Source organism: Lissotriton helveticus, chromosome 8, assembly GCF_964261635.1.
Source record: "Lissotriton helveticus chromosome 8, aLisHel1.1, whole genome shotgun sequence".
NCBI classification, from domain to species: Eukaryota; Metazoa; Chordata; class Amphibia; order Caudata; family Salamandridae; genus Lissotriton; species Lissotriton helveticus.
This window is the reverse complement of record NC_136069.1, coordinates 1104585687-1104657775: the sequence shown is the minus strand read 5'-3', so window position 1 is coordinate 1104657775 and position 72089 is coordinate 1104585687.

Sequence of the window (72089 nt, the reverse complement as noted above, 5' to 3'; positions counted from 1 at the left end):
TTTGAATTTCCTTTTTGTTTCCCCTCTTCCTTCATGAGCACCAGTCCCTTGTAAGGCAACCTTGTATAGGGTTAGTCAGATTTGTCTGCCACCCTTACAATAGTTTTTCATTTCTCTTTGTTGTCTTCAGAAAGGAGGAATCACTTGTTTACATAGGATTTCTCACTGAAGAAGGTGCTCGGGGCCTCTAGGTGGGGATAATGATATCTTCAGAAAAATATGCAAAAAGACTGGATCTTCTTGCAATATGGAAACCTTCAAAGCAATTCCTCTATTTCTATCTGTTAAATGGAGAACTGGAAAAGGATTTAAGCAACCACTCAGGTCCAGACCTGGTGACATTCTAATGCTATTTCTCTGCAGAACAATTTATTTTATATTCAGTTACCTTAAATTACATGTCTTTTGTGGATGTCTTCATCATGACCTAAAATTATTGAATCTGCACCTCTTTGTAAATGGTGCTATCAGCTGCTAGCCCTTTGGGGTGTTGATTGGTGTGAAACTGGGCCCTCAAAGTGCCTCCTTTAATCACTGATGTGAGACTGTGCTTCCAGTGGACATGTGTTCAAAGGAGAATGTTCTGTTATTTTCTTGGGGGCATGGCTCTACGCTAATGTGGGACACCCATTATGGAGCCCATGCTCAATATAACCAAAGTATATACAAAGACAAAGAGGAGCTTGGAAGACACATAGGGGCATATTCACAAGGACCGGCGATACCTATCGCAAACGCAGTGTTTTTATAGCCGCCTAACCCTGAAAACTATCGCCATGTTAGCGGCGTATTAACAAGCTGTTGCAACAAGGTGATACTATTAAGAAATGGCCGTGAAAACTGCTGCTAACATCAGCACGAAGGCGATAGGAAATCTGGCGTTAGTGGGCGAAAACTACTGATAGGCCCAATAGCGGCAAAAAAAACACGTTAGTCAGTCCTGCATGAGTTTGTTTTGCCTCTAATGCAAAAAATAGCCTATCAGTCAACATCCAAAAGAAAATAGGCATAAAAACAAAAAATATGGAATGGAGCAGCCGGGGCAAGTGCAGCACACCTCAACAACCCCTGCAAGCTACCCAACATCCAGGATGACCTGGATGAGAGCCAAGAGGCCTCCTTGGGCCTGCATCTGGAGCCTGGATGCCTCGCTGGACCTACGTCTGGAGCCTGGATACCTCGCTGGACCTGCATCTGGAGCCTAGAGTGGGATGCGGAGGAGCTGTCGAATCGATGAGCCATGGTGGTAGACATTGAGGCACGATGATCGCCCGTACCTGGTGGTGAAGTCTGGCAGGCCGCACGGAGACATGTTGCTGACCTGTGTGAGAAGACCATCTTGCGCACCTTGGAGCTGTTAATAGTAGAGGCGCTTCTGCATCCCAACATAGGGAGGTCTGCATCGCATACTATGATCCACCACTACACCGGGGTGCACGGAGGGGATTACCAACGGTGGGTGCTGCCTCTCTGCATCACAGGCCAGATGATGTTGGGCTGGCCGGACGCTGTGGAGGGTGAGGCCCCTGAGCTCCGCCGAACATGTGTGATGGGATCGCTGCAACTTCACGCCTAAGGGAGCCCTGCTGCATTAACTGCACAGAAGGTTCACCAGCGGACTTGGCGGCGACTGCTGTACCCAGGCTTGTGAAATCCCACCGGGCTGAGGCTCCTGCTGGCTGAGTCACAGATTTGGAGAGAGTGCAGAGGATTGCACCACGGTGTTAATGTTCAGGTAAGTAGAAGGTGGGACGCGTAGCTCAGGACGCCTGGGGATCTAGTTGCCCAGGCCTAGCACACGTAGCTGATGTACCCCGATTAGCAGCTCATCTGCTATGGTAGAAGAGCGTCGCCCCACTGCTTTCAAGCAGTGCAGAAGAGGAACAATCATCACATGTTGATAACTTACTGCTGTAACCGTGCTATGTTTCCTTTGCAGGTGGGAGAGTGGGTAGGACTCCTCCAAGCACTGGGCAAGGCATGGGCAGATTGGCTTGCCCACTCCAGTGCGCAATGACTGTTTGGTCGGCCCACTCAGGCTGCCCAAAGCAGTCATGCGCACTTCCCTGTTTATAATGCAGGCTGCATTACAGCCTCCAAGGAGAACATGCCCACCCCTCCAGCCCCTGGCTGCATGCCTTGTACCGTTGCCAATTACCAATTCCACCGCTGCATCGCAGTGTTGTGATTGGCTCAGGGGAGGGAGCCTGGCTACCTACTTCCTGTTCCTGGAAGCAGACACAGGGGAGCAGGAGCAACGAAGACACTGGTCCTGGCTTTGAGGTAAGACTTCCCTTATTAAAATATTTACACCACCTGCTCACACACTCATCCCCGCATCCACGCCCCATCCAGTGTTCTCCCCAGCGTTTACCACCTCAAGCTGTCCAGCCCCTCCAGCACTTCTCTATGGCGGCCGCTGTGTGCCATACACAGCAGCTGTACCACTTGTGTGCCAAAGGCACATACGTGGTTTTCGACATATGCCAGAATATCGCATTCCATTGCAATGGTAAACAACATTTACGACGATTCTTTTTCTCCACGGGGAATCACAACGCGGTCGTTATCACAACCGCGTTGTGATTCCGCATACCATTACTCCGCAAGTCGTAACAACGACTTGCGGAGGGGGGGGGGGGTGTTGGATTTAGAATCCAACACCTTCCCTAGTGTCCGCACAGACTGGAGTTGGAATAGTAAATTATACTATTCCAACTTTCAGCGCCCCCCCTCCGCAAGTCGTTGTTACGACTTGCGGAGTAATGGTATTCGGAATCACAACACGGTCGTGATTTCCCGCGGAGGAAAATAATGCGGGAATTCATCATATATTCCATTGCAATACATACTAATACTAGGCACATTGCAACAGTAGAGTAGGTGTTGCATAGCGGAGACAATAATATCACTAATCCCACTTCAATGAGTGCAACCCAACACTAACCTTTGCACACCAAACCCAACCGTGAGCCCTGGAATTCCTTTTTGAGCCCCCATAACTCAACCAAAAATCTAATTTGACCCAAATGCACACCCCAATTTCCATATTGTACTCCAAAACACACCTCAATGTTCATATTTTACAACCGAAACCCATACCCACCCGAAAAAATGTAAATGACCCCATTACTGACCACACAATGCGTTGTAATCAAATGCGATGTGAAGGCACCTGTGTTGTCGGTGTTGCGTTGTTAACGATGTACTGCCTGCGTTTTAATGGTTGTCTCCCGTGCCAAAGGCAAACCATAGGCTACGCCATTTGCATCCGTCAGCCCCTGGACCACGCTCAGCACCAAGGAGCCTTTCCTCTTGGACACTCCAGCGCTACGAAGACAGCACCCTCCTCGCCACCAACACTGGACGCCACCTCGCCTGCCAGGACCAAACTCTGCTCCGGACCAGACATCGCCATCACCATTACTGACGGATGCAGTATCACCCGCAAGAGCAACCCGACCATCAAGGAGGAGGCATTGCCATCACCTACAGAAACACACTCTGACTGACCATGCACTCTAATGACCCAAGGATGACCATGGGCCACTTCAACTCCCAGATCCGGACCAAGCCCGAGCACATCCTCTGCTGCAACCTCGTGTGCCTGCACCCCATTCTCCAATACCATTGTAGACCTCATTGCACCCCAGGTTCTCCCATCCACCGACGACATCCTACTCAGTGAACTTAAGTTCCACCTGGACAACCCCAGTAACCAGCACACCACCCCCTCCTGGGCAAGGTCCCCTACATCAGATGCAAGAAGTAAGTCACCTCATCAAGCCACATAGCAGGACACACGGTGAAGCATGGCACCTCCGCCAGCGAGAACTTCAACTACAGCCACAACACCGGACTCTCCTGGAACGCCCATCATTAGTAACATCACGTCTTCACGGTGCCCACCAGGCGCCACCGCCATCATCGCACCCCCTCACAGCTGGATCAAGGCCACCAAAGAACGTCTCATCAACTCCCTTCGCACCAACACTCCACAAATGCTTCCAAACAATGACACCGCATCGTGCAACCACCACTGATGGATCTCCACCAGTGCCAACATTCGGGCACCCCTTATGTACCTTCCGCCTGCCTGATGGCAGGTGTGAGGGTGAAGCAGTGCCACAGGGATAGGCAGGCCCCATGCATTGATGGAGTTGCGTCATGGTTGTGACACGACTACAGCAATGCAAGACTTTGGCACAGGCAGATTCGTCATTCCTGACATATCTGTCATAACTTGTGTCATGGAGCGCTGTCCAGTGTATGAAGCGCATCCATGCTTTCACAAGAAGGGCGTAGTGAATAGGGTTGCAACGCTGTCTTATCGCAGCGCGGCAACACTTTTCATGACTGTGGCCCAGGAATGCACACTTCAACTTATTGATGGTGCGCATTCCTGCCCTGTAGTCTTGTCGCAGGAAAGCGCTGCAAAATTGGTATCAGTGTTGTCCAGCACCAAAACGTTCTGAGATAAGGCCCCAAGTGTAATCCCCATTTTTAAGACCAGCAATTTTCTGGTCTTAAGTAAATGGCTCTATCTAACTGCAGTTAGAGACAGTTTTTGTTGGTCTTCAGAACTTCAAGGATCCTCTTGTGAATATGGAGTAGTGGGGTTTGCAGCCGGTTTTGCACGGGAACGCCTCTCCTGCATATAATTATCGCTAACAGAAGTAGCAATATTTACAACGGACATTTTCACCTTAAAACTGTTGCTAACAGCTGTTAGCGACAGCTTGGTAACAGGGCGATAAAATTATTGCCGCAGAAAAGTGCCGCTAGCACGGCGATAAGTTCTTGTGAATATGCCCCATTGAGTGTGTGCTACAAAGGAGGTGACATACTTAGCACAGACTCACAGGGAATAGCTTTTGATGGAGCACAGTAAGTCTCCTGGAGGTAGAGTCAAAGACTTCATCAGAAAGAGGTGTAATGGCCCTTTCTTAGTGCTGTGTCAGTGTGCTTTCATTTCAAACACTGACAGTAAACCTAAAAAGCTTGAAGAAAGTAGGCGCGGTCTGAGACTGTAAACTTTTTATGGGGCTTCCTTGGGATTCTGTAGCATTACAGCTGCACTCAAATATAGGGGCTAATTACGATGGCGGGCGGACATCAGTCAGCCCTCCATTGTTGTGGTGCCGTGAATGTCCGCTGGTAAGTTGACGGTCCCGCTGGGTGAATTAGGATGTGCCTGCCACTATGCCGAGCGCATCCAAGGCCCTGATCATTGCAGGCACTGCTGCTGGCTGCAGCACCGTTCGTAATGCCAAAAAGCCAGGTAGTGCATTTCCATGCACAATGTGGCAAGCACCAGTTGGTGCCTGCCACCTTTTTCATGGAAATGTAGGGGGTACCCATTGCACATACACCCTTCCCACACACAGAGGGGGCCTGCAATGGGCCCCAGAACCCAGCCTCCGCCTGCCTTTCCATGGTGGTTCCACCACCATGGAAAGGCGGGCTGACGCCAGCATTTTAATCTGGCGGACGCTGCCAATTTCACCCATGCTAACCGCTCTGTCAGGCAAGCGTGACGATTGCCTTGTCGGAAGCGTAGAAGACGATCTTTGTGACTGCCGCGGTCACAAAGTGATTCCCCCCGCCATAAGATTGCGCCAGGGGGAAATGGGAGTCAGATGGTGGAGGGACCGCCACCACCGACACGGCGGTGGTGATCCGTCCGCCATTGTAATGAGCCCCATTAAGCAATAAGTGACCCAACACTGCTTGTCTGTGTGCTGCAGACTTTCAGCAGATGTGCTTTGAGTTAGACTTTCAGCGAGGTACTTGAGCCTGGATTATGCATTGAACAACTAGTTCAAGTGCACCAAAACTGGGGTGGTGCATTGCTTTCATAATTAAGCCACAGGTGTCAAGTGACATATCCAAACGTGCTTAATTTGCCTTTGGAACGATTCCTAAGTTCAAACGACCACTCAACTCTTTCATTCGGTACAGCTGACAAGTAGTCAGCTGTACCGACTGTCCAATTGCAATACAATCACTTTGCACACCTTCGTAAACATGTCTTTTCCTATTGTGGCTTGTGCTGAAGCCCAGAAAACGGCTGCAGCACAAGCTGCAATAGATAAAGGGATGTTTTCAAACATCCATGAACCGTGTGCCAGGTACCATGTTGTGTCTGGCACCCGGTGCATAGATGTTTGGGGGGCACCACATGTGCACCCTGCCCTCATAGAGGAGGCTCGCAGGAGATGGGGGTCCTGCTAGGGGTCCCCAAAGGTCTTTGCTGTTTGCCATTATATGGCAGTGGGACTGCCATGTAAAGGCAGAGGGAAAGAGACACCCTAATTCCTAGGCAATGCCACCGTAGGCACTGCCTCCATTGTAGGAATTACTGTCCTACCACAGCCCAACTGGCTCCTTGAGCCTCTCTGAGGCAGCGGTCATTCCCCCAGCCTAAATCACTATTTGCAAAAGCAAGATACCATTACAATCACTAGACCTGGTGGGGAGCATATATATGGTTTATCAGCTGACCAAGAAACCAAGTTACACAGAGCCAATAATTGAGCTGCATCTTACAATGGTTTTTTCAATGGGTACCAAGTATAGAGCAATTCATATGGTAAAATTTAAAGAGTGCAAAATGAGTATAAAAGAAACATATGTGTTTTTGAAATCACACCAGAAACTGAGTTTAGGAGCACTGGTAATTTATATATCTCTGAATTTGTGGGTACTCATACTAGGAAGTGATTCTGAAGGCATTTTTCAAAATGCCTTTTTTCTCACACACTAAATCACATTTGGAAGGCACAAATGCAGAAAAATCCAATTGTTGAACAGAAATGTTATATTATTTTGTGTTACCAGATGTCTACAGATAAAAATGGAACCTCTCTTGTCTGAGTATACCTAGTGCATGTGACAAGAAAGGGCCCAAATTGCAACATGGATACATCACATTCTTCCTCTGAAAACTGACCTTTCTTTTGCAATATGGTTTATTGTGGATTTTGGTCCCTACTCAGCTAGCTTCTAGAGAACCATAGCACACCTCCACATTTTTTAAAACAAGACACCTGGGGAAATCCAGGGTGGGGTGACTTGTGTGGCTACCACCAGGTTTTCCTACCCAGAAGCCCTTGTAATCCTCAAACTTTGAGTAAAACACATATGTTTTCACATTTCTGTGAGAAAACCTTCTGGAATCTGAGAGGAGCCACAAGTTTCCTACCACCCACCATTTCCCTAAGTCTCCTGATAAAAATGTGTGGGTAGGCCTGGTGACAGGAAGGGACCAAATCATAACATGGACACATCACATTCTTTCACAGAAAATGTACCCTTTTGTTGCTATGTGAATAGCTGTGGATTTTGGGCCCTATCTCAGCCAGCATCTAGGGAAACCTAGCAAAAGTACACTTTTTTAAAACTAGACATCCTGGGGTTACCACAGTTGGGGTTACCTGCGTTGCTCGCGCCAAGTTATTGTTCCCAGAAGTCCTTGCAAACTTTAAACTTTGACTAAAAACACATATTGTCCTCACATTTCTGTGAATGGGAACTGAGGAACGCTAAGTGATAGGAAGTTTCTAGTTCCCTGTTTTTACGAAAAAGAAATGCAAGGAAAGTTCTTGATTGTAGGCAAAGCTGTTTGATGGACATTGTGGGTAAGACAATATTGTGGGATCTACGCAAAGCACTCCAGCCTGGATTTCCCTACATTTCTCGTTTTCAGAAATGTCGGAGTCTGGTAGGTTTCCAAAGGTGGCAGCCTACCCAAGATATTGGGATTGAGCCCTCCGCTCCTGGCCCTTATCTAAAAACAAAACCTAAAAGAAAATGAATCTAATGCAGTCTTGCTTGTCATTAGGATGAGATGTTTTGGTCCACAGGGAAGCAGAAAGACTGTTGAGGCTTTAGAGGCGAGGGTCGGGCCTGATGTCAGGATGGGTAAGACCCACCCTATTATTAAAATATATATATATATATATTCACGAAGAACTCCAAAGACGCCACTTCCAACCACACAGATCGGCGAAGCGCTAAACAGGAGACGGACCAACAGATTGAATAACAGTACTTTAATCCAGGTTAGATGTTAATTTGCAGGAAATGCATAACGCGTTTCGGGTTACAAGCCCTTGTTCACATGCATAAAACTGTCTGTTACATCTTTACTTTTTATAATGCCAAGTGAACACTGGTGCAAGCCCCTCCCACACATCATGTGATCATAGACAAGGTAGACATACTTCTCGCCGCGACATGTGCAAACAAGCTAAATAAATAGTATAAATACTTGTATCAAACATGTAATCATTGTTTGTTTAAAAGCAATAAAAACTATTACCGGATAAATGCGTTAGTTGCTCAAGTTCTTTTCCATTTTGTCACAAACAATCAAACACCCATGAAAATCATGGGTGCGGCGGACCCTTATTCATTGTATGTCACTAACTTATTTAGGGGTGGGCATAGTCCAGTGCATAAAGTGTAAAGTGCTAAAAAAGTGTAAACAGTGCATGTCCTAAAGTGCAAAAAATCACATTGATATTACAATCTATTTACAAGAGAAGAGATAAAGTGCATAATACATGATAAAACTACCTGCATTGTAGAAATGGTTATTCCATGCTAACTACACAGATGGACAAAAGTCTCATTCTGTATGATAAAAGCTTAAAAAAACATTTCATTTTATTAACAGGGTTCATCATAAAAAGTGATAAAAAGTGATACTACCAACACCCTGTGTATAAAAATAGTGCTAAAATTTGATAATATCAAAAAATTATTTAGGTTAAATATATTTATTTATACAAAGGGGTTGATACAGATGTAGATTGAAATCCCTGGCTAACAGGGATCCTGACTAGCCAGGGCAAACAGAGCAAATATGTATCCAAATAATTAACCTTAACAACTGGTTCTGCATACCCCTTGGTAACAGGGAACCTGACTACCAAGGGTGACATAAATCATATTGATTCACAGGAGATCAAACACAGAAAATATCAGATAGTAACATTCAAGGACAAGCCTATAGAAAAGTATGTAAATCTTCTGTATTGTTGAGGCCGTTTGGCCACTTGCTATCGAATTCCAAGATCATGTTCGATTCGAGTTGTCTGAGCCTCACCTCTCTGTTACCGCCTCTTCTCAGTTTAGGCACCGCCCCTACAACAAAGTATGTTAAACAGTTAATATCTTTATTGTGTTTCATATCAAAGTGGCGGGCCACTGGGTAACTGGGGTCACTGTGCAAAATCGCACGTAGATGTTGCAGAATCCTAACGTGCACCTGCTGCTTGGTACTACCAATATAATTCAAGCCGCAGGTGCACGTCAGGACATATACTGCAAATTCTGTCTTGCAGGTATATTGGCCACAATTCCAATTGCCTTATCACTGAAAGGGGTAGTGTAGTGAGTTTTGTTTACCCCAAATTTACAGGCGCGGCAACTGGAGCATTTACGGAAACCACCTGCAGATTTTAACCAATTCGTTTTTTCTTTTAATTCTGGACATGGTTGATCCAGAACCGCGCCCATATTGCGCGCTCTACGAAAAGTTACAGTAGGTTTCTGTGGTAGAAGGGCCCCCAGAATGTTATCAGATAAGACAATAGGGCAGTTCCTATTAATGATTTTTCTGATCTTGCGCTCCTGATCACTAAAAGAGGTGATGAATCTAGGGCAAGGTTCAAATTTCTCCACTGATGAAGTAGTAGGTACTGCCTCTTCACAAATGACAGGTAACAGGCTTTCACGGGTCTTTAAGTCGGCTTTAGCCAAAGCTCGGTCAAAAGTTTTCTTTGAGTATCCCCTTTCCCTCAGTCGTACTTCTAATTCCACCAAACATTGCCTGAAATCCCTCTCAGAGCTGCAAATCCTTTTTAATCGGAGAATTTCTCCATAAGGAATGCTCTCAATAGTGTGTTGTGGGTGTAGACTGGAGGCATGCAAGGTAGTATTGCCTGCGGTAGGCTTTCTAAATAATGTGGTTTGTAGTTTCATTGAGTCATCAATATAGACTTTAACGTCTAAAAACTCCACCTGGCTTGCACTAATGTGCGATGTAAACTTTAAATTCAGGGAGTTGTTGTTAATTTCCTCAATGAAGGAGACAGCTTCCTCCTTTGTACCTTGCCACACAATAAAAACATCATCAATGTACCGCAGGTACTTAATTACTTTTTCATTGACCCACACTTTGTGTGTCACATTGAGGACCCACTCCTCCCACCAGCCAGCGTGAAGACACGCATAGCTGGGGGAGAAGCAGGCCCCCATTGCCACGCCTCTCCCCTGTCGCCAAAATTCCTTCCCAAAAGAGAAATAGTTGTTTCTAAGACACCACTCTATGAGACTCAAAATTGCCTTATTGTGTTGGTAATAATATGCGGGTCTCTGGCTCAAGAAGTATTTTACTGCATTGAGGCCATCTTCATGTGCTATACTCGTATATAAAGATTCCACATCAAGTGTAATCAGCAACATGTCTTCCTGCCATTCAATTGATTCTATTTTCTTGAGGAAGTCCGTGGTATCACGGACATAGCTGGGTAGTTTTTTGACAAAGTCCTGGAGGAAGAAATCTATGTATTGGCCCACCCTTTCACCTACAATATTTATTGCAGATATAATAGGTCTACCAGGCATAGGTCTGATGTCTTTATGCACTTTTGGTATCAAGTAAAATGCAGGGAGGGTCGGGAACTCATTATGCAGGAACTTGAACTCATCTCCCGAGATGAGTCCTTCCCTGCGCCATTGTGATAATAATTTATACAGATTCTCACAAGCTTTACCATAGTCCTTATTGCTAGTTTTAACATAGCAGTTAATGTCATGTAATTGTCTATGGGCTTCCGTGATATATTCTGTTTTGGGCCATAAAACCAAGTTCCCACCCTTGTCCGCAGTCTTGATAACAATGTTAGGGTTAGTGCTTAGCTTCTTCATAAGGGCATAGTAATTAGCATGTTGTTGATTAAATACTTGCCTCTTGTTGCTGTTGGTCGATTTGTAAAGAGATTTGATTTCCGTGGTGATGCAGTCATGAAAAGTATCGATCGCATCTTTTGCCATCAAGGGGACAAAGTCTGACTTGCCTTTAAACGGAGTTAGCCCTGCTCCTTGTTGTGTCATATGTATTTTACTCAGTCTTCTTTGACTATATATATAACAAATTGGAGCAAACTCCCTCTCTGACCTCCAAAAAGGTAAGAATACTGATTTGTCTCTTTTCTGCAGCGGTATGGCCAGTGCCAGAGTGCAACTTGTGCACCCCTTTTTTTGCCCGAATGCTAAATTCTCTGTGTCTAGTGGGTCATCTACCCCCCGGGGGCAGTTTTGGAGCAACTGCCCTAATTGTGACGAACCTCCAATCTGCCCCTTCTGCAGTGGGGTTATGATTGAATTCTAGGGTAGGCCTTCCCATTATTTTGTTTCATTGGGTGCCATTTTTTAATTCCCTGGTTTTTAGAATAATTTCTGCCCCCCTGGAGTTGTTCTACAGAGGTATGCACCCTGTTGCAGCAGGAACCACCATCTTAGTCAGAGTAAGTCAGAAACACGCCATAAATTAACCTGTTCTCACCCTCTGGTAGCTTGGCACAGAGAAGGCAGGCTTAACTTAACAGGCAGTGTGTTAAGTATTTGGTGAACAGTCCAAACCGTAAGACAGTGAAAACACCACAAAAAAAGATTCCACACCATGTTAGACAAATAGAGCTTAATTTAATTAACAAAATAAGAGGAAAATGACAAAAATCGAATAAGTATAACCGAGGGTTCTTCAGAAGATGGAGAGGGAGGGTGTATCAGTGATTCTGTTGGCACCTTTTTGGCCCAGACTCCCTTAGCTTTATTTTCTGATGGTTCTCTCATAGGGTTGGTTTTTCAAGTTCCACCCAGCCCGTCCCCCTTACAGTTTCTGGCGATGTCTCCGAATCAGTTGCTCCACCTCAGTCTAACTGCTTGGATCTTGAGAATTTGAGTCTGGTTTCTTTGGGCTGTTCTGCCCAGGTGGAGGAGCAGATTCAGCACTCTAGGAAGGATTCTGCCATGGTTTCCTATAGAAAGCATTGGAACGACTAGACAGATTGGGAAGTTGGGCTCTCTGGTCATTACTTAGCCATATCTGCAGATTTATATTACCAGATAGAGTGATTCTTCGCCCTGATTCCAGTTTTATTCCTAAGTTTAATTCTAAATTTCATGCAGAGCAAGAGTTGAGTCTGCCTGTATTACAGGGAATGATCTGCAGCTGGATCTTTCCTCCTTTAATATTAGATGTATTTGTGTGTTATTTAGATCACATTAAGGCATTCAGAGTTTCCAATTCTTACTTTGTTGCTTTTGTAAGTATTAACAAAGGTAAACAGGTGTCTGCTTCTACTTTGAGTCGATGGAGTTCACAAGCTTTTTCACAGGCCTAAAATTCAGTTGGTGAGTCCCATTCTTCTCAGATTCAGGGTTGTTCCACTAGGTTCTGTTCCTGGACAGGGCCAGACTGTCCGTAGCGGGCACCTGGCATTTCTCTGGTTGGTCACCAGGGTGGGGGCTGGTTTTGGGCCCCTGGGGGTTCCATTTTCATTGCCGGACTGGCAATATCGGCCCCCAATAACAAAATTGGCTGAAACCGGCCCTAGGAAACAGCTCCCCCCCCCCCAAAGCCCGGCTGAGTAGTTTGCCAGGGCTGGTTTCGGTTTACAGTCTGGCCCTGTTCCTGTGGTGAGGTTGATGGGCTGTATATTCAGGAAATATGCTGGGCTGCCACCTAGACTTCCCATCACACGTGCATTAAACATTACAGGTTGGATGTGGTGACTGACCCTTCGGATAATTTTGAGTTAAATGTAGTTAAAATAGCAATGTGATGATTGTTGTCCCTGTATACAAATTCTTTTTTGTGACATCTTAAGTTGGTGCAGTGTGTTTTGTTCACAGCTTGTGATATCCTCACGTTGTATTCAATGGGACGAGTGGGGCCAATGAGGGGGTGATGAAACCATTACTTACCAGTAACCTTCATTACCTCAAATAAGGTCTCCCTTGTCCCAGTCAGAGCCCCTCTCTCCCTCCCTGGTGAGTAGTTCTGCACTTCCTTTCTCTTGTTTCTTGATAATCACAGAACAGGCCGGGAGCCTTAAGTCCATGTAGGTCATAAACATAAAGGAAGAACTCTTATTTAGAAGCGTGGTAAAGACTGTGGTGGGCGTTGTATTGACTGGGATAAGGGGACCTAATACGGGGTAATGAAGGTTACTAGTAAGTAATGGTTTCATTTACTTCTGCATATTTAAATTTAACCTATTACGAATTCATCCTGAATGCATGTTCAGATTTGCTCTCTAAAACTTTAAGACAGATTTATCAAGACTTTGCTGTGCACAAAGTCAAGTACAGCATTGCAAAGTCTAGAGAGATTTACTTACAAGTGAATCCTTCATTGCACTTGGAAATAATTTTCCATTATTCACTGTATATATCCAAGCACCATTCTCTATGCGCCGTTTATGCTGACCACAATTGTCACTTGCGTCGCCACCCTGTACGTCACTTTCACACTTTGAGCACCAAGTACAATTTGGGTTGTGTTGTTATTTGTCTACCTACAGTGCTGTTACAACTGTAAATTGCCTAACTACTTCTATCTATTACATGATGCCATGAGCACATTATAAAAAATTCATTGAGTCTCCTTAATTCTGTTCTCATAATGCTTTATACATATGTTTTTATTTGAATTTCAGTAATTCTTAATTTAAGAAAGTACAAACTATATCAAAAGAAAACTTGAAGACTAACTAAATGCGTGTCTCATTTAATATTGTAAGAAGCCCAGGGTACACATCTTTCATTAAAAAAGATGCCCTCAGGCCTCGTTAGGGACAAATGCTAAACTTGCATCTCTCACCGTCTTATCGTGCTTTGTACCATCTCTGACAAGGCTTTAACGTTGAAGAAATACATATTTCAGATTGTCTAAACCAGACAGGATGCATGCTGATATCTTAGCGTGTTGCATTATTGGCTGTGATTTGCTTTTTGCAACACTACAACTAAAGAAATCATAAAAAAACGAAAGCTAAAAATCTCCATTAAATAAAACATACAACCAGGTGTCTCAGCGCACAGTACATTTCAGTAGTTACAAATATCCATCACAAACATTACATTTGAAGGCTCAAAAGACGGTTTTCATGTTCTTGTGCAACTCATCCCACCACAGCTAATCACGGATGGTAGAGGATAACAGTAACATGGAAGTGGCACGCTGTAGTAATTAAGGATGAGCTGAAAAAGAAACTCACTAAAAGAAATTTACATTTTGGAAACCAAAACATGCTCCCAAATTTATGAATTCAGCAAGGCACCTAAGGCTGAAGATGGAGGAAAAAAGGATATGGTGATAACCATGAGAGACAAATCAGTTAAGGCATACCATACCACAGCTAAGGTAAATTGAGCATCACTTGTACTATCTCCTTAACTGGTTTCTGTCATGCTGAATACAGTTCTCAACACTGCCTCCATAAAGACCACAGGATGCTTATTTGAGAAAAACTAGTGGCATACACGGCTAAAATAGCTAGCAACAAGTGGCATTTTTCTTGTTCTCTACTGAAGTCAGTCCTCTTTTCCATGGAGGCTGTTGAATTAACATGGAGTTCAATGGGGGCAGGGACTTTGTGAAATGCATGATAAAATGAAATGAAGCCCATCAGCTAACTGGAGATGGAACATTGTGATTCTCAAGATGCAAACTTTGTAACCCAAAATTACAACCAGCTCCTGAGACTTCAACATAAGCACATTCCTCTCAAGATTGAAATGAACACCAACATGTCAGCCACCATGTACAGCACTTAGGTTACTACTAGCTTAAGTGCTGTACATGGTGGCTGACATGTTGGTGTTCATGTTTTTATTTGTCTTTTCATTAATACCAGTTGGGATATTGTTTGTTTACTCTGATTATCTACCCTAATCCCAACGTGGTTGACGGGTCATTCTCCTGTAGTATTTTACACTATAGCGCAGCGAGGCATTGCATAATGAGTTGGACTAACAGGTCAGTGAGTGGGCCGGTTTTGTGACTATTTGCGGACCTTTTTATAGTCTCCAGGGCAAGTATTTACTGTTGATTTCCCTGATATAAAAAAAATGCCCGAAGCAAGCTCACATTTATGCAGTCTTCTATTCCTTGCGAAACACATACACAGCTTGCCTTTACAAGTCAAAAACTGCCTAATTTGAAAACATGGGTCCCTTTTTAAGATTTCAAATTCACTAATGATGGGAACTTTTATTTCGGTGCCCGGGTCTATTTTCTTTCCAAGGACGACCCTGAACAAGGGCCTCAGTCTGTGGGCTACAATGGTATCGTTTTAAAATAGAACATTATCAGTTAATACGCCCTATCGTTATGAAAATGTTATTTGAATATTCGGATAGTATGAAATTTAGATGAACATTTATAACTTACATATAATAAGTTTGTAGAAAAAAATGAAGGGATGCAGGGGCATATTATCAAGAGGGTTTATCTCCGCTTTTTTGGCTTTAAAAACCAAGAAAGCGGAGATAAAATTATCTCCCTATTACCTAGCTGTCGCTAACAACAGTTAGCGACAGCTAGTAGGAGATAGCGACCATCTCGGGCCCCACTTTGCATGTCAGTGATATTTATCACTAATGACATGCAAAGTGGGCGTGCCAAGATGTTAGCGACTGGAAACAGTAGCTAACATCGCTATCTCCTATTACCAACTTTTGGAGATATTCGCGCTAAGCGCGAATATCTCCAAAAGCACCTGCCCTGAGCAGTTCTTAGCCATGTTATCCAATGGGAGGTGGATAACATGGCTAAGAGCATTAGCTCGGTAATGCATGAATATCGCTGACTTTTCAGCGATATACATGCATTGCGGCCGTTTTTTATCGCATTTGCGATAAACCTTGGCAATACCAAGGTTTATCTGCGATAAAAATCGCCACAGCTCAGCGGTAAATTTTTGTCTCTAACCGAGCAATAGCGATAATTATCGCTATTGCTTGGTAATATGCCCCGCAATGCGCAAAGATGTATTTACAAAGAGCAGTCACAGTAACAACACATTCAACAAACAACGTGTGCGCCTTTAGATAAAACAAGTCCCTAGATTGCAAGGGACGGATCTAACCTCGTCGTTTAAAAAGTAGGCACATCCATTAAAGTGAACACCTGCACTTCTTTTTTTCCCGATTTAAACAACAGAGCACAATTAACTGATAACTTTTTTCATAATTTACAAAATCATACATTTGGTGGTCTTAAGAACGACGGTTACGTCAGTCACAAAAAGCTTGACAACAAAGTCAAAACCTAGAGGGGCAGATTTACAATTACTGGCGCATCCCTGCATTTCGGCAGGGATGCGCCAGTAATTGTGCGCCGCAGCTCCGCCACCCTTGATGTGCCGCATTTACAATGCGGCGCACCATGGGGCCAAAACGGCTCAGATGCGTCACGTATCTGTGCCGGTGACGCATCTGTGCCGTAAAAGCGGCGTATTGCTGGAGTTGAGTCACAAGCGCCATGCAGCTCCAGCAATGATCAGGGGGCCCTATGTGCACAATGCTGCGTCAATCCTTATGCCTGCTTCAAGCAGGCGCAGGGTTTTGATGCAGCATGGGCCCAAAAGTGACTGAGTGAAATCTTGTAGATTTCACTCTGCCACTTTGTGGAGGCGTTCCTGCGCCGGAACGCCTCCCCCTGTGATGGTACGCCTCCTCTAGCGCAGGGCTTTACAACATGACGCATCTGGGAGATGCGTCACGCTGTAAATACCCCACACCATGGCGCATCTTTTGCAACGGCTGCATAAAAGCGGCGCAAGGGGCTTGTAAATATGCCCCTAAGAGCCTGGGGTCCAGGGGTACCAGGAGTACAGGTGAGACTTTTGAAAAAGGGTGTTTTAATTAACTTTAAATCCCAGATGGCAGAGCGAATGTCAGGGCTTGCCTATAAAAACGTAAACCAGAAAACGCGTTTTTTTTTCATCAGATCAAGTAATTCAAAAGGAATTATTTCTGAGGGCGTTTTTGATACTCAGGAAAAGTGTTTGCACATCTCATAAACTGCAGAGAATCTAGAGGGAATGCGAGAGAAACATTTAAAGTGATCCAGTGCTTGAAGTAGAAATAAAAGTGTCACTTTTAGCAGCATCTGTGTTATGTGAAATATTCTTGAATGCAGCAGGACGGGGCGAGTCTCAAGTGAGGCAGGCTCATGCGCTGGCGGAAAGAGAAAGAACAGCCTTTTCTCCAGTGAAACAGCAGCCTAATAGCTGCTAGTATAATGTTCGCATACCTACAACTAAACGATTCTACCTTGGATTTCACCTCCTACTGCCTTGACAAGAAAAAACACGCCAAATATTTTACTGTTCGCTGGGATATGATTTGACAATATTTCTATTAAGTCTTCCTCACTCAGGGGCATTATATCAAGAACGGCGCTATAATTATCGACGCTTTGGCGGGAGGAAACTGCCGCTAAAGCGGCTATAATTTTATCTCCGGCCTTGATAATATGGCCCTCAGTTATTTTATACAAAGTCGAGAACAGTTACAGGGATAAATGTATGTATCTGTGGGGCATATTACCAACAACTAGCGATAATTATCTCTATGTTGGCTTAGCGGCAATATTTTCATCGCCGAGTTGCGGCGATTTTTATCGCTTAGGAACCTTGTTATTATCAAGGTTTATCTCCTAAGCGATAAAAATCGGCCGAAATGCATGAATATCGCTGAAAAGTCAGCGATATTCATGCATTACCGAGCTAATGCTCTTAGCCATGTTATCCACCTACCATTGGATAACATGGCTAAGAACTGCTCAGGGGCAGGTGTTAGCTTTGGAGATAAAGTTGGTAATAGGAGATAGCGATGTTAGCGACTGTTTCCAGTCGCTAACATCTTGGCACGCTCACTTTGCATGTCATTAGTGATAAATTTCACTGACATGCAAAGCGGGGCCCAAGATGGTCGCTATCTCCTACTAGCTGTCGCTAACTGGTGTTAGCGACAGCTAGGTAATAGGGAGATAATTTTATCTCCGCTTTCTTGGCTTTTAAAGCCAAAAAACCGGAGATAAACCCCCTTGATAATATGCCCCTACATTTTGCTTGAGGGTGAAGAATGCATCGTGAGCGCGATAAAGTTATACTCTTTTATATCTGTTGCAGTTACATGCAAAAGAAGTTGCATCAAAAACTTGCTACAAGTTGCTCAACTACCAGAGCTGCCACATTTAGAACCAGGAAGGCAGATTCGAATCCCAATGCTCCCACCTGATATGTTCATCTGTATACTAAATAGCTCACAGTGCCACTATGAACCCCTTTTTCCAAGGAGCAAATAGTTTCTGGCAACTATAGAACATGACAATCCTGCCCTCAGGGATCGTGGAAACAATACAGTACTTTTTGCTCACTTGTGCTCACTTTGTCTCAGAGAGATGCACAGAATAAACGATGGGGACGTTTTCAATGAGCATTCATTGAGCCAAAGTGATTCTAGTGTAAAATATAGATCCATGACAAAATATCGATTACAAAATTATCTACCTACAAAAATATCGCGACAAAAATATAGATTACAAAAATATCGACATCCTATCTCTAACAAGCTAAGAACAAAAATATCGAAAATAAAATATCGATGTCCAAAATATCGTTTTTAAAAAAAATTTGTTTTTTTAAAATTAAAAATAAATGTAATATAAACAAAATAATACTTATAAATGTAATAAAGATAGTTAAAAATATATTAAAATATTTAAAATTAATAAATAATTTAATAATAAACAAATAATAAGATAGATAGAATTCATAGTGGAGTTGTGTGGCTCACTGGTTAGAGGCGGCAGACCTGTAAGCCGAGAACGGCCCGGGACCAGGGTTCAATTCCTGACGCGGCAGGGTCTTGGACCAGGGTCAACGGACTCGATAATTCTCGCCTCAGTGCCTACACAGGGAACACACTCGGTAACTCTGGGCATTAAGCTTGCCTCATCTCTACAACGGCCCCCCACAGACGCCGGGGATGCCTGGTTTCACCCTGGAGATACCCAGAAAGGGACCAGGACGGGTTCCCCAGCGGTCTACAGCGCCAGGGCACTCGGGTAGAGTAACAGTGCACTTTACAAGTATCCCACATTTATATAGTATATACTTCATTAATAATAACTCGAAAAATTATTTTAATAACTTATAAATAAATAAAAATATAATAAATTACAAATACATTTATACACATAAAATAATAATATAAATAACAATTAATAAAAATGTAAAACACATTTTAAAAAGTAAGTAAATGTTGGATAGCGCTGGGGTAAAAATTACTATTCCCACTCCAGAGAGTGCAACAGTAGGGAAAGTGTTGGAAAGCGTAGGGGTAAAAATTACTATTCCAGAATGCAACAGTAGGGAAAATGTTGGATAGCGTAGGGGTAAAAATTACTATTCCCACTCCAGAGAATGCAACAGTAGGGAAAGTGTTGGATAGTGTAGGGGTAAAAATTACTATTCCAAATCCAGAGAGTGCAACAGTAGGGAAAAAGTTGGATAGCATAGGGGTAAAAATTACTATTCCAACTCCAGATAGTGCAACAGTAGGGAAAGTGCTGGATAGCGTACGGTAAAATTACTATTCCCACTCCATAGAGTGCAACAGTAGGGAAAGTGTTGGATAGCGTAGGGGTCAAAATTACTATTCCCACTCCAGAGAGTGCAACAGTAGGGAAAGTGTTGGACAGCGTACGGGTAAAATTACTATTCCAACTCCAGAGAGTGCAACAGTAGGGAAAGTGTTGGATAGCAAAGGGTTAACATTACTATTCCAACACCAGAGAGTGCAACAGTAAGGGAAGTGTTGGATAGCGTAGGTGTAAAAATAACATACTTATAAATAAATGTATTTTTTAAAATAATAAAAAACTTAAATATTAAATAAATATTAACCATTTACAAAAACCAATACATAATTATTAAAAACATAATTAGCAATAAATAGGTAACTACAAAAATTAATAAAAATACAAATTAATAATAATTAATAACCAAATATTAATTAATTAACAATAATATAATTAACAAAACAATTAATTAAAATACATTATTACTTAATTACATTAAAAAAACTTCCCACCCTATTCTCCTATAAACCCACAACCCGCTACAGATCATAATTATCTATTAATAAATTAATAAAAACAAATTACCAATTAATTAAAATTAATTACAAATTAATTAAAATTAATTTATAATTCCTAAAAATTAATAATTAATTTAGTATAATTACATTACTTCCCACCCTATTCCCCTATAAACCCACAACCCGCTACAGAACATAATTATCAATTTATCATTTAATAAAAATAAATTATCAATTAATTCAAATTAATTACCAATTAATTCAAATTATTTATAATTCCTAATAATTAATAATTAATTTAGTATAATTAAATTACTTCCCACCCTATTCCCCCTATAAATCCACAACCCGCTTCAGTACTAAAATACAAAATGTAATTAAATTACATAAATATAAATTAAAAACATAATAAATACATAATAATATACATAAAAATAATATAAAAATCGATATTAGTAACATCAAATTTTTTAACATCGCTATTACTAAAATCGATATTTAAAACATCGATATTACTAATATCGATATTAAATCTATCAATATAACTTACCTTCTATATTATGTCCCTTCGATTTTTAAACATCGACATTATTGTATGTGGATATTTATAAATCGATATTTTGTCTGCATACCGTAAAATATATGTGCTGCAACAACCATAAGGCAGAAACAGATATAAACAATTATAAGCACCAACAGAGTAAATGGATGGCAGATTTCTACCATAGTGCTAAAACACTAGATATATGCAGGTATATAGATACATGACAGGAAAAATACGTACTCCTTTGATGCTAACCCTAACTAGATGTACCAAAATGTACCTAGCATGTATGTAGGTTAGAGCCCAAAATCCCCCTAGGAAAGTACCAACCACATTACCTGGTGTGAAAGAATGTAGGATCCCGTCTTGGTCTCGAGCTGACAACCTGCAAGGGATGTTAGACCACTGTGTGCTTGAGTATCTACGTGCAAGGACCTCAGCGTCTCGTGTCAGCATGGAAGTCTTTCTCCTCTGCCTGCCCCAGCAAAGATATGGTGCTTGTATACCCAATAGGTACCCGCAGGATTCTACTTTGATGTGTCATGTTGGCAGAGGATGACAATTGTGATGAACCTTGTACACAGTTATTATGCAGAAGATAGCAATCCTGATGTGACTCTGAGACTCTTCATGCATAATAAATGAGGCCAATTTTCAGGTAAAACCACACAACATTTATGCAGCATCTAAGAAGGTAAAAGGTCAGCACAAACCTGTTATGTAGTACAATGGCAGGGGAAATGTATGGGGAAAGGTTAGGTGACTACCAAAGCCTATTATTGGGTACATTAGAATATCCTAACAATAGTTCTACTTTAGTTTTTTCTCTAACATTATGAGGCATAAGTAAGTGAGAATACAGAGTGGACGGTTTAGTATGAGCATGTAAACCACTAACAGGTGGGGGTCCAGGAGAGGTAGGAGAAAGAAATTGAGAAAGTGGAAAGAGCAGAGTGTAGGAAAGTATATTTGGTTTAAAATGAAGAAGGAAAGTCAAAAAGACTGGTGTGGGAATGGAATAACCTCACCCTGATCAAACCGCTAAAATACTCAAATTAGACATTTATGTCTTCAAGAATTCCAATGTCTTTTACCCATGTGTTTTGGTTTGAGTGGAGTGGATAAATGTGGTGTGTAGTGATATTATCTGGGTTGTATTGGCATTGTTAGTTGTGGATTATGTATTCTGGAGTGAAATAGTGAAAAATCTTTATTGTTTCAGTTAATAAAAACCATACAATATCGAAAGTACTTATATTCTCTGTATCTTAAAAATGTTTTTTTGCAAAAGATTTCAAGAAGATTATATAAAAGTGATTTCATACAAAAGTGTACAGTGTTGCTGACTTTCTAACTAAAAACAAAACATAAAATCCTTTTAAAACCTATCTAACCTATTAAAACCGGAAAATGTAGACCAATTTATAATTGTCAAGAAGCAGGGCTTCCGTACTTATTTTAGTCCCAATATTATAGTCAATAATGCAGTCCCTACAACCAGTTCATATTTGTTCTTTGCTGATGGACTTCACATTTTTCTTTTTTTGTTTTAATACTTGCCAAACACTACCCCATCAATGGGATCAGGGTTTTGTTATCCTTTTTCATTATTATCTGTTCGTATCGTATCAGAAATGTCATCACCTTACAATTTAAATAGGAATCTGTTGCGTCCAAACCCTTGATTATTGCGGTTCTACAAGACCTAATACCTCTCTCATTAAATGCCTTTTTCAAAAACCACACCAGAGTCAACCTTAAACCAAGACATATACAAATAAGATGAATGAGGTCCTGCTTCTCAGTGCCACATAGTGTACATGATGTAGGCCCATTGTATCTCCATTTGGGCTGATCCGCTAAACTTGGTAGTAGCCCAAACCTGGTGGCCATGAGTTTCAGTTTTAGGTAGTATGAATATGTTGTACTCAAATATTCAGCCGGATGTAATTTTGTATAGGACTGTATTACCATCCAGACGTGAGACCTCTTCGCAAATTATTTTTTTTCCTCTATTAATGCATGTAATTTCTCCATTTTGTTTACCACTTTACGAAAAACAGGAAAAGAGGGGGACTGTGCCCAAAGTTCTTTGGACTTTGTTTCTTCCATGGCCAATTTCAAAAACTTGCCATAAATGGAGTGCTGCTCTTCTTCCTGGGCTCGCCACAAGGCATCGTGTAAAATGTTGGCTCGACTCAACCAGATTTTATTCCAGCTCTTGACATATGCATAGTTTCTCCCAATCCCTTGATGGATAAGGCCAAATTCGAACCTCACCTGTGCTTTTGACGCATTCTGCTTTAACTTAAAGACCCTTTTGTGTGTTCTCACTTGAATCTTAGCCAATTGTTCACCATCTGTTCCGTGTAGAAGGACGCTTCTGTCGGCATCAATTTGGCAGCCGTTACGTCTAATAAAGGCTTTAAAGATGGACCCTTTAGCTTTTTTGAGAGGGCACACAATGCGTTTATTAGACCATTAACTTTTGTTTCCAAATATTGTTTATGTTTTTGGAAATTTAAGCGATCATCAATGTACAGCCCTAGATAATTGTAGTTATTAACTACCCCTAATATTATTTCTCCCAGCCTGACAGGAAATTTGCGTCCTGCCCACTTTGCAATAGTCATCGTCTTTGTTTTCTTTATGTTGATTTCCAAAGCATTGACCTTTGAAAATGTCGCTAGCTCGTTTAATGATCTTTGTAAGCCAACCTGTGTCTGACTGAGTAGAACAATATCATCAGCATAACAAAGATGTGTTATCGGCAATGGACCCAGACGAGGTGGATGAGCATTTGTCTCATTTAATTTCATAGAGATATCCGCCATAAAAAGATTAAATAAATGGGAGGCTAGTACGCAGCCTTGTTTAGCCCTATTGCCGTGTATTACCCTTAAAATTCTCATACCATTTTCAATTTTTATTCGTATCCAAGTTCCAGTATACAATTGAATAATGGCATGGAAAAGTAATTCTGGGAGACCCATTTTCTTCAATTTACACCACAATAGCCCTCGCTCTATGCTGTCAAATGCTGCTTTAAAATCAATGAAACAGAGCTGTATTTTTAAATTCAAAAGTTTACACCTTTCTGCCATCATGGTCAATGCCAGTATATTAGTTGTTGTTCCGAACCCCTTGCAAACTACGGTTTGATTCATAGGAATCAACTTATTTTTAGTAGATCATTCTACTAGGTCCTCCAAGATTAATGAAGCGTAATATTTTGCTTCCACATCCATTAGAGCTATGAGCCTACAATTTGCAGGATCCGATCTGTCTCCGCCCTTGAATATTGGGTTGATTATTGCACCTTTCCAACTCATCGGCAGATTAATTGATAATTTGGAGTGGATTTGTGTAGTGGAATTATGTTGCATGGTGTGCAATGGAATTATGTAGATAGTAATTATGTGGTAGTGAGTGTACTGGAATTATGTGGGATGGCATTCTGTGTCATGGAGTGTAATTATGTGGAATGTTATTTTGTGTTGTAGAGTGGTATGTAGTGGAGATTAGTTCAACACATTATATGTTACTTTTCCCTCTTCACAAATACCACTCTGCAGTGATAGACCGAGGGCACATGCACATCTTTCCGCTCCCTGGCTGCACATCTGTAGACTGTTGTAACGTTTGGCTCACTGGAGCCTTTTGTTTGCTGTATGTGTTTGCTAACTTCTGGCAGCTGGGGGCACCTCTTGTAGCCTGGCAGGTGCTCCTCCTGGCCAGAAATCTTTGGAGGGTTGGTGGTGGTGATCGGAGGGGGCACCTTGATGTGCAGATCCCCTTCACTTCTCTTGATAGATTTCTGGTCTTAACTTCATGGGCAGGCAGCATAAAAGAGGAAAACCAAAATGAAGCGAGCGAAGGGTACAGTCTGCAGACAACGGGAAACCCTTGTCACTCACTCCCAGACAGCACAGGCGATGGAATGCGCTTAAAGACAAAATATTAACATATTATGCTTTCAGCAATGAAGATGGGTCGTTTAACTGTTGGCAATAAAGTTGCCTGTTTTATTAATTGGGTAGTTTGGAGTAAGGCACCCATTCCTTTTTTTATTGTATTACCCAGACTGGATAGTATCTGAGAGCTTCTACTTTTGCAGAATAACATAGATTGATGCATGTGGAAGAATAATTCCAAGATCACAAAGTTTAGTGTGATGAGCTGGGATGCTAGACTTGTGCAATGCTGATAGGTAGTATGCTGTGAGTCCCGCTGTGGCACACACATGCAGTGGGGTCTCTAACCTATAACTTTCATCCTTATAATTGCTGCAATATTTATTTAATTAGGACCTTTTCTGTAGCTCTGAAAGGTCGCCTTCCAGACACTTCAAAGTGCTAAATTCTGTGATACTCTCAAAAAACAAAATTGGCTAAGAGTGCATGCCAGCATGTGTGATGCTTCTATCTTCTGCCGTTTACAGTGACTTGTGATCTGAGCCAAGGGCCATGGAGTGGACATGGTGCAGACACGCCCCCTCGTCCTTCCCTCGATGCCATGCAGGGTTTTAGGAACTGGCACAGGGCCTCTTCAAAGCCTACATCCAAAACCATTGGGAGCTCTGTGAAAACTTAATGTGTCCAATGCCATATTCGTACAGGCAGTGGAGCAGGAGTGTTAAACACTGCTTGTAGCTCTGAGGCAATGAATATGAACAGGCGACACCAGCTCCTTGTTCAACTGGGGAAGCACTCTCTCATGCCCTTGGAATAATGGCCAATACCCAGGCTCTACCTCTAGTGCAAGATCATCCAGGTTCCAACCCATAGCATACTTGCAGCTGTAAAATGTGGCATAGCATCCTTGTTGTGTTTTATATAGTGTCCTGACATTTTGTCTTAGGCACAAGCAGTCACCAATGACATGCTATCTCTGGGCGTATAGACACATCAACTCAAGAGTACAGCACAGAGTAGCAGTGTCCCTGTGTGAGTGCCACTTTTCAAGATATCCACAGAAGGTACATTTATGTACAATGAATGTAAATAAACCTGTTTACATGGTCAGTGGTAATCCTGAAAATATGGTATGGATTAGTAGTGCATGTTCAAAGTAGGGCAAAACAAGCCCTATTCCCCTTCAAAGGAAGCCCAATTCAAATGTCTTACCAGAATGTAGTAATTTAGTAGATTTATTATGTTACATGGAAAGAGAGCCAGTGTAACAATCAACTGGCTCTAACAGATATCATCTCAAGAATGGCCATAAGACATTCTAAGGTAACCAAGCACCAGTAAATGCATTCTAATAACAGCATGACATGAATTAAAGTGACAGCTTACTACACAGAAGCAGCCCAACAAGGTCGCCATCCAAAAGTTAAAAAAACCAAGCCCAATCACCCTGAAAAGGAAGCCCAAAACCAAACAAATATTTTACCTAAGGAAGCCCAACTGACGATTAATATCCAAAATTGCAACAAAGGTGAAATAAAATACAAGCAATGGAGCCGGTGCCAGTACTAACACAAGTGTGGCATTAAAAGGAGTTGGGAGGGAAGAATGCTATATTGAAACATAAGCAGCTATGGTGCCGAAGCTGAATACAGGCAAACAGTAACAGAGCAGAAAACCAAAAAAAAAAGTCCCTCAGAGAACAGATAAGCAACCATAGCCTAATGATACACTACTTAGTGCCTGCTCCATGGGAGGGATGGAAGAGAAAATTGAAGGGCAAAGAAGAAGGACTGACCACTAGCAATCATGATTTTTTTGAAGAACATTGACATAGACAAGTGAAAAGCAATTGTAAGCAATGGGCGGAGTTGAACCCCACAAAGCATTAACAACAGGTCACTAAGTGACAGCCCAACCACTGTCTAGGCTTCACCTTAAAAGCACAGAGGCTGACCTTGTGTGCTCTAATATGGTGCTTATGTAACGTTCTCTATTGCCATTTGGTTAAGTTGGTGCTGTATAATAACTGAAAATTAAAACAAAAAATGTGATGCCCTCAAAACAGAGTTGAAGTATTTTAATTTTCAAGATGTAATATAAAGAAAGGTGCAGAGAAGACAGACTCCCACTAGCTGAGATGCTGATACTTGGATGAGTCAACACACACTTGAGCAAAGGGTCTGGCATCACATCTCTTTTTGGAGAAGTGACACATCTCTAAAATCTTTGACATCTACCAAGCAGCAGTGGCAAGGCACACAAAGGCACTGTACTCAATCAGACTGCCTTAAACGCGCAAAATGTTCCCAGGCTATTATATGACCCAAGTGACCCATTCCATCTACTGTGCTGGAGTTATATCTTACCCGACTGATGAGTTTATGGTCTGGGTCTCTCTGTCTCATTAAAGAGCAATGACATGTTCTGCTGCCAAACTGATGTGAGTAATATGGAGTTTACTAAGAGTAAGTCAGAATGACAAAATACTGGGAAACACTGGGCCTTATTTATGAAGGCCTTGCGCCGCAGGTGCGTCACTTTTTCCCATTTTAAAGGTGGCGCACCGGCGGCGCAAGGCCTTCATAAATATGGCCCACGGAGTCCTCCACGTCTCAAAAACAGATCCATGGTAAAACACAAAATTGACACTTTTAACCTACTAGCCGAGAGTAAAGTCGATATATTGCTTCTTTCAGAACCCCAGCTCTCAGTAGAGTTGATTACTGATATTTTAGCTGCCTTACCTGATGAATGTTATATTTTTAACAAAAATAGCTCAACTAACATGAAAGGGGGAGGAGTAGCAGTAATTCATCAGTTACTCACAATTGATGGAAATTTCTGTTTTCAATTACAGGCCAATAATTCAAAAGCAGATTCCAAGGACTAATCATTTATTGAGTTGAGGGCCTCTTTAACCTTTTACCTGTACCATGCATTATAAAGGTCGTACACTGGAGCTGGTCTGGAAATGTAATGTTAAATTATTAAATCTAAATATCTCTGATCACACCATTTCCTGATTAAGTTCAAACTTTTAGCAGTGGACATACAAATACTACTTGTAAGGAAATGTAACTAATCTGTGAATGGCAACGCATAAATTCATGAGTTAACAACACTTAATGAAACAGTACCTGATGGGTTCGTCTGATGACAAAGCGGAAAAGGAGTACTCAGATTGGCTAATGAAAGCAGGAAATTTACAAGCCTGTTTAAGAAAGTGGTGTGTAATTAACTGGCCCAAATCTTCTCCCTGGTTCACACAAGGTGAAAGATGCCAAACTTCAAGCACGGAATAGACAGAAAAAGGGTTTTGGGATCATGAATGAACATTATTGAGATAGAGTCACTCATAGTTTTATTTAAGTGAACATTTTTTCATTAATAAAATAGCATTAAGTAGAGAAAACATTGTTAAAAATGTAAGTGACATAAAGATAGTAGTACCTGACATTAATCCCTCCTGTTTTTTTTCATTTCAACTTATATATGAACAGTGTTTGAAAGAACTATGGGAAAAGTTAAATCCAGTTCACTGCTGGCTCCCTGAACCCCCACCAACCCCACTCAGCTGTCATAAAAAAACGGCAAAAGCAACAGAGGCCCCCAAATTGACTTTACTGAATAAATCCTTGATACAAGGCAACTAGCTAAATATCTGATCTGACCACCTGTTACTTCACACATGTAGAGTGAGAACATAATGTAGAGTGGGCAGGAGCATCTCCAAATAGCCAGAACAAAAAGCTACAGGATCAACATGACAGTCAGGATGTAGAAGTACAGGATGTATCAGCCAATGCTCAGCATCGAGTAATAGAAGAGACATGTATTAACCTATGAACACCTACATGATAAGCCATATTGTCAAAATCAGTACATAATATGCATGGCAATATCACTACACATAACACACATGGACTGGAATGAATCTGTAATAGTGAGCAAAAGCATTTACAGTTGTCCTTTCTTTTCACTTCCAGATGACTCTGTGAATAGGTCACTGTGGCATGTTTAGTGAACGTAAACGAGTTAGCCCATATAATGCCATTGTCACCTATATACATATCTTGGCTTTTTGGAATGAAAACCATTAAAGGTGTTGTGCAAAAACCACACAGCTACTAGCTCATGGTATATAGGGACTTAACGGTGGCCCCACCAACTTTTATCTCAAGGTGGTCCAGGAGATCTCGCTCCTGGCTGATGACATCTGCCCACCGGTGCTTGAGTTAGTGGACACTCCGCTGAACATTGAAGATGTGAGATAGCTGAAACAGCAGCTTCTCCAAATGCTGGTGCCTCTCACTGGCTGGGTATCCCTGGTTGACACAGCCTCCATTGCCGATCATCTTGGGCATACACCTGACTATCAGCCACAGCAGACCCCCAAACTCATCCTCTATCAGGTTCTTGGCCCTGCCCCGTCTGAAATTTGTCTAACCCCAAAAGCATTCCTAAACAGAAAAACGATGCCTTCCCTCTACCCCTACAACTTTAAACCCCTATTTGTACAAACACCCAATTATACACTACACAAAGCAACACAAATTACAATGACAAAACAAAAATGACACTTTGGGGACACAATAAGGACAGCACAGACCCAGAAGACCAAGAAACAGCACCAAAATCTCCAGCAGACAACAAACACCTCCACCAGACAGCACAGACAAAAAGACTGTAAATGAAAGTGAAAGGGACTTCACACTTCCTGATTTGCAGCATGGCTAAGCCATAGCGTCATTTCCTGTGTGGATGCATTACATTTCAGACCTATGCAACACATTTCCGACTAAAGCGTCATCTTTATCAGATGCTTTGCTAGGGAAATAGCCAAGGTGCGAGTTACACACAACACATGACAATTCCCAAAGCGGTGTTTATGATGCTTTTGCGTTCATGCGTGGCTTTCGTCTGATGCTCTTCTCAGTGAAGCATCACGTTTGCTATAATTGCATCACCTTTCCTACTAGAGTGTCATCGTTCCTACTAAAATGTCATGTTTTTGGGTAAAACAAGACTTTTACTACAAAAGCATCACATTTACTACTAAAGTGTCTTGTTTCCCTACTAAAATGTCACGTTTCCTCCTATAGTGACACTTTCCTACTCAAGTGTCACATTTACTACTATAGTGTCACGTTTCCTACTGTATTATCTCATTGCCTACTGAAGTGTCACATTTACTACTATAGTGCCACGTTTCCTACTGTATTGTCACATTTCCCACCAAAGAATTGTTTATTTCTGACATTTTGCTAGGGAACTAGCCAAGGAGCAAGTTACACACAAAACATGGCAGTCCACAATGCATTGTTTCTGAGGCTTTGACGTTGATGGGTGGCTTCTGAACGATGGTCAGGGTGCAATCCGTCACACTATGGTCCAATGTGTACTTTTTTCATTGATACATCTAGGCCTTTGTGGGTGATGCCGTGTATTGATTGGTGCAATGCAGGTAAACACTCTCAGAGGTCACTTTTCTTGTTCACATTTGCTTGGCTGACATGCTTGAAGACTTGGGATGTGTTGCATGTGTATGTCAACAGTGCACATATGTGTGACTCCTTACATTCATGGTGAGGACACTATGACAGGCAATATATTGCTGTGAGATACACAGACATATTTTCAGGCATATATTGACATGATCAAATTGACTTACAGTTAGTATAATGCTTGCTATAATGTAGGTATCTGTGTTGTTGGCTTGTTTTGTTTCGTGGGCCTATGACATGAATCCAAATACAAGTAATGGGTTCAAACATTTATTGTCATGATGGACATTCTGTACATACTGGTTCATGGGTTATCCCAGAACATGTTGTTCATGCAAAGAAATATTGCACTATGTGTGTGATGTGTGTGCGTCCATGATTTCCAGACACAGTTTTGTTGTCTCCACCATCTGCCTCCTCCTCCTCGATTGGTTCCTGCTGTTGTTGGTTCCCGTCCCAAGGAACATTAACCCCCTGAGATATCAAGGCAGCAGAACTTGGCTTTGAGCAGTCCAAAGCTTTGCTCCACAATGGTGCATGTATTAATGAGTGCCTGTTTATAGGCCTTCTCTGTGCCGGTCTGGGGGGTGTCCATATGGGATCATTGCAGATGGCTGAAGCACATATACTTGGTCATCTGGAAGTGAAAAGAAAGGACAACATATAGGTGTTCATATGTTAACACATGTCTCTTCTATTACTCTGTGTCATAGCACATGCTGAGCATTGGCTGATACATCCTGTACTTTTACATCCTGACTGTCATGTTGATCCTGTAGCTTTTTGTTCTGGCTATTTGGAGATGCTCCTGCCCACTCTACATTATGTCCTCACTCTACATGTGTGAAGTAACAGGTGGTCAGATCAGATATTTAGCTAGTTGGTCCTCCCAAGGTAGATAGTGACATAGCAGACTTGCATAACCCTGACAAATGCATATGTCCATGTTAAACCACAGATGTGGGTAGTGGGCTACATGATATTGGCTCAGGCCTTTAAGGGTACATTGTTAGCCAGTGCAGTTGATGTGGTTCCATCCATCCACATAGGATGAATGGATACATTGCATATGAGTGACATGGTGTCTATACTGCCATTGCCAGATTAATAGGTACTTGTCAGAGCGCCACAACATTGTGTACCTGTTCAATGGCACTGTTCCCACTATGTGGACATGATAATTTCAGAGTGGCACTCAGCAGTGCAACAAAGCACCTTTCTGCACTGCAGGATGGCACTAAGAAAGGAAAGTAGTGCACAGCATTTAGGCCATACAGCACGCTCCTGTTCATTAAGACCAAACATGCACACAAGTTGCCTAACAGATGTACGCTCACACTTGCACCACTTGTGGTTAGGGGCCTGCATTGGCTGCAGGATTGTGTTTGTGTATTAAGTGCACCTTCCTGCACAGGGTGTTACTGCAACAAATGATGGACGGAATACTGAATGATTCAAACATTGTCAGCCCTAGTGGGAGAGTGTGCCCAGATGTGGGTCTTGTGCTCTCCATGACACTGGAGTCAAGCTATCCTGGCTGATGAGGGGTGAAACCCCGAAAACGGTCCTAGGATGCTTGTTTCCAGTTCAGGGAGGTCTGGGCCTGGCAGTTTGGCTGGACAGTTCCCATTGGGTGCAGGGTCAAGAATGATTTGCACATGGCTGGGTACAAACTGGAATGGCATGGGGTGCAAAAAAACGATGGATTTAGGTCCAGATCTCTGTACTGGGGTGAATGTATGACATTGTTCTGCATTCTGTCCATCAGTTCTTCTTTTTGCATTTGTTACCCCGAGTGGGATGGGTATGCCCAGACGTGGGTCCCGTGCTCTCCATGCCACTACGGTCAAGCTATCGTGGCTGATGAGGGGTGAAACACTGAAACCGGTCCTAGGATGCTTTATTCCAGTCCAGGGAGGACCTGGCCAGGCAGTTTGGGGTGGACTGATCCCATTGGGTGCAGAGTCAAGACTGATTTGCATATGGCTGGGTACAAACTGGAATGGCATAGGGAGCAAAAAGAGCATTTGATGGACAGAATGTCATACATTCACCCCAGTATAAAGATCTGGGCCTAAATCCATCGTTTATTTGCTCATTCCAGTTTGGACCTAGACATGCTGGGGTGAATGTATGACATTGCACTGCATTCTGTCCATCATGTGTTCTTTTTGCCTTCCTGCACAGGGTGCAGCCTCAGAGGCTTGATCATCTATGTATATATGTCACAGAACATAGCATACATAGGACATGGGAGTGAATTGGATGACTTCATTTTTTTTACTGTTACAAGTCAGTTGGGCAGACCACTTGATTTGTTACATTGTACAGTTTTCCTGTGGTGGGATACGTGACATGCCTGATGAACAGTGGGAGGGGCATGGCAACACCCCCTTACACACAGTGATGCTACACATCATTTTGGCCAGAGATACATTGCTCTGTACCTTTACACCATTCAACTGCAGACTAAGTGGCTTTGCATGTTTTACCATGTATGATTTGGCGGTTTGCATCACACATGTAACATGATGCACGGTGCATGTATAAGGCACTACTTTTATACTTATGTCCCTATCTGCATTGACAGAAATAGTAATGGGTGTTATGGCATCCATTTCTAACTATTAGTGGGTCTGTTAGGTACTTGCCTTTCCTACAAGTAGGCCATTCCCATATTGGCTATCCTGGAAGCAGTCATTTATTATGGAGTTCTGGAATATGTATGTATCATGCACACTAGTGGGATATTTGGCCAGCACATTTGTAAATGACCCGTGATGGTCGACAATGGCCTGCACATTGATGGAGGGAGTGTGGTTAGTATTCTGATAGAGATGGGATGTTGCAACAAGGGAAACCAGTTGCACATATGTGCAGTCCATGGCACCCAGCACATGTGGAACCCCAGCAATGGCATAGAACCCTTGTTTTGTCTCCAGCTGCAGTTCATGGGAGTTGGGTAAGAGGAAGTGGTGGGGTGTCAACTGAATGATGGCATTGAGGAACGAGAGAAAGAAGGAGGAGAAAGATGGCTGGGAGGTTCTGGCCACTCTGACAGCTGTCTTGAAGGACCCCGAAACCTGCATGTGTAGTACCACCATGAGGGTCTGTGGAGGGATGTTGATAGAACTGGCAGCTGGTGGCTCAAGCCTTGACGCAATCTGTTGTACCAGCTGTCCAATGGAATCCCTTCCCAGCTGGTAATATGTGATGACCTCATCCTTTCCTGAGTCCAATTAGGGTAGTCTGCAGGTGCGTAAACATGCTTCCTTCTGCTGTATTGCCTTTGTGGTTGTGAGGGCAGTGGTTTGGGTGCGGGTGGTGGTGGTTGTCATCTCGTTGGGATAACCAGCTGCAAAATAAGCACCTCCATGTTGTAGTTGAGGTTGCCACACTGTTCTGTCTGGCGTCTCTTTATGTACCAATATAAATGTGTAATTTCCTATGTGTGGGTTTCTCAGGTGCAGGATTTTCAATGCTAGCGGACCTCTGCGTGACTCAAGCCGGCGATGTGTCACTTTGGTAAAATATCACAACTATCCATGCATCTGTTTTACAGTTGAAATGAAAATGGAACACAAACCTTTCATATTTTAATAATTACATGACACAGGCGGTTCCGATGCAGGCTCTTTTTGACACAGGACCCCCGAAAGTGAGGCATCCTCTAACATACGACTGCGACTGCGTCACCCACCAATGCATCAAACCTTTTAATGCATTGGTGGTGTAGCTCCTTGTAAATAAGCCCCTGAGTTCAGGTTTTTCAGGAAAAACCTAATAACATCGCTTTTTTACACAAGCTACTGGCACAAGATGCCCTCCTTTTGTTTTACCTTCAAAAGAAACAACCCCAATCCAAAGCCATTGTAAGGCTCTTTTGACAGACGAAGCAAAGGAACATTTTAACATCTATACCATGTTGGCAATTAACTGAATGTACTGCATGTAGGTGAACTCCAGTACCTCCTGCTGATGGTCACTTAGGGGGGTTCCCTAGCATTTTCCTACCCATTTACCTACTCATGCCTGTCAATTATGCATTGTACAGTGTACAACAGACAATGGTATCTGTAGTATCTTGTGAGTCAGAGATAACGGACCTCTTTTGGCTCCTGACGTACTCCGTAGAACAGTGACATAAGTACTTGAGTGATGTAATTCAATATGCAGAATGTTCATTTAACAGTTACATGCTGAGAAATAAATCAGTGTAATACCAAGCTCTGTGTGTGGTATCATCGGCATCTGCAGAAATGTTTTCAGGTGGGAGAGCATAATTTTAACGTCATCCATTCTCCGGCCCTTTCCAAACAGTAGCACAATCTTTAAATTTTTTCGAAGGCAAGTGAAAAGTACAGGGGTGGCAAGGGCCCCCTCTTTACCCTGTCCTCGCGGACTCCCATGTGTGGCATGATCATTTGCATGTACTCTGGCTGGGGAGAATGCTACAGTACCCATGACTCTTCGCTCACTACAATCACTGATTTTTAGGGATTCTCCCTCACAAAGCAAAATATAAATCTTAACTGTGAAATGAAAATACAGGCTGTTAAAATCGCTTTTTTTTCCATATCAGAGATGTGTGTAAGGGTCTCACGTAAAGGTCTGCAGTCAGAATAATAGCCAGCCCATTTTGATTTTCTCTCTTTCATGGTTGCTACTTTCTCTGTTGCAGTTCCTTCAGGAAAAGTGGGAGCGGTATCAGATGGAAAAGGAGTGGTGGCTGCCAAATACAAAAGGTGGTGGGTGGGGGAGGTGGGGCACATGAGAGGGGGAGCGCAGGGGGTGAGTTTAAAACATGTACCTTAAGTTGCCGCTCATGTCACGCCTGGTGTTTCCTTTACCTTGTCCCAGCAAGCACTGGGGCTGCATCAGACTCCCTGTCCAATCCCCACACTATAGAGCAGCACAGGTATTGGCCTGAGCAGGCTGGAAATATGCTCCCCTCAGGTCAGGGAGTCTGTGGGGTTTCTCCAGCCTGGCTATTCAAATCAACCAGACTCGGAAACCTAAGTGCACATGTGTGTTTTTGTTAGCCTGAGATGGCCAGCCAAACAAATATGTGCACTTAGACAGTGCACATAGCACTCCTCCTACCACCTCCCATGCCCCGGCCCACCCCTCCCTGCACATGCTGGATGAACCAGCTGCTTGAAAATAAAACAATAATCAAATATCTATCAAACTGTAAATACCTACAAATAAAGAGTTGGATCCAAGTGGTTGGAACAACTGTTGGTTTTTCAAATGAACTGGAGACAACCTTAAGGAAGAAAAGTGGCAAAAAGAAAGAAGTAGCAAATCTATAATGGCTCCTTCTGCTTTTGGTGGATGGCGACTTCAATCTTCCATCACAGCTGCGGGGAGAGTGCTCGCCGGGATCCAGCACGGAAGAAATATGGTAAATATCCTATATTTTTTATACTCCACAGTTCAAGCTGCACATTTAAGGAGGAACCATATCTTTTGTCTCCACAGGGTATATTGGTCTCCTTTAAACTCTCTAAATTTGTGAAGGGTACTATCCCGTGCTGTCCAAAAGGATCATGACATATGTTTTTAGGATGCCCAATGTTACAGCATTTTTGGTCCACTGTAATTAGAGGTATGGAAGAAATATTTGGTGTTACTATTCAGGTGAGTATAATCTTGGTATTCTTTGGGGTTTTTCCAAATTATGAATTACTTTCACTAGAGGTAAACAAACTACGGGGCATATTATCAAGAACGGCGTTATAATTATCGCCGCTTTAGCGGAAGGAAACTGCAGCTCAAGCAGCGATAATGGCCTTGATCATATGCCCTTGTGAATTCCCATGGAAGCCCAGGTTCACACCAGAACCTGGGCTTCTATGGGAATTCACAAGGGCGTAATATCAAGCCCATTATCTTTGCTTTAGCGGCAGTTTCCTGCGGCTAAAGCGGCGATAATTTTATCTCCGTCCTTGATAATATGCCCCTATGTTTTTACCTAAACTTACTTGCACAGAGAGAAATTTGTAAACTCTGGATTAAAAACATATATCCACCAGTTTTGGAATGGTTAACTTCTATTAAGTATTCGATGAAGCAAGACAGGGTTGTATGGAAAAAGCAAAGATTTTTGGCACGATTGATTTACAGTAAAAATATCATAAAGGGCTATACCTACCACATAGCCCCAATACCATTACCAAATAATCAGTCAGTTGGCAGTGAAGAAGGGTCAATCGTTTATTAAGCAAATACTCTATAAAGGAGCCTCTCCAACCTTCACCCATCAGGTGCACGGAGAAGACTGCTGGCTCACAGTCAAAGCCAAACATATATACTTTCAGTTCAACCCATGAATTTACCGTAAATGGAAAAACACCACTCGGCCCTTGGGCCCCAAGGAAGGACCATATATGGCACACATGATTGGTTCAAAGCTTTACTATTTATTACTGGAAAGGTCAGGAGGGGTGACTCCCTTTCGTCCTGGTGCCCGGGAGTGTAGGCACGGCGCCTCCAGGAATGCGCTTATCGCACCCAAAGCCAGATGCGACCTTGAGTCCCAAGACAGAGGGAAAACTGTTACTTTCAGCTGCTCTCAGTAACTCAAATGAACTGGGACTTGACAACTACTGGAGAGTAACACGTGATCACAGCTTGTGTTCTGACACAGAGAAAAGAAGATGGCGTCTGTATGGTTCTCGGCCTACTCTATTAATAGTAAACAAACAAAAAAATAAACCTTTTCCTACCGGATAAAACATATGTGGGTTATGTTGCATGCATATACTGAATAAAGGATATTTAGATACATCATGCTAACACAATATGTATATGTCCGATACTCCTCGTGTATGAAAAATCTAATTTTTATCCCTCAGAACGACCCTTTTAACATGATGTAGCTAACTAAAAATGGTTTAGTCTTCAAATATCCCTTTATCAATCTGCATTATATCCTTTATTTCTTGCTGAACTAATTGGGCTTTTACCGCCGCTGGGGAAGGACAGGCCACAGAGGAGGTGAGTTAAGCAGCACAATTAGAGCAACATGCAGGCCCACATTGTAAGCAAAGCCAACAGGTGAATATGATACCGGCTATACCTGCCAGCACCATCCTAATCTTCCATCCCCAAGTGGACAACAGACCCCAGAACCAACCAGAAAGGGACCAGGTACCAGTTTCGGCGTGCACTTCAGATCCCAATTGATGTAACTTTTGAATGGCCAAATGAACAGAGGGGGCGGAGTCAGGGATGTATACGCAACAGGAACTGCTGATTACGCTGCATGCTGCTCCTCGATCAGCCAAGATAACATCTAAAACCATACGATTATAAGCGAAACGAGCCTCGTCACTTGTAGCTCTACAGTTAGATTTGTCAATATGCCCGCAGTAGTGTTAATCACCCTTTCAACTAGTCTGGACAAATGCCGTACTTCCTTGCTAGTGATTATGGGTCCCCAAATAAGAAATACTCCCTTTACGATGTCAATGAAATGCTGTTCAGGGGTATCTGTTTGGTCTATCTCAGTGGTATCTATCCCTCTTTTATCCCTAGTAAGTGTCAGGCTTCGTTTATCTAAACGATGATCCTTGTGATAATTAGAAGGGGCTATATAAACTAGAGGGTACAAGAAAGACAAGTAACAACGGCCGGCCCAGCCAAGGGGAAGCCAACTATAGGCATTTTCTCCACAGACGAAATATACATTAGGGGGAGTCAACAATGGTGGACTTCTAAAGGTACATAACCGATAGGTATAATTGCAACGACTGTCCCCTACCGAGATATATCCTGCTCCCTGAACACAAAATGCAGAGGTACTATTTAATATAGGTACTGGAATAGCCCTATCATCTGTAACATTTCTTTCCTTAAATTGTTGAAAATACTGGGTGAAATTAAACTCTGCAAAATCCAAAATGTCATTCTTTAACCAGGTGATGTTTTCATATGTCGTATACATATTCATACACACATTCGGATCTAAGAATCCCTCTCCATCATTTCCCTCTGAGTCAAATCCTTGATGTACTTCTATATATGCTAGAATCATCTCATAATCCTTCTCCGAATATCTTTGGGTATCTACTGTATAATGCATATACATCATAGAGAGTAATTTAAACCAAGCTTCACAACTTCCTAAATAAGACAGGGGTAAAGATATAAATAAATCGTGCTTGTGCATAACAGAGGGCAGAAGGCCACAGACTCAACAATCCGTTGTATTGGTAACACTGTGTGTTTGATGAAGCATTTCAACAAATACATTTTTCCTGTAAATCTGACGATGCCTTTCCTTATGTGGGGCCAAGGTATAAAATGCATGTTCTGGAGGTGGGGCAGTAGTTCCTAAGATAGTATGCATAGGGTGGCAAAATTCTAAATATACAAACACTCCCATTAATATTATTAACAAGGTCGCTATAATGACCACAAATGCAACCTTAACACGTTGGTTCCAACTAGAAAAGACAGGCTCATTTACAGGGAAGTGACGTGGTGCAAAAGGACGCGCTTCTTCGGGGACAAAAGGAGCAAAAGGGTACATGCTAGCTAAAAGTCAAAAAATAAACTCGGTGATGCAGTCCAAACTGCCAGAGGGTGCTTCTTTCCTGTGTCCATCTAGAGCCTCACAGGCAGGCCCCTATCGTTTATCACAAATAAGACCAAGCAAACCTCTCACGTTGGAGTTATGTTCTCACACAACCCTTGGAGAAAACACAACCTGGGCCCTTTTTTCACAGGGAAAAATTCAGTCTTTCTTTCTGAACAGAGCAAGCAAATGTTCAAGGCTCTTAGCGTGTTCAGTCCAGTGACTCGCTCAGTACCCCAGAAGTGTATCTAACAAACCCTAGTGCTCAAGTCTCTCCCTATCTCCTACCATCTTCACCTGGGGTACCGTGTCGTTTTCTAGGCCGTAGATTGTATTGAACATGGCCAGGCGGTCCAGATCAGGAAACAAAACAGAGGACGGCGAATCTGTTGCTGCAGGGATACTACAAGCCTCTTGTTCAACTGCAGGAGCAACAGAATCTGGGGCAATCACTTGTGCAGATGACAAAACCCCTTCCTGGCCCGGTGCTCCTTCTCCTTGCCCTTCTCCAACTTCCTGGGCATCAGAAAAAGGAGCAAAGCGAGGGGCTCGTTCACTTCCCTGGATCAATACTCCTTCTTGGTTTCGCTGATCATAAAGAAGCGGTAGGGGCAGTTTCTTACGTGCGAGACATGGATTCAATGTCTCTTGCCGTTCACCTTAACCGCCGTCCGCGTGGCCAGTAGAATCTAAAAAGGCTCGGACCAACGAGGGTCCAGACTGGATTTCCGCTGATAGTTGCGGACCAGAACCCACCATCCTGGTTCCAAACGATGTCCGGGACCCTCCGGCAGGGGCTGCAAAACTGCAGAAATCTGTTGATGAATGGAACGACGATCTTAAGTCAAGGCATACAGAAAATCTGTCATCATAGGGTATTCAATATCACGAAACGTTCTGGGTCTCGGGACGCCCCAAACATTGCCAAGGCGCTCAAAGATCACCTCATAGGGAGATAAGCCAGAATGGGAATGTGGGGCAACTCGTATTAACATCAGTGCTAGTGGTAGGGCATATGGCTACCTCAACCCAGTATTTTCTTGAATCTTTGCCAGTTTAAGTTTCAGTATTCCATTATACTTCTCGACCAGTCCAGCAGACTGAGGGTGTCGAGCCACATGGAATTTCTGCTTAATGTGTAACCCATTACAAACATGACTGATAAGATCTGCATTAAAGTGCCCCCAGTTATCACTCCAGATCACCCGAGGCAATCCATAGCGTGGGAAGTATTCTTTTATCAGAGCATTTGCTGTCGCCAGAGCAGTGTTTTTTTTGGTCGGGTAGGCCTCCACCCATTTACTGAAGTCACACACCACCACCAAGACATACTTCAGATTATTCACACGCTCCAGCTGGCTATAATCCATTTGGAGCACTTCAAAAGGCAAGGATGGTGGTGCAGAATTTCCACTCAGAACAGGTTCCCCACCTCCAGGATTATATCGTAAACAAACCATGCAATATTGCACCAAATGAGCAGCAGTTCTTGGGATAATAGGATTATTCCACACAGGGTCTAGAAGTTCACAAATACCCTTTACCCCAATATGTGCTGAGCCGTGTGCCATGGTCACTACGGCATTCACTAATACATTAGGCAACAACCATCGCTGTTTCTCAGATAAATCAATCCAGCAATCATTTGCATCTAATTTCCCCACTTCCTTCTCCCAGTGAGCCAGTTCAGCGGGGGTAGCTTCTTTCTCTATCTCTTGGACACTCTACATTGTATTGTTAAACATTTCCGGCTCCACCACCCACCTAGCAAAAGTAGTCACGAACATTGAGGTCATTTTGGATTTTGCAGTTTCTTTAGCTATCTGATCAGCAAAAGCATTACCTTCACCTACTGTATCCACCACTGTCTTATGTGCACTGCATTTAACTCAGACATGAGTCCCTTGCTCACTTTGCCACTGGATTCAAGCAAGCCTGGCTGAAGACGGCTGAAATGCCAGAAACCGGTTCCAAGGAAGCTTGTTTCCAGTCCAGGGAAGGCATGGCTTGTCAGTTCGGGCTGGACTGTTCCTATGAGGCACAGGGTCAGACTGATTTGCATATGGCCATGTCTGAACTGGGGTGGCAGAGTGGGCTAAAGAACGGTGATGGATTAAACCCAGATCTGTTGGCTGGGTGTGAGTGTTTGATTGGTTCAGATGCTCTGTCCATCACCACCCCCTTTAGTACCGCATTTAACTACGGCCACCATTTCTGGTAACGTCAATGTTGTCAGTAATCGTAGAATCAAAGGGCCTTGTTGTATTCTCTGACCATGGGAAGTAAGAAAACCCCTTTCCGCCCACAGTCGGCCAAAGCTATCAGCCACGCCGAAGGCGTATTGGCTGTCTGTGTAAATATTTACTCTCAATCCTTTACTTAACTCACAGGCCCGAAGCAATGCCACTAACTCAGCTGCCTGTTCTGATTGACAGGGTACTCGGGAAGCCTCAACCACAGTGCGTAGAGTAGTTATCGCATATGCATCATATGCAGCAGTTGTCGTGCCATCTGGTAAATTGAAACAAGAGCCATCGACATACAATTCCCCTTCACTGTCAGATAGAGGAATGTCTGTGATATCTACCCGTCCCTTCGTCTCTTCCTCTGTCCGAAATATACAATCATGTACATCATTGTTTTTCTCGATCGAAGGGAGGGGTAGTAACGTGGCAGGATTCAGAGTGGCACAACGTTTAATTGTAATATGGGGAGCAAACAAAGTCAATTCATAGCCTGTAAGACGTGCACTCGTAAGGTGCTGGGTCTTCGTTTTGTTCAGTAATGTATCAACAGCGTGCGGTACCATCACTGTAAGGTCAGTATTTAAAACTAGCCCTTCCGACTGTCAAATGGCCACTGCGACTGCAGCAGTAGCCCTTAAACAGCTAGGAAGTGCTCTGGTGACGTATCCAACACCGCCGAGAAATAGGCACACGGTCTTTGCTTAACACCAAATCCTTGTGTCAAAACAGAAAGCAAGCAACCGTCCACCTCGTGTACATAAAGCACAAAAGGTTTTCGGTAGTCAGGAGTACCCAAGACGGGTGCAGAACAAAGATTTCAAAGAATCAAAAGCTTTCTGACACTCATCAGTGCAGGGTAGAGGCTCATGCACATTTTTAGTGGTTAAGTACAGGAGAGGTTTAGTGAGAAGCACAAAATTAGGAATCCACTGGCGACAGTAAGAAGTTATGCCGAGAAATGCACGAACATCACGCTGAGTACAAGGTACAGACATGTTAGAAATGGTAGTCACACGATCAGGGGTTAGTCTCCTCCCCTCTTTTGACAGTAGATGACCAAGGTAGGTCACCTCCTGTCGACAATATTGAAATTTGGAAAGAGATACTTTATTACCATTAGCCGCCAAATGAGAAAATAATTTAACAGTGGCTTCTTTACAACCTTCTTCAGTGTCGGAAGCCACCAACAGATCGTCGACATATTGCAAGGGCACATTACCAGGAGGCAAGGTCAAGTCATCCAATAATGCTTTTAGAGCTTGACTATAAATACTAGGACTCTCAGTGTACCCTGGGGAGCGTGACAAAACCGGAAGCTGCGACCAGATAAGGAGAAGCCGAAAATATGGCGGCTATCAGGGTGAATTGGAATGCTAAAGAAAGCATTCTTTAAATCAATAATGGAAAAATATTTAGGAGTGGGAGGAATCATCGTGAGGATAGTAGTGATGTCAGAAACCACAGAGTATTGCGGCACCACTATCTTGTTAATTTCTCGTTGGCCAGTTACAAAGCGGTAAGTATCAACATGGTCAGGATCGCTCCCGACAGGGGGCTTTTTCAAAATCAGTACAATGGGACTGTTGCATGAATTGGCAGCCGATTCCTCCACCACACCCTTCTCGATCAAATCTTGTATGATGGAGAGCAAAGCTGTCTCTCCTGATGGAGAAATATTGTATTGAGGTATCCGCGGTTAACAATCATTTTGTTTCAAAGTAATAGAAAAAGGTGGAATCTTTTACAATCCTACATCTGTGTCTCCAGTGGCCCACAGTGTCGCTGGGATAGCAGCAAACTTAGGAGGGAGGGGTTCATTTTTAGCGAGCACTGCAACGTATGTTTACCAGGGGATTGTATAGTCAGATAAACACCATCAGGGGAACAATGAATTTGCGCATGCAATTTCTTCAACAGGTCCAATACCAAAAGATTCTCCCCACAATGTGAAGTCAACAGAAACGGAGCTGTAACCGGACCAATTGTAAACAGAATAGGTTTAGAAATGGGGCTCACCACCGGAATTCCAGAAAATCCCACCAAATTATTATTCTGCCTGGACAGAGCAGCCCCTGGGACCAGCGAACGAGAAATGGAACTATCCCTCGCACCCGTATCAACTAAAACGTTTTCAGATGTCCCCATCAGCCGCCCTTGCACATAAGGACCTTGCTGATCAATGGGTACTGACACCTGGCCCCCACTCTGTCCTTGGCTGTCCTATGTGTAAGCATACCCTTCGGTCCCATCAATCACACAGTCTTCGTTATAGTACTGCCTACCTCTCGGATTATCGAAATAATTCTTTTCAGATTCACTCCTGTCTCCGCATATCACTCCGATCCACACCACTTCGACCTCTTCCTCTCCCTTTTATTGCCCCATTCTGAGCCAGCAACAATGGACATTGAGATCGCCAATGGCCTTCCTGTTTACAGTAAGCGCACTGGTTTATTCCTAAAGCGAAAGCTGGTCCTCCGCCTCGCCCGGTTCCCGCCCCCCTCGGGACAAACCCTCTACCGCCTCTCTCTCTGCCTCGTCCCCTAATGACTTGCTGTAACAACACTCGTGTCTTAAGGTCCTTTGCTTTTTTTCCGTCTTATCCTTACTCTCATTTTCCCTATGTTCGTAATACTGAGCCATATTTAGTATGACCGCAGGTGTAGAAGTGGTCCAAGTACTCTCAGCAGCTTGTAGCCGCACGGAAACTTCTGGTAACAGATTTGTCACGAAACGATTAACAAATAAACTTATACCACCCTCCACTGACAAATCTTGCCCACTAAAGTCAATGAATATACCCTCAAATCTAGAGAAGAAATCCAAAACACTTTCGGCCTTCTTCTGCTTACACGCTCTCAATTTGTCCCAATCTACCTTACGGGGTGGAATTAAGGAATGCATATAGGTAATAATCCGACCCGGTAAAGCCAATAGTTCGGGTTTTGGTTTATCACCAGGCTTTCGATCCTTATCCCAATCTTTAATCTGATCCCAAGTCCCGCTCAACTCTGCGGCATGGTCCTGGTCATGCACCTGACGCCACACGTCAACGGGGACTAGTAACCCAAAAAATAGCTCTATGTCAGCTAGGGTCATAACAGCTGAGGAGGCCGCTTCTGTAAATGTTTTTGTATTTATATAGCGCCTTCTACCCTGAGGTCTTGTAGCGCTGTATTCATACCGCTGTGGAACCTTTCCTGGCTTTCCTGTGAAATGTCCACTCCTGGGCACCCCCAAGGTGAAGCCAGGCATCCAAGCGCTGCTGGGGCTGTTGTGGAGATTAAGCAAGCTATTGCCCAGAGTCACAGAGTGGGACCCATGATTAGACTAGGCACCGAGGAGAGAATTGTCAGGTCCAGGGAAATTGTGTCCAAGAGCCGCCGAGGCGGGAATTGAACCCTGGTCCTGGGCCAGACCTCTGCATCAGGGTCTGCCACTCTAACCATTGAGCCACACTTCTCCACAGAACTTACAGCTTCTGTTAGCTCTTTATGGTAAGCCGTAGGGTATTTTTGGAGGTCAGGGAGTTGTGACTTTAGTTAAAGGACTTTACTCCTTTTCTAAGGGGTATAAACCCATTGTTCTTGAAATCCTGCCTCCACACGAGGTCTAGTTACCACATTCTGATAGTTTCTTAATTTCGGTATTGCAGGATGGATGATAAAATGGTCTTCCCGCATAGGGTCCTGGGAGTCCCAGGTTGAACATTTCGAGTGCATCCGCCCTCAACAATTCAATAAAACCTCGACCTTCCTGTACACTTCCTCTAGTTCTAATTCAGACTTATGAGCCCGGTCCCGAATGTCATACATCACTTGTGGGGCCTTCCCTCCCGGGAAACACTGCTCCCATAGAGAAATAAGACATATGGCCATGTGCTCTAGGGCATGCTGCTGCATAACGGGCTCATAATCTCGTAGTGTACTCCATACATCAGCTAAAGTATAAATAGGATTGCGCATCCACTGGGATGACTGAATCGCAATCGTCTGGTTTTCTTCTAGTCCTACCGCCGAATGAGTAAACAACCTTTGTGTGCCAAGATCCCCCGGAGCACGAGAGGGAGTAGGGTCAGCTAGAGTTGGGGTTGCGCTTAAGGACTGGGAAGCCCAAACAGAAGTTGGGGGAGACAAAACAACTGTGGACATAGTGGGAGACTGCAACGCATCAGGCCATAACGTAGCCGATCCAAATACTGAGGGAGATAAAACAGAGGAGGTTCCCAGAGGGACGGGGGAAGAGGAAACAACAGGCCCAGAAGCCGTTGGAGCCGGAGTTAAAGGGACCGCAGGATATATGCGTTGTGGAGCATAAGGGGGAGGTGGACGCTCATCCAATAAATCCTCTATCTCATCCTCTGGCTCAGTCCTAGTTACGTAGCTTTTATCCACCTGTAATCTAAATTGTCTATCTGTACAATCAATTCCTTTTTCAATTTGAGCTTTATCGTAAGCTATGGCTTTCTGTGTAATCGTCTAACCTCCTTTCATTTTACATAACTTTTCCTTCCTGATGCGTCTACTCTTCGCTTCCTTCTGCCACATGTTTAAAGAATCAAACATTGCCTGCCGACTTCGCATAGAAAACAATTGATCCTGCAAGAAATGTATCTTTTCTCATCAAAGGACCCGGTTAAGGGCCATTGCAGTTCCACATTGTCTTTAGTATAACCGTAAGTCTAGCGTAATGGCATTTTCCAAAGAGCACATTGTCATTTCCCTCACAATGCTTTTGCTTATATTCACAGTTCATGAACAGGCTCAAAACGGCAACTCCGAATGTAAGTTTGTTTATCCGACCGTGTTTACAAGCTTTCACGAGCACGTTTTTTCTCACTTTATGCTCGGTTTTACCCTCACTTTTTCCACCCGATCCATTTTTTTACACCACCTCACGCTCAGCTCACAGATTCGTTTGACAATGACACACAAAAAGATTAAATGTGTACAATGTATTGAATTTGTTGTTTCACGTGATTACGTATAGCAGCTATGTCCTTGGTATTTTTTAGATAAAGCTCCCAGAAGAAGGGCGTGACAGCCCGAAATGCATTGGAGCCCATGGAATGTTTCTGAATGAAAATGAACATGATTTAAAAGGAATGAGAATAATTCCAATTATATGAAATAAGTATTCAAACAAAATAAATTGCAACTTTGAAAGAAAAAGTAGAGTCCTTCTTATTATGAGGAACCAAAGGTGTGCCCTAATAGGGATGCAACCAAGCTTGGAAGCACAATATTGACCTATTTAGTATATTTATGCCTTAGCGCATTAAACAGAATGGGAGAAATACCATGTTTGACATACATATCATAACTAGGGCTGCCCTCTGGCGGGGCAGGTTGACTTTCATCCAAACGTGTGCCTTTCCGGCGACAACAACATCCAAAACACAATTTACTAAAACACGGCATAATGATTGTTGACAGTTAAATCTCATTCAAAAAACAATCTTTCAAACATGGCCATGTTCACACATCCTCACCATTGTCACTTTTTCTCAAAAATCGAACACAGACAAAAATTGTCCGCCCTCGACGCCAGACACCCACTGGAAACCTGCTTCTACCCTCGAAAATCCGGTTTTCGAGGGTAGAAGCAGGTTTCCAGTGGGTGCCTGGTGTCGAGGGCGGTGTGCCAATTACGCCACCACCCCCCTCCTGCGATCCATGGTGTACTTTATTCTCACCATTCAAGTGCATAATACACTAACTTTGAGGTCTCCCAAACGGGGAGCACCATAGGAGGTTGGCCCTCCATCCACATGCACCATTTTACACTATGTTTACTTTCACGTCCCTAGGTCAGGGTGGGCCTTAGCGTGTCCATACCGCCGGGGTTTAGTCCACATATGTCCTGATAAATGCCTGGTAAATTCACACCGTTTCAAGGCAGAAACATGTTGACTGACTATTAAGATATTGAAAATAAACAAACAATTTATTTGGCCTAATTTCCACACTTTATTTTTAATATGGCCAAGTGATCAAACATTAAACCCTTTTTTTGATACACTGCAGACATTTTTAAACATCACTATCATTTTAAATCACTCACTTCACGTCTATTCACAAAAAAACCTGCTCCACAGTAAATCTGGCGTTGAAGCACACTGGGGAGGCACTCGGCCTCTCCAGTGGGGCCCGATGATGAAGCATGTCACCAACCAGGTTGTTGAGTGAGGGCTTTCCATACATACCTGAGTGGGGTTGTGTATCCGTTCCATATTTTTTGCTCCTTTCTGTTATAATAGATTTATTTCTGGACACTCTTTTCTTGTTGAAATGAGTGAACAGATAGCCACACAATTGAATACTGTTTGGTGCAGTGGAGAATAGTGACTTTTTTAGTGCTATGATGTCCCAGCCTGTGACTATCCTAGGGTCTGATTACGAGTTTGACGGACGGGGTTACTCCGTCACAAACCTGATGGATATCTTGTCTGCCAAATTACCATTCCATTACCTGTAATACCGCGGACGGTATATCCACCAAACTCGTAATCTGGCCTTAAGTCACTATTTTTTAAACTTACATTACATACAGTATTACATAGGTTTCTATAAAATGCACATCATCAATAAATTACATTTTCAGAGACATCTCATTTTTGCGGGAACTGCAAAGGTGGGCAAATAGCCCATATTTTGTTTGGATGTATGTTATCTATCTATCTATCTATCTATCTATCTATCTATCTATCTATCTATCTATCTATCTATCTATCTATCTATCTATCTATCTATCTATCTATCTATCTATCTATCTATCTATCTATCTATCTATCTATCTATCTATCTATCTATCTATCTATCTATCTATCTATCTATCTATCTATCAATATATCTATCTATCTATCTATCTCTCTATCTATCTATCTATCTATCTATCTATCTATCTATCTATCTATCTATCTATCTATCTATCTATCTATCTATCTATCTATCTATCTATCTATCTATTTATCTGTCTGTCTGTCTGTCTGTCTGTCTGTCTATTGGTCTATCAATTTGTCTGTCCATCCGTTAACCCGTCTGTCTGTCTCTCTATAGATCTGTCAGTCTGTCCGTCCATCCATCCATCCATCCATCCATCCGTCCGTCTATCTACATTGTGTCCGCGAAATACTAGAAGAAACAAAGTGCCCGCTAATGAAGTGTCAGATTTGACTCGTTCTTGCACACAGGTGCAAAGGCTCAAAACGGATGCTTGCGTTATGGAAACAGATTTCGAGCAGTGTGTATAGTGCTTTGGGTACTTGATTATAGGTCCACTAGGAAAACTTATTTCCAAACTCAAGAATTCCTGGTGCTCTAAATTATGTAGTATTCATCTACATGATGCCAGAATCCAGAACTTACCTCAAAAAAGCGTGTTTACAGCCTCCCATGTGCATCAGGCCACGTATCACAGCTGCTAGCGATTACTGCCTGACATCTCAAGTATAAGCTGAAGGCCCTTCCAGGTTCAACCAAGGGGAATGAATTGCGTTTGCAAGGCTGGTTAACACAAATCAGCAATTTCTTAACCTCTGTGGATTATTGTGTGACTATTAGAGAAACAGAAACATATTATGTTCTCAATATCATAATGACACAATCGTGAATGAATCCCTTATTGTCTGCCATTCAACAGTTTTTATTTTTTTTAGTCAAGTTATACATTTCTCCAGTACCCCACTTTCAACTGATAATCGCAAGACATGGGGTGCTAAACGTGACTATAGTGGATAATGGCTGTGCACTGCTTAGTTAATATAAAGTATACTGGTATACCGTGCTCCTAGGATTACTCCCCGTAAACGTGACACCTGTGGAGGCAGCAAGTGCCTTTGGTGTATAGAAATAAATTGTGAAATTCACCACACTGTATTTTTTTAACATGCTCTAAGAGGGGCCAGATTTACTAACGTTTTTCACCGTGTTTGTGTTACTTTTGTGATGCAAACCTGGTGTAAAGTGCCTGGGTGGGAATTACTATTCAAGGCCAATCAGGATTTACATTGATAGTATCCAAAAGTAACACAAAGTTGCTCTATGCTCTGTTTTGCATTATTTCACGCCCATCCCATGGAAGGTACATGGGAGTTGCCATGCACCTACCCATGGCTTTTGATGCAAATCCCTATCTATAAACATTGGTAGAAGGGAATTTATACCAACATTGTACTTTTCATGAGGCAGGTGTAACGAGGAGATGTTTTGATTTCCCATCGTTTGCCCAACTTTACATGTGTTCTGCATTTTATAGTACACATACAAAGTTGAAAATTCCTTAAAGCTTCAGAAAACGCAAACACCTTTGCACTATGGCGCAAGGGTGAGTGCGTTGGCCCATAGCAGCCAAAAGTGCACCAGTGCTGGGGGAGAGAAAAATGTGCTGTATCTATGCACATATGGAGCATTTGTTGTCTCTCCTTTTGACACAAGGCAGCACAGCAACTTTGGTGCATCATTGCCTTGTTTCAAAGAATAGTAAATTTGAGCTTCAATATTCAACGCAAATCTGGATATGTGTTGGATAGTATCCCAAAGTAACACAAAGGTGCGCAATGTGCAGCCTTGTGTTACTTTGCATTGTGGAGAGGGTCTATGGGTGATGCATGGGTGTTTCACTACAACAACCCATGGCTTTTGGTGCATGTCGCTATCTACAAAGAATCATAGATATGGTGAAAGCTCAAGGAGGAGAAATGTGTTGTTTATCCTTGTCCACTTTTCCATGTGTGCCGTATTGTACAGGGCACAAACAAAGCGGAAAAAGCCATAAAACATTATCTCTGTACTGGAAGTGACCACTTCTAGTAAAAAAAACCTATGCTTTAGAGCATTGGTATTCGCAAATGTTTTCCCGGAGACCGAAAACTATCGTCTTTGGGTTGACTGAAAGTCGCACTGATGCCAGCAGGATGGCAGTCTAGGGTGGGGTGGGTGGAGTAAAGTGGGTGTAGGGGAAGCAAGTACGTACATTTAGTGGCTGAACTGAATTGCACTATGCAGAAGCAGAAAACCTGGGGTGAATCCCAGCTTCTCCACTTGACTAATTGTGTGATCTTGGACAATTGTTTTATTTCAATTTTCCTACTTTTTCTTCATTATCACATGTAAGAAGACCTTAAAATACATGACTTCAGAATGTGTGCTGTAGAAAACCTCCTCTGTTTTTGATTTAATCACAAATGGCATTGTTGCTAAGGGGGGAGGAAGCATGAACATTTCTACATTCATGTTTGAAAACTATCACTTTCATAAAAAAATACTTCTGAATGCACTGCTATAATCTGATTTACTAAAGTGAAACGGTTCTGCAAGTTAATGAAATACTCTTTTTGAATATTGAAGAGCTCATCACATTTTTTCTTGTTTGCTATCTTTAAAATGATGTAACTCAAGTTAAGGGGTGCAGTAAACCCTAGTTACTTCTTTTTTTTAACTTCAATTAATCTTCAAATAAACGCTTGCTGTTTATTTAACATTTTTTGTATGGTCATATTTACTCCAGTAAACAAGTCTAGTTCTGCTGTTGTCCTCGGGCCGTATGTAAAAATCAGGAGGGCCGCAGGCGGCCCCTGTGCCGTACTTTGAGTATCACTGCCTTAGAGAGTTCAGCACTAAGTAGTAAGGGTGTCTGCATTGGCACAGTCTTCCAGAGAGGTGCAGAAAGGAACACATTGTGTGCAGAAAAAAAGTAAGAGAGGTACAGAATCTGGCAAAAGAGGTGCAGGAATAGGTAAGGGAGGTGCAGAAAGAGACACGAGGGGGCAGAAAGAGACAAGAGGGATACAGAAAGAAGCAACATAGGTGCAGACAGAGCCAACAGAACTGCACTAAAATGCAACAGGGGTGCACCAAGAGGCAAGACAAGTACAAAAATTGAAAGCAGCAATCCTTCCCATGTCACTGTTGTAAGTCTTACCATATTCCTGAAAGTATACATGCATGTGTCCATTCCTTTTGCTTGTGGCGTCATATATAAAAGAAACAGAAAAATAGCTGTATACCTGTGTTTTAGACATCTATCATCTAAAATGTGTAACAAGTAGGAGAATACATGTACCAGTAGACACATACCTCAGTCACAAGAGCACGCAGAGCTTCAAAGTTGACCAACTACACTTCCCATTTCAAGCAGACACTTACATTTATATTGCCTACTTCAAATGTACCTTTCCAGAGACTCATACAAAGTATCCTAATCACTAATCCCTCTACAAATATGTCTTAAAGCTCACTTTGTTTGTAGCTTCAGTTTTCACCGACTCCTGAGAATGTTGGTCCTAGCCAAATTTAAAATAGCTATCCTTCCCATGTCACTGTTGTAAGTCTCACCATATTCCTGAAAGCATGCATGCATGTGTCTGTTCCTTTTGCTAGTGGTGTCATACATACAAATAAACTTACAAATAGTTGTATACCTCTGTTTCAAACATATAGCATATTCAGATGCATAACATATGTGAGAGTGCATGCGCAATTCGAGACAAACCTTAGTCACATGACCATGCAGACCTTTAAACTTGACTCGGTGCACTTTCCATGTCAAACAGAAACCTACATATATGCACCCTACTTCAAGTATACCTTTCCACAGACTCAAACAATATAGCCTAATGGGTGGACCCTGGTACTCGTCCAGCGGTCCCCCACCTGAGCAAGCTTCCTAGGGTCAGTCAGCTTACTATCCATCATATGCTGGTGCAGCTCTGGAACACACAGAGTACTCAAGTGCTCCCAACTAATCAAGTTGTAAAACCCTTGGTAATCAGTTACCTTGTTGCCCTTTATCCAACTATCCAGTGCTCTGCAATACATGTTCTCACACTCAACCCATGTATTGGAATCAAGTTTCTTGAAGGACCAAAACTTTTCCCTGTACTTCTCAGGTGTGAGCCCATACCTGAGGCATACAGCCTCCTTCATATAGGGATAGGTCAGAGCACCGGCTCCTTCCAAAGGTGTCAGAAGGTGACACCCATTGGCCTCAAAGTGTTTCCTCAGGCCCACCCCCCAATGTTTCTCAGGGAGCTCATTCATATGTAATGCTGCCTCATAAGATGCAAACCATGCATAAATATCCTCCCCATTCTGGGAATTCGGTACTAGGTCCTTGGAAATGTAAACTTTACGCCTTTGCACTGGCTGTACGCTGCCGCTATTTGTGCGGGACTCTGCCTGTTTGGCCTTGAGTTCCAGGTCTCTCATGCTCAATTCATGTCCAAAAAGCAACTTCTTTCCTTCCAAGGCACTAGCACTCTGGCTCTCCTCTGCCTTGTTCTGGATTTCCATTTCCATCTGTTTGATATTGAGCCTCAGGACTTCCAACTCATGCTCTCTGGACACTTTTGTTCTCCTCTGTTTCCTCTGAGGACACATTCCTGAATGAATGATAGCAGCCAGCCCTAGAGGCTGCTCTCCCAAAAGGTAAATCCTGGTATCTGAAATCGCCATCTGGCGCACACCCATCCACATCTGCATCACTACCCTCCTCAGCTTGTCTGGCCTCCCACCAGGCCCCTAAGGCCTTCTCTAGCTCCTCTTTTCTAGAGTTGCTCTTCATGGGACATCCACAAATCTTGAAGCATTGCTTGAGTTGCTCTACTTTGTAACTACTTAACATTTCAAAGTCAAACTCCAAATCTGCAGCCTCACTAGCTGATTTATCATTCAAAGACATTGTGCATGGATACTTCAAGGGTTAGATCAAATAGAGAACCCCAAGGAGAAGACAGTCTATGTGGCTCAGGGTTGTACCTGGAAATGGGTGGCAATTTGGTCAAAATGGAATGAATACCGTGGCAACTTATGCGAACCTCCCCTGATCCCTTCCCGTGATGAGCCATTAACACCATAAATGTCTTATTTATAGCTATCATCTTATATACTATGCCTTCAGAAATGGTATGTTTCTAGAACAGTCTGTGAATGCAACACTGTAATAACTGTGAATCTATGTATAATGACCAAAATGTTTATTTCTGCAAGTAAAAAGAATTTTAAAAAAAATAGAGAACCCCAAAAATAAACACAGTATAGGGTTGCGTAGTGGCCTGCACTAAACTAGTGATGTACAGCAATCACTGTGGGTCAAGTACAAATATAAGTGAAGCTGACCACCAATGTTAGAAATGGGGGTCTCTAGTTGACAGAGGTAGGTACCTTTGTCCAAATAGGGATCCTGCTTCTAGTCAGAGTAAGGGGGATTCACACTTTAGATAACCCCAGCTCACCCCCGGGCAGCTTGGTATGAGCAGACAGACTTATCCCAAAGGCAATGTGAAAATAATTTCTACTCAAAACACACGGTAAAACAGTAATAACACCACAAATGGACACCACACCAGTTTTGAAAAATAAAGTATCTTCATCTAAACTCAACACGTCCAAAACGCAAAAATACAACATACATGTAATATGAATATGACTTTGAAAAGGTTTCAAACTACTTGGTACATAAAAAAATATGGATGCGTAATTTCTCTCAAAGTACCTATAGTTGCGCCAGAATTCACAAGGCCAAACCGCCACAGAGATGGGAAGCATTGAAAGAGATGCGTCAGTTCCTGAGACCATGAAGAGGCGATGTGACAGTTCCGCTGCACGCAGGAGAAGTGATATGTCAAATCCTGCCTATAGGGGGAAGTGATGCATCGATTACGAGACGGTTCTGGTCCTCAGGTGATGCGTCGGGAAAACTTGCCACATGGGTAAGATGTGTGGAAATCTGGGCTGCGTTGGCGATAAATGCAGTGACTTTAAGCGGCTCTGCGTCAGTTTCTTCAGCTGTATTGGTTCTTGCAGCAGCACCAGGCACTGCATCAGTTTTGGCAGCGGCGTGGTGAAGCGTGGAGATTCTTCTTGCACACTGGCGCTGCGTCGGAAAAAACACCAGCCACAAGAAGAGCGATGCAACAAATTTCTTGTAGTTGCGTTGCTCTTCCAGCTCCCAACTGCAGGAACAGCCTTCCGAGGCCCATTACAGTCACAGGCACTTCCTGGCAGGTCGGAACTCCCAGCAAGGAAGTTTGGGGGTGCTGGGGGTGAAGTATTTGTGTCCCTGAGACCTAAGAACAGGAGGCAAGCTCTACTCAAGCCCTTGGAGATTTTTCTCAAGTAGGGGGAACACAGCACACACCAGTTTTTCCATCTCTTCTCCTTGGCAAAGGTTCCTCTTGATTCCAGAAGTAGTGTAAAGCTCGAGGGTTTTAGGTCTAATACCTGTACCCCAAAATGTCTTTGTTCTCTTTGTGCAAGGGTCTCTCCGCCCAGTCCAAACCAGTTCTGTCGTCACTGTTGCAGTATGACCACAGGGGGTGGAGACAACATTGTGCAAGGGAGACAGGCTCTATTCAGGTGCAAAGAAATATCCTCCCATTACTCTAAATTCAGCCAAGGTCTATTCAGCTCAACTTTGAGTCCTCCAGGAAGAGTCAGGCACACCTCAAGCCCCCCAGTGGCTATCTACACAGAATGCATATACCCAGTCCCTGTCACTCTAAAACCAGACAGTCAATACACAAACAGGCAGAGGCTGTCAGCGTCAAGGCCACTCCTCTGTTTTCATGTGATGCCAAAAGGGGTCCACCTCCAGACATGCATTGCATTTAAGAAATCTCAATTTGGGATTCCTTAAATGCAATCGCAATTTAAGGAATCCCAAATTGAGATTCCTTAAATGCAATGCATGAAAGTAAAAAAAATAGCGAATTCGCTAATAGGGGGAGCAAATTACCATGAAGTTGGACTTCATGGTAATTTGCTAAAACTTTGAAAAAAGCACTTTTGTGCATTTTTCAAAGTTTCATGTTACGCACGCACATGCCCTTAGGGCATGTGTGTGTGTGTGCAACATATGTGCATAGATCAATTTCAGGGGTGCAACAGGGTGTCAGTCAGTCAGTCAGGATTCTTTATTCGATGATTAAAAATCACCATAAAAGTACAGACTTACAATATACACTCATTTCATTAAAAAAAACAATTAAATTAACATCAATCCTGATGTGAATACAGCTAAATCACAATGTGTTAAGAAAAAACATTATGGACCTTTAAAACCAATATCAGAAGTCTCACGGTCCCCCCCCCCTCTAGTTGCCCTCAATCGAACAGCCACTTTAATAAAATTAATAATACAGCACAGTGTAAGGGGATCATTCGCCTGTTGTAAATAAATCAAGGCCTCTTGAGCGCATTTTATGTTTGATTTTTTTAAGATGTCTACCAAGAATCTGCGCCTGGGTTCAGAATAAAATGAACATAACAATACAAAATGAAGGGAATCCTGCGGAGACCTACTGTCGCAGCCGCAGGATCCCTTCTGCTCAATTGAGGGGGAATACCCTAATGGTGATCCCAATAATTATGGTAAAAGATTGAGCCTAACTAGGTTCATTAAAAACCTATCCTGAACATTGTGTATCAAATATAAATAAGGTTCCATTCCTTCTGTAGTCTTTACAAGGTTATAGGCACACACCGTAGTTTTAGCCCTATCTAGCTCTGTTCTTTGTGTGGCTGTGTGTGCCAAAAACATTTTTTTTACAATCATCTTATGGTGAGGGATAGTTGCTGACGGGTCGGCAAAGAGGTTCCCGAGGTCCAGAGTGTCCTAACCGGACTTGACATAACTGAGCCACGGGATCCGCGACCATTTTTCTCTACCCAGGCAGTCCTTCATTATTTCCCTACTTAAGGTCGCCTCGGGATTTATCCAGATTTTTAGCCAAGCTAAAATTGGCCTGACTTTCACCAAGTCCTCAAGATAGGGTATCCCTAACTCCCTGTGTGCAATGGTTGCAGCTAGACTGTGTGGGGCTTTCAGGATGGAGCGTAGATGTTTGCTCTCCTCCCGCTGCAGTTGTCCGATATTCACAAAGCCCCACACCTCTGCCCCGTAGGTGACTTTGGAGCAACACATGGAGTTATACAGATTCAACACCTGTTCAGGGCACCACCTCCCCAACCTCCGACCGTAACCTGCAATAGCTCCATTGGTAACATTCATCTTGCGGCAACGTTCCTCCACCAGGTGGTTAAATTTTAAAGACCCGTCAAATAGTAAGCCCATATACAAGAATGATTTAACCTTCTCTATCTTGTGGCTCCCTATCATAAATGTACATTTGTTGCATGGTTTGTTACCAACAGATAAAACATACGATTTACCAAGATTAACAGAAAGATCTAGAGAACCCATAAAAGATACAAAACCATCAATTAAAATCTGTAGACTCTTAGGTCATCTGCGTAAAGTAACACAGGAACATGACGCGTCCCTACTCGTGGGCAATCTGATCCCAGCTGTAAAAGGTGCTGCTCTAGATTATTAATATAGAGGGAAAATAAAAAAGGTGCCAAGATGCAACCTTGGCGTACCCCACTACTACAATGGAAGGAGTCAGTGCATCCACCCTCCGTATTGTACCTAACTTGCGCTGAGGTATTATGGTGCAATTCTCTTAAGATGTTAATAAGGCCGACCTCTATCCCCATGCTGGTCATCATGTCCCAGAGCTTGTCCCTATTTACATGGTCGAATGCAGCTGCCAGATCCATGAACACCATATAAATGGATTCCGTGTTGGCCTTAGTGTATTTTGCTGCTAGCATATAGAGGTTCAAGCACTGGTCGCTCGTGGACCGACCCATCCTAAAACCGTACTGTGTGTCTGAGATGATATTATTTGCCTCAGTCCACTCCAACAGCCAGTTTAGTATCCCCCTCCCCAGAATTTTAGCAGATACATCGATCAGGGAGATAGGGCGATAACATTGCGGGTCATCCCTATTGCCCTTTTTAAAAATAGGGACGATAATGGCCGTTGACCAGGAGGGCGGTAAGTCATGACGGATTGCAATGTTAATGACTCTTGTCATTATAGGGGCCCATAATTCCACAGAGCTTAGGAACAAATCAGGCGGAATTCCATCTGCAACAGGGTGTCATTTTGACACCCTTGCACCCTTGAAATTGCATGAGCAATTTGCGAGTACCTACTGGTACACTCAAATTTCTCATGCAATCTCCAATACATTCCTATGGGCCTGGATGCCCTTAGGAATGAATGGGACAGCATTCCTTATTTGCGACTAGCAATTTGCGAGTAGCAATTAAGGAATGTTTAGGAATCGCTATTTTAATAGCGATTCCTACATGCATAGGCTTTTGCTATTCCTAAATAGCGATTCCTTAAAAAATCGCTATTTAAGAATAGCAAAAGGCTACGTTGATGCATCTGCGTTAACCATTCCTTCCTATGGATCTACAGGCCCATAGGAATGTATTGGAGATTGCATGAGCAATTTGCGAGTACCAGTAGGTACTCGCAAATTGCTCATGCAATTTCAAGGGTGCAAGGGTGTAAAAATGACACCCTGTTGCACCCCTGAAATAGATCTATGCACATATGTTGCACACACACATGCCCTAAGGGCATGTGTGTGCGCAGCATGAAACTTTGAAAAATGCACAAAAGTGCTTTTTTCGAAGTTTTAGCAAATTACCATGAAGTCTAACTTCATGGTAATTTGCTCCCCCTATTAGCAAATTCGCTATTTTTTTTACTTTCATGCATTGCATTTAAGGAATCTCAATTTGGGATTCCTTAAATGCAATCGCAATTTAAGGAATCTCAATTTAGAGATTCCTTAAATTGCGATTTTTGCATTTGGGATGATGCATCCCAAATGCAAAAATACCGGGGGCAAAGGGGCAGATTCTGAGAATCTGCCCATTTGCTCCCGGTTTTTACTTTGATGCTTATGCCTGTAAGTGATGTATTTGCATGTTTGTTTTGTTTATATTTCAAGTAGGATGCCAGCATCCTGCCCACTTTGTTTGTGTCACTGAGTTTTAAGCTCTTTTATGGAATAATCCAGATTCAAGCTCTGGAGCTAAGTATCCATCAATATTCATATTTCTTGCAGTTAAAAGTGCGTAATAATGTATCATCCTTTAAGTTAATGCGTTTCAACCCCAAATTTTTAATTCCTTTCTCTAGTTCTCACAAATGCTTATTTTCTTAACCCCTTGGCTGCGGCAGTAATTCCGCCGCAGCGCTAGGGGGGAGGAGGGGGTGCGCGGCTCCGCCATGCTTGTGACGGAACCACTCCGTCACGAACCTCGGGCGTGCTGTGCTTGTGACGGAGTGGTTCCGTCACGACCCCGTCTGCTCGATGGAACGATCAGTGCAGGCGTGGCGGCCGGGCCGTGACGGAACCACTCCGTCATTAGCACAGCCCGTCCGAGGCTGGTGACGGAGTGGTTCCGTCACCTGCACCCAAAGGGGTTAATTCATGACTGCCCTTATTTTTATAAGTTCACCTCTAAACCCTTTAAATGTGCCATACATTCTAGAGATAATACATTGAGTAAGGGTTGGAAAATTACAAACTTAGTTGAAGACTGTTATCATTTTCTCATTATTTTCATTTAAAATAAAGATTTTTTTCTACTGTGTCAGTAAGGTAGGCTGTAGTGTCTCTACCTTCAATTTTTTTAGGTGCAGGCATTTCATGCCTCTTGCTCTTTGGGCTCAAATTATTGTCCTTAAAAAATTAGGAATAGAGGGCATGTGTCCTATCACTTATCTAGACCCATATTTACCAATATTTCAGGCAAAGCAGAATTGAAATGTGTTGTACAGAGCCATATATACTAACACTGAACCACTGCTGTCATCCCTTGCGTGGTTTGTGTGACCCACAGTGTTGCATCATGATGCAGAGGTGAGCCTGTGTTGTCTAATTCTGGACTTGTACCCAAAACATTTCCTTCGACTACAAATTACCATGTCTAGACCTTCTCAGAAGGACTCCACACATTGGATGTGTGCTGTGTACTGCAGCACACATGCAAATAGTTACTTATTTTAGTTATGTTAAAAATTAACACCTTTTCTCTTCTTCACTTTGATTCAAGAAGTTATTAGTTGTTGACACAAAGCACAGTCTGGCTATATTAGCAAGTCTTTTTGTCAAAACCTATGGGTTTTTGCGGTGCTCTGCACCAGTACCACCCTCTTGAAGTAAAGAGATGCAAACCAACATAAACAACTGTTGTGCTACGAAAAAGTTGTGCTGGATAGTAAATACCATGCTCTGCTTCGCACTGCTTTGGGTCAAAGGCTGTGAGTATATGTTGTTTCTGATGAACTAGTAAATGTTTTTTTTAATCCTTTACAATATTTTGTATATCTATTTTGGCCATATTAAGGGGACGGTTGTTGTAGGAAATTGGATACTGGTTGGGGGGGGGGGGTAAACCCCTGCTTAAGCAGGAACCACAATCCTTGTCGGGTAAAGTCACAAGCAAACTCTAAATTAACATGATCTCATCTCAGAGAAGTCGGGTTTAACTCAGAGGCAATGTGTAAAGTACGAGAAAAAAACACCATAAATAAGATTCCACATGAGATTGGAAAAATAGAGTCGATTTTAATAAATAACATGACCAAAATGATAAAAGTCGATTCAGTAGAACTGGAGATATGTAATTTTAAAGGCTACAAGGTGCCAATAGCACCTAGAAGCACAAAGTGTCACCCGTGGCTATCTGGTTGTGCAAGAACGGGAGAAAGTAACAAGTTTAGGCCAACTGCGATGGAGTGCGCTTAGTTCACCTGAAAGAGTTGCCTTCAGAAATAAGAAAATGACATGTATTTAATATTTTGATTTGACATGTTTAATATTGTTTCTTTTATTTTTATTTTCTTAAGAAGATGTGCAACTATATTTTTAACATATTAGAAGGTGGTTTAATCGATGAGAGTAATGGTCCAAGGTCCTGAAAATGCTGTGTGATGGAGTGACTCATTTGTCATTGAGCAGGTGTGCAGCCACTGATTCGGTTGGTGTCGCCTCTATACTCATTGTTAATTGGCTGATTCTTCTTATTTGTCAACTGTTCTGCTTTCATAATTCATTTGAACATATTTTCCTTTCAATCGAGGAATTCATATTCTACCCCTTGATTGAGACTCTGTTTTTACTAATTTATATATGGGTGAATGGCCAGGAATGTTTAGATTGCTCCACAATGTATCCACTACTCTAATTTGAATGTTTCATAGGATGGGGGTTGAACAAATGACCAATAAAATGGAGTTCAACATCCTGGGTGCACTGCCCGAGAAGGACTACTAGAGGTATGACGTGCAAGATTGAAAATATTCCTTGCCTTTATGGGAGATCACTTCAGTGAGATCAGAATTGACAAGATGTGCGAAACTTTCTTGAGCCAGCCCATGGTCAGCCTGAGAGCGGATTAAAGGTTTTGATTAATAGAAGAGACCACTGTTTCAAATTAAAAGGCATGCAGTGCTCTCAGTAGTGTAATATACTCATTCAATAAATACCCATTCAGTTTGTTTTATCTCCAGTACATGCTCAATGCAATCATTTTAAATGTGTTAGTGTTATTGATTGCTAAACTGACGAAGGGCTCCTTAATCAGTGGATTATTCCAATAAGGTACTTCTAGTCAGTCACTGAAATGGACATTTTATACAGTTGTTTTTGAAGTCTACTATGCCAAGCTGCCCTCAGGTGAAAAACTATTGCTTAAGCATAGTGGCATTTTAGCACAATGACCAGCAACATATTAGATTGTAATTACAGGAGTGGATCATGGGTCATGCATGCACAATATGCTTAACATTCTGTATACCCATTCAGAGAGTGAATCCGTAAATGTGTTGCATTGCTTCCCTCTTCACCAAAAGATGTTTCATTCTCCCCAAACCAGTGGTAGAAGAAGAGCTGCAGCTTTTTTCATCAGATTCTGTAGCAGTGTAGCCCCAACAACATGTTTTGTCCACTCCTTCAGTGTTAAGAGGTGGTAGATCTGGGGCAGTTAGAGGGAAGTGCTGGTGAATTGGGCAGCACTGGTATCAGGTGCAAGCAGCAGGACTGAGATTGTTGCAGAAGACACACTCCCAGTATAGAAACTTACAGAGTGCAACTACATCTTAAGCTGCCTGTGAACATAGCTGTTATGTTCTGCAAGTAATATCTTGCCCCAAGAGCTACGCAATGCACAACCCTGGAAATCAATTGAAATATTCAGACAGTTATATTTGCAGTGGACATCAGGGAGACCATTCCATATGGTCAGGAAAGTTGGATTAAATAGCAAATTTGCTGAATTATAGGCAGTTTAAGTTAATTTGAGAAGCAAATGAAGATCAACACTCATTTGCACGATGGCTCTTTGAATCTGCATCCTTTTTGGGAGTAGCATCCAATATGTAAAGCATGCTAACTGTGATGAATATGGAATTTGGTTTAGAGACTCATTTTGTTCACGTTTTTATTTTTGGCAGCTAAAAAATATTTGCTTTCTACTGAGAAGGACCTCCATAATATGCTGGTATGATAATTGATCACGTTACAATCATATCAGGATCTGAAGAGCTTACGTGAAATCACCTGTTTTCAGAAAGAGAAGAAGCATTTAAAGCGCATCACCTAAGTGGGACAGGTATGTCCAGACTTGGGTCCCGTGTTCGTCATGCCACTGGATTCAAGCTATCCTGTCTGATGAGGGGTGATACCCATAAACCGGTCCTAGGATGCGTGTTTCTGGGCTGGGGAGGACCTGCCCTGGCAGTTCGTGCTGGACTGTTTCCATAGGAAGCAGGATCAAGACTGACTTACATATGGCTGGATCCAAACTGGAATGGCGTGGTGAACAAAAAATGATGGATTTCGGCACAGATCTCTGTACTGGGGGTGAATGTTTGACATTGTTCTGTATTCCGTCCATCAATTGATCTTTTTGCATTTGCGGCCATAAGTGGGACAGGTATGCCCAGCCGTACGCCCTGTGCTCACCATGCCACTGAAGTCAAGTTATCCTGTCTGATGAGGGATGATACCCAAACTGGTCCTAGGATATTTGTTTCCTGTCCAGGAGGACCTAGCCTGGCAGTTCGGGTTTGGCTGTTCTCAAGGCAGGCAGGGTCAAGCTTGATTTGCATGTGGTTCGGTCCAAACTTGAATGGCGTGGCGAGCAAAACATTGTTGATTTAGGTCCAGATCTCTGTACAGGAGTGAATGTTTGACATTGTTCAGCATTCTGTCCATCAATTGTTCTATTTGCCTCAACCAGTTGTACAATACCTAGGTCAGCTTGAGCATCCTCAAAGCCTGAGTTGTTTTAACACTTCCACATTCACAGTGACCAAAAGTCATTTTCAAAGATCTATGTAGAAAGAAGAGAATGAAGGTGGAAATGGGATTTCAAAATTCTCTGTAGCATGTAAGATGTCAAACATGGGTTTATCTTCATAAGCAAATGCTTCTAGCCGCTCAGATAATTTTCCTTCCGGGTTTATCTACTGGCATAGCCAGGCTCTTAGTGGCTTATTTACAAGCCCATTGCACCACTGGTGAGTCACTTGTGTTCATGCACTGGTGGTGCAGAGTGCAGACCCATATCTACGAGGCCATGCAAAGTCACCTTGCATGACTTTTCTCAGCCGCGTAGATATGGAGTAGGGCAAAGCAAAGTCACATTCTGCAGCACACATAGAAGGAGGATATAACCTCCATTGATTATTTTTGTGAAGTAAGGTGTCCCTTCTTGCACAAAAACAATCATTCCTTCAATGCTGATACCTTTACACCATGGTGCAAGGGTGCCTGCATCAGTGCAAGGCTGCCAATTGTGACCAGCTCTGTGGAAGAGGATAAGAATAACCCATATCTATCAGATAGGAGCCCAATTGGCTGCCTTGTGCCAGCGCAGGCACAATTGCATAATGGTGCAAGGGTGTCTGCTTTGTAGGAATGATTGTATTAATACAGGAAGGCACACATTCCTGCACAAAACAATAAATGGAAGTGTTTTCCTCTTTTTATGTGGGCTAGAGAATGCAGCACACATTGAAAGAGAAAAAAACAAGGAGAAATAAAGTTATTTCTTCACGTTAAGCCTCCCCTGGGAAAACATAGGTTTTTGACTCATTCCAGATTTACAAAATCTTGTAAATCTGAGAATGCGTCAAAATCCATTGGTATTGCATGAGAACACCCACAGCAATGCCCATTAAAGCAATGTGTTGACTTGCGCTGCTTTTCCTTACTCCAGATCTATGATGAGTAGAGAAGTAGAAGTGCCTTCGCGAGACCTCATAGATATGGGTCTGGATTCTGTGTCGAGAGTGCAGCAAAAAAAGTGATGCAATTGCGGCTCAATGGGTTTGTACAGAAGCCCCTTAGTTTCTTCATGATGTTAGTGGGGTTTGGTGCTTTGGGGATTTCTTCAGCACTAAGGGCCAGATGTACGACCATTCACTTTAGCAAGTCACAAATTGCGTTGAATTGCGACTTGCAATTTGCGACTTGCTAAAGTGAATGTACAAAAGTGTCTCAGACACTGTTTGCGATTCACAATGGGGTCGCAAAGTGCATGCCTCATAAATATTCATGAGACAAGCACAATTTGCGACCACAATGGGAATGACTAGCACTCCCAGGGATGGTGGTCTCCTGGGGTCTGCAGACTACCAGGTTTGTGACTGCTTTTTAGGTCTCTGCTATAACGCGCTGAAAAGCGCGTTCTCGCCAGAGAACTATTGTCGGCGTCTCAGCAGTCTGAGAACACCAAAGTGAGACAAGACCTGGCCGCGCGCAGCGTTTCCCCATAGGATAACATTGTGCGCGCGGCCAGGTCTTGTCTCTACAGCATTGCATGCAGAGCGGATCGCGTCGCGGGCCTCTCTGGAATGCAGAGGGAGTCTGCAGAGAGGCGCGCGGCGCTGATAATCAGCCATGCTTTTTTTTCCGTGCCGTCTCTGAGCGTGGAATGCGGCTGGATTCAATCAACGCCAGTGCTCTTAATCGTCCTTGTTAAAAACGCGGGGAAGCAACTCAGTTGAAAGCATGCAGTTTACAAGAGTTATATGCTACAGGAAGAACAAAAAAACACCCTGAAAATACTTAACACACTTTGATAATGCAAGATTAAGCAAAACGTGCACTATAAACAAGAAGTAAATTGGTGCCATGGATTATTTTAATGCGTTGTACTTAAAGCCTTGTCTCTGTGAGCAATCTTGTGCGCCACAAAGCAAAACCTGCTCTGACTAAAAGATACAAATTAACAGATTTAAACTGTACCATATATCGAAGTTTATTTCTAAAATGCAGCATGCATGATACAGAGAATGTCGATCGCCATCAGCCTCAGAGCAAGAAGCCCATTTCCTAAATGTTACAACAACTAGATCACAGTACCACGCAAGGAGCAGTGATGTAAGTGACAGGAGTGAATCTCATCTTTCAGATCTTAAACGGCTGGACTTATAAAGTGAATTTAATCCTAGCATCAGGATCTCGTAAACACAGATCCTTTGGTTATTTTGCTTAGAGCGGTGGGATTAGAAAATTATTTGTGTCAGAATGGTGAAGAGCCGGCACCCCACAGGCTTGCACCTGCAGTACAAGGCCATAGTCGTTTCCCCCTGTGGGCTCACACTGTTAACAGTTCCCTTGCTTCCACAAAGAAGTGTTTGAACTGAAACCTATCTCTGTTGTTTGTGCATTAACTATCTACTGGTCGGTCCGTCCACTTGTTACTTTTGCTGTTATCTTTCCCTTTTTTTGCTTCCTGGACAACAATAGGATGAAAAGCTCTTACTTTAAAAAACCTTTAAAAGTTCATGTCATTTCTTTATGGTGATGTGCTTTGAACGGAGGGACACGGGTCGTATATTTAAAAATGATTGCACCAAAAACTACCAGACAAGTGTACACACAGACACCACCACTGCCATACACACACGGATACCACCACTGCCATACACACACGAATACCACCACTGCCATGCACACACAGACACCACCACTGCCATACACACACGGACACCACCACTGCCATGCACACACAGACACCACCCTTCCCATGCACACACGGACACCACCACTGCCATGCACACACGGACACCACCACTGCCTTACACACACGGATACCACCACTGCCATGCACACACAGACACCACCACTCCCATGCACACACGGACACCACCACTCCCATGCACACACTGACACCACCACTGCAATACACACACGGATACCACCACTGCCATACACACACGGATACCACCACTGCCATACACACACGGATACCACCACTGCCATGCACACACAGACACCACCACTGCCATACACACACGGATACCACCACTGCCATGCACACACAGACACCACCACTGCCGTACACACACGGACACCACCACTGCCGTGCACACACGGACACCACCACTGCCATGCACACACGGACACCACCACTGCCATGCACACACGGACACCACCACTGCCATACACACACGGACACCACCACTGCCATGCACACACGGACACCACCACTCCCATGCACACACGGACACCACCACTGCCATGCAGACATGGACACCACCCGTGCTTAATTTGTAAAAAACAAAGTGCCAGGGCTTTCATTTGTAAAAAATTAAGTGAAAGGGCACTCGTCAGGAGGCTACTGTAGTTTGCCATACACATTACGCGACTTTGAGCTATTGGCATTGTAAATGACAATGACTTTTATTTATGTTTTGGTTTTTAAAACATAAATAAAAAACCTTGTCATTTACAACGTCAAGACCTTAAACTCGCGTTCATTTACAATGCTAATAGCTCTAACTTTTGCAATGCCGAGACCGTTGCGTAAATGCTTGTTAAATAAAGCTACTAACAAATAGGGCTGGCTCTAATCAGTAAGGCTGAGCCTTGAAAGCAAAACAACGGAGGAAAATGCCAGTACTGATGTTTTCATTTAGCAGAGACAATCTTCGAATTCTTTTTTAGGAAGAGGTCAACCCAGATCAAGAGCCAAAACAAGATATACGCAACCTTGGGAAATGACAACCCGCCGCCCACATTACAAGAACTAGCGGTGTCCCAAATATATTAAATTTATCTCAAAGAACCTTAACCACTTGGATGCTAAGGCATCTCGAGGACCTTAATGTAATTTCCATTGAAATCAATGGAAACTCCATGACGAGTTACCCTTGTCATTAGCATCCAAGAGGTTAAATGAGGCAGAAAAAAGTGTCCTCTCGAAAGGACTTTCATTTGTGCCATCTAGGAAAACTGACTTTATGAGAATGAAAACCGAATTTATAGAATTCTGCCGCAAATTGAGGTTGACTGTGTTTTTTGCAGATAGTCCAGTGACTAAGACATCTGAAGTCACCGGTCTACGGAAAAAATCGACCTTTTGCCCCCCAGGTAATAAGATCCTCAAAGAAATCATTGTGTTTGAAAAAACTGTATTATCTGCCATCTCTGAGATGGAAAAACAAAAGAAATTCGTTAAATTCAACATCTCAAAAGAGGAAACAAACGCTCTGACAACTTTGCGGAATGATCCCACTGTTACCATTAAACAATTGGATAAAGGCGGGTCGATTGTGGTCTGGGACACAACTGAATATACGTCCGAGGTCATGAGGCAGCTCAATGACCAAGCATGTTATCGGAAAATTGAAAAAGATCCTACAACTGTCCTACAAAATCAACTGTTCGCTCTACTTAAAGAGGGCTTTGAACAAGGCTTCCTAGGTCCAAATGAATACGACTATTTACAGAATAAACATCCCAAAGTCCCAATGTTTTACATCTTACCAAAAGTCCACAAGAGCCAAACCAACCCGCCCGGAAGACCGATTGTGGCGGGTTGTGATTCATTATTAGAACCTATTGCCAAATATGTGGACTGTTTCCTAAAACAATTTATGGACCGTGTGATTTCTTATATACAGGATACCACTGATTTCATAAAAAAACTGGAAACCATCAATTTCATCAAAGGGAAGGATTTACTAGTCACAATGGATGTGACTTCCCTATACACACAAATACCCCAGGATGAAGCAGTGGCAGTGCTCTCATATTTGTTGGATTTAAGACCTAGACCGATTCAAGTCCCCACACAATTTTTGGTGGATCTGGCTTCTTTCGCCCTTAAAAAGACCTACTTTTGCTTTGGCAAGGAGTTCTTTTTTCAAACGAAAGGGGTAGCAATGGGGTGCCCTTTTGCCCCAGAGTTGGCAGTACTGTTTATGTCACTCTATGAAGACACCTATGAACATAACAACAACCCATTTTCTGAATACATTGTAACATGGCTACGTTTCATCGACGACGTGTTTTTGATTTGGTCAGGAGGTGAAGAAAAACTGGGACTCTTTCACAATTGGTTAAATGCCAGAACCATCGACATTCAATTCAGTATGGTTCATTCAGAGAGTAGAATATACTTTTTGGATGTTGAAGTCTTTCCAGCTGAAGGTAAATTGGCGACTTCACTTTTTACTAAGCCAACCGACCGAAACAAGGCCTTGCTGTTTTCCAGCAATCACCCTAGGAGCCTAAAGGAAAATCTGCCTTACGGCCAATTTCTACGCGTGCGAAAAAATTGTTCTTTCAATGCAGATTACAATTTGCATGCTGGCAATCTAGTCAAAAAGTTGTGTGAACGAGGTTACCCAAAAAAACTCATTCGAAACTCAATGAAACGTGCCAGATGGACCCCTAGGGAAAGCCTACTTGTACGTAAAAAGAAACTACAACTGAAACGTCAAGTATGTGTCACTACCTTTTGCCCTCATGCCAACAAACTTAAAAAAAACATTGGACAGAATTGGCATCTGGTGAAGAACCTGCACGAGAGCTTACAGGAGCTTCCCCTGTTTGCATTCAAAAACTAAAACTGCATTGCCAATTATGTGGTAAGAGCTGCCCCCCCAAAGGAGTTACAACGCACTTTAAGACAACTTATGGGTTTGACCCCCATCACAGGTCACCATAAATGTGGGACATGCCTTTGTTGTGACCTGACTGTGGAAGGCATAGTCTTCCAACATAATGGAATTTCCTGGAAACACGAAACATTCAGTAACTGCAAATCTAAATACGTAGTTTACGGAATAAAATGTCCATGTGGACTCTTGTATATTGGTAAAACCAACCAGGAAATCCGTCAAAGGATTTCACAACACAAGTCCAGAATAAAACAGAAAGTGGAAACCGCCCCCCTGGTTAACCACTGGAATAGATTCCAACAGCACATTACTGATCTGAGATGGACAGTCATTTCCAAAGTGGAAAAAGATCCCTGTGGAGGTGATTGGGACTTGAAAGTATCCAGGAGAGAAGCCCTTCTGATTGTCAAATTCGACACGGCTGTGTCGGGTTTAAATGAAATGTCCGAAATTTACAAGCTTTAAATCTGTGTTTTCTTGGTAGCCATTCCTCTTTATTTCATTAGTTGCTGGTCACCACCACGGCCCTGATGCACTGTGTTCATATATGCTGTGATTTTTTATATCTACAAGCATTTTCTACTTTGATCCAGGTTTTTTCTGGTGTATATAGCAATTTGATTCGTTTTCCACTTCTAGTCCCCGTTTATTGAAGTAAGATCAGGCTCGCAGTAAATTGGTCGTAGTCTTCGCGCCATTGCGACTACATTACCCAGCGTCCCGTCGGCCGCGCATGCGCAATGCGTTGTGTGCTGCCATTGACGATTTGTTCGTTCATTGAGTCAGAGTCGGCTTTCTAACGGTAAGAACTCGGTCCGTCCTACCGAATTATTTTCCATGTGACTTTGGACCACAGCCAACTCAGCCCTAACTGCGCCGAATGCTGTTTTTGTTTTGGCAGAAAAACGGCGTTTTGAATTAATCCCCGACGCTGCGAATTGTACTTTGAGCTCGTTGCAAGCTGACCAGGAATTCCGCGCGGTAAGAATATCAGAATGGCTCCAGCCATCGCGCGATTAGGTGGGTTTGTTAACGTACGATGTGCACATGTTCTAAAATTTACGTACATTGTCTATTAAGGTCACCGCCCCATACTGCGCCTGTGTTGAAGATTCGACTAGTGCTATCTTGGGACACTTGAAACTCCTTATGAGGTAATTCATTTGGCTATACGATGCTCAGGACATGCATCAGGGACTTGTTAATCAGAAGTGGTATTAATACCCCCCTCTTTTGTTGATTTCTTCCTCTTTCTCTTTTTCTTTTCTTTTCATTCAGGAGTCTTCATAATTCTTCATTGTCCATTTGATGGGTAAGCTGGAGCTGTGGTTTTTGTGTAGTAGTGCCCTTGAGGTTTTAGTGGTCCCCCCTGAAAGTTTGAATTACCAGCTGAGATTTGGTTTTTGTTCCTTTTTTGTTTCCTCTGCAGAGTGTTCTATGGCCCTGAAGAGAATCCTCCCATTAATTAGGATTCGAAACGCGAAGGCTGTGTCGGTCTTCTTTTTTGATCTTGGTGCCTAACCAATTGGCTCTAGTACCTGTATTTATACACTCATCCAGTACTAAAAGTTTGTTTGCCAATCAATCAACAAGAAGTGAAATAAGAGCAGTGTATTGTTTACAACTTTTAGGAATTGTTTAATAATTTGATAGTAGACCCTACAATTTCTAACTGGCCCATTGATTTCCAGTTTATGTGTCTTTTATGGTTGCTTGAATGAAAGTGGATTGAATGTGATATGTTTGAAGAGTGATGATATGTTTGAAGTCTTTTTATTGTCTTTTGTGTCCTGATTTTCACTGTTTGATAAGAATATAACCCGAAACAGCGCAGTAAAGTATAAATTGTGCTTACTTTTGAATAATTTTTGAATAAAGAGCTATTGAATAGCACCTCCGGGTATTGAACTGTTGTTTGTACTTTGGAAAAAGTCTCTGCTAAATGAAAACATCAGTAGTGGCATTTCCCTCCGTTGTTTTACTTTTAAATAAAGCAGCTTTTTTTAATGCAGCCCATTTTCCTTTAAAAAAAAAATGAAACTTTTCAGTTTACTTTTTTAAGGGCAGGCAGTGGTCCCTGGGGCCACTGCCTGTTCTTAAAAAGTATTTTCGCACACACTCACAGAAGGGAAGGGGTCCCTTGGGGACCCCTTCCCGTTTGCTTGTTGTTTACCACCTACTTGAAGTAGGTGGTAAACTGCGAGTGTTTTGCAGCCGCAAATGCGTTTGCGCCCCTTCCTAATAGCGAGAGGCGCAAATGCAATTGTGAGAGTCAGAGACTCGCAAAATAGCGTTTGTACATGCCAGGACCCTTTTTTGCGGTCACAAACGGGCCAATCTACTGTTTGTGACCACAAAAAAGGGTTGTACATTAGGTCCTAAATTTGACATCAATGTAAAAGGTGGCCGAAGCAGGTTTTTTCACATTGGTAGGTTTTTTCTCCTAACTGTGATCATGTTATGGGGGCACTTGTCATATTTTACATAAATTATTCTGTGCAGCGTGGCATTGTGGCTGCTGGGAGGAATCACCCTTCCTTCTGGCAGTCTAGAAAGGGAGCTCAAAATACCTTCTTCGCCAGGGCCGGACTGGCTACCGGGCAGTTGTGTGTGCTGCTGTGCTGGGGGCCAATTTCGTTGATGGGGACCTGCGTGTGCAAAACGAAATTCATTTTGCTTTTTTTATTTCAAATCGCACGCAGGTCCCCATCAACGAAATAAGCCCCCACCACAGAGAAATTAGCCCCTAGCTCGGCAGCACACACAGCTGCCCGGTAGCCAGTCAGGCCCTGTTCTTCGCATCCAGTCCTAGACAGATCAACACAAAGTTGAATGGCTAGAGCTTTATATTCCTATATCGCTTTCATTAGACCTGACAGAGTTAGGGCTGTCTTCTCACAAACATTTTGCCTACATTCTTCACGTTTCTGTCTTCATTGTTGCTGGTTTTAGGACTCAGTACACTTTACCACTGATAGCCAGTGCTAAAGTGCTTGTGCTCTCTCCTCTAGTTATGGTAATATTGGATCACACCCCAATTGTAATATTTAATTTACTTGTAAGTCCCTAGTAAAGTGCACTACATGTGCCCAGGGTTTGTAAATTAAATGCTAGTAGTGGGCCTGAAGGACTTATTGTGCCACCTACTTAAGTAGCCCTCTACCCATGGCTCATGCCTGCAATTGTAGAGCCTGTGTGTGCAGTTGCCACTGTCATATCGATAAATCTCTTTCGAGGTCCACACCTTCCCTATTTATCCATATGTCAACCCTGTGGTGGGCCGTGGATAACCCAGAGGGCAGGGTGCAATGTACTTAAAAGGCAGGACATGTGCCTTTAAATTTTACAGGTCATGGTACTGAAAAGTTCTCAAATGTGTTTAACATTGATAGGATAGGATAGCTTTGGGATTACATTATTACATTTTTTAAGTGTAAATATCAATTGTGAAGAGATAGACCTTTCAACTTTGGTGTCTCTGGAATCAGAATTAAAGTCACAACTGATGGTGAAGTTTGATTTTAAATTGCAATTCAGAAAATGCTACTTTTAGAAAGTTGGCATTTTCTTACTTATGCCATTTGGTGCCTGCTGCCTGCCACTGACACACATCTGTGGGGGGTGACAGCTGGGCTTTGTGCATTCTCCCTAGACAGTCACACACAATTGAAGCTCAGGTGTGACTTGATGGGTCATCTTGCGAGGATAGGAGAGAGGAGGTGGACCCAGCCTCACTTACACCTGAATAGGCCATGTACTGTCCCCACACAAAGCTACATACCCGCCTGTAGTGATTCTGGAGCCAAGGCAGGAAGGGAGGACCTCTGTGCATTTCAAGGACCTGTCTTTGAAGTCTCCCCTACTTCAAAGGCACAACTGAGTATAAGTACTAGAGAACTCTGACAACACTTCGGTACACTTCTGGACCTTTGAAGACTCTGCCAGGAAGAATAACTGATGTGGTGCTGAAGGATTGACACTTTGCTGGATAGCTGCTTTGCTGCACTCCTGCCTTGCTGCCTGTTAGATTTGGGGGTGTCTAGTTGGCAGAGGTAGGTACCTTTGACCAAATAGGGACCCTTGCATCTAGTCAGGGTAAGGGGGTACACTCCTAAAATAACCCCTGCTCATCCCTTTGGTAGATTGGCATGAGCAGACAGGCTTATCTCTGAGGCAGTGTAAAGCATTTGTGAACACATACAGTAACCCAGTGACAACACTACAGATGAACACCACACAACTTGTGGTATAAAAATAAGTATTTTTATATAGACTTAACACAACACCACAAACGACAAAAATCCACAATACTGTACCTA